General features: G+C 39.5%; 2 pseudogenes across 1 annotated transcript; both read right to left on the bottom strand.

Moving 5' to 3' along the window:
- Gm8569 (predicted gene 8569) lies at window positions 12448–13103 on the bottom strand (annotated as a pseudogene).
- On the bottom strand, window positions 46991–50906 carry Gm5646 (predicted pseudogene 5646; annotated as a pseudogene). The gene is made up of 3 exons (NR_165457.1): window positions 50876–50906; window positions 49547–49657; window positions 46991–47781 (listed from the first exon to the last, which is right to left on the bottom strand). The product of NR_165457.1 is annotated as a predicted pseudogene 5646 (transcript).
- Between the last annotated feature and the right edge of the window lie 21183 nt (window positions 50907–72089).

The following is a 72089-nucleotide window of genomic DNA, read 5'->3' as shown; positions in this document are numbered from 1 at the left end:
AGGAGACCCCACTCCCAGGACATCTAGCACACCCAGGATCACAGGATCTCAGGATCATAGGGGTTTGGTCACACCAGGATATCAGGATTTCAGAGGTAGTTTGTATCCCAGGAACTCTTACACACCCAGAATCTCAGGATCACAGGATCATGTAAACACAGGATCACAGAGAATCCTGGAATCTGAGAATTTCTAACTCAAACAGAATAACAGGAAGGACAGGCTCCAGTCAGATAAAGCAAGGTCAGGGAGGACTAGAGATACTCAATTGGCAGGAGGAAAGTCTAAGGACATATGTAACAGAAAAAAGTTACTTGGCACCATTAGAACCCAATTCATCCAACATAGCAAGTCCTGGATAAACCATCACACTGGAAAAGCAAAACTCAGAAGTAAAGACACTTCTCATGACAATGATAGAGGACTTGATAAATAACTCCATTAAAGAGTTAGAGTTATTTATACAGAAGAACACAGGTGAACAAGAAGCACTTAAAAAGGAAACACAAAAATCCCTTAAAGAATTACCAGAAAATACATTCACACAGGTGAAGGAAATGAACCAAACCATCCAGGATATAAAAAGGGAAATAAGAAACAATAAAGAAATAACAAAGGAAGACAACCCTGGAGATAGAAAACCCAGCAAAGAGATCAGGATACATAGATGCAAGAATCACCTCATAATGGAAGAGATAGAAGAGAGAACCACAGGTGTAGAAGATATCAAAGAAAACACTCCCACAACAGTCAAAAAAATGCAAAACGCAAAAAGATCCTAACCCATAACATCCATGAAATCCAGGAAACAAAAACAAGACCAAAACTAAGGATAATAGGTATAGAAGAGAGCAAAGATTCTCAACTTAAAGGGTCAGTAAATATCTTCAACAAAATTATAGAAAAAAAAATAAAACTTCCCTAACATAAAGAAAGAGTTGCCCATGAACATCCAAGAAGCCTACAGAATTCTAAATAGACTGGACCAAAAAGTAAATTACTCCTACCACATAGTAACCTAATCAACAAACGTATTAAATAAAGAAAGAATATTAAAAGCAGTAAGGGAAACAGGTCAAGTACCATACAAAGGCAAACCTATCAGAATTACACCAGATTTCTCACCAAAATCTATGCAAGCTTGAAGATCCTGGGTCGATGTCATACAGACCCTAAGAGAATATATAAATGCCAGCCAATTATAGCCAGCAAAACTCTCAATTACCATAGACCTAGAAAACAAGATATTCCAAAAAAAGAACAAATTTACACAATATCTTTCCACAAATCCAGCCCTAGAAAGGTTAATAAATGGAAAATACCAACACAAGGAAGGAAACAACACCCTAGAAAAATCAAGAAACTAATCTTTCATCAAATCTAAAAGAAGATTGCCACACAAACATAATTCCACCTCTAACAACAGAAATAAAAGGAAAAAAACAATTACTTTTCCTTAATATCTATTAACATCAATGGACTTAATTCCCCAATAAAAAGACACAGACTAACAGACTGGATATGAAAACAGGACTCAGCATTTTGCTGTATACAGGAAATGCACCTCAGTGACAAAGGCAGATATTACCTCAGAATAAAAGGTTAGAATACAATGTTTTAAACTAATGGTCCTATGAAACAAGCTGGAGTAGCCATTCTAATATCAAATAAAATCAACATTCAACCAAAAGTTATAAAAAAGTATGAGGAAAGACACTTCATACTGGTCAAAGTAAAAAATCTACCAAGAGGAACTCTCAATTCTGAACATCTATGCTCCAAATGCAAGGGCACCCACATTCATAAAAGAAACTTTATTAAAAATCAAATCCCATATCATACTCCACACACTGGTAGGGGGAGACTTTAACACCTCACCCTCAGCAACTGACAGATCATGGATACAGAAATTTAACAAAGAAACAGAGTAACTAACAGATGTTATGAACCTAATGGATCTAACAGATTTTTAGAACATTTCTTCCTAATGCAAAAGAATATACTTCCTTCTCTGCACTTCATGGTACCTTCTCCAAAATTGACCCTATAATTGGTCTCAAAACGGGCCTCAACAGATATAAGAAGACTGAAAGAATTGCATGTACTCAGTGAGATCACAACAAAATAAGGCTGGTCTTAAATTTGAAAAAAAAAATGGAAAACACACATATGCATGGACATTGCTCTTCTCCATGATAATTTTGTCAAGGAAGAAATAAACAAATTAAAGACTTTTTTAAACTTAATGAAAATGAAGACAGAGCATACCAAACCTTATGGGACACAAAATAGTGGTTAGAGGAAAATTCATAGTTCTAAGTACCCCCCCAAAAGAAACTGGAGAGAGCTTACAGTAACATCTTGATAGCACACTGGAAAGCTCTAGGAAAAAAAAAGGAGCAAATACATCCAAGAGGAGTAGATAGCAGGAAATAATTAATCTAGGGGCTGAAATCAACCAAATAGAAACAAAAAGAGCTATACAAAGAATACACAAAACCAGGAGCTTGTTCTTTGAGAAAATAAACAAGATAGATAAATCCTTAGCCAGACTAACAAGAGGGCATAGAGACAGTATCCAAATTAACAAAATGAGAAATGAAAAGGAAGATATAACACCAGAAACAGTGAAAATTCAAAAAAATAATCAGATATTAGTACAAATGTTTATACTCAACCAATTTGGAAGATCTGGATGAAATGGACAATTTTATAGATGCATACAAGATGACAAAGTTAAAACAGGATCAGATAAACCATCTAAACAGTCTCATAATCCCTAAAGAAATAGAAGTAGTCATCAATAGTCTCCCAACCAAAAAAAAAGCCCAGGAGCAGGTAGGATTAGTGGAGAATCTATCTGACCTTTAAACAATATCTAATAATATTTCTCTTCAAACGATTCCACAGAATTAAAACAGAAGTTACAATACCCAATGCATTCCATGAAGCCACAATTATGCTTCTACCTAAACCACACTAAAATCAAAGAAAGAGAACTTCAGAACAATTTCCCTTATGAATACTGACACAAAAGTGGTCAATAAAATTCTTGAAAACCGAATCCAAGAACACATCAAAATTGATCATTCACCATAATCAAGTAGGCTTCATCCCGTATATTTAGGGATGGTTCAAAATATGGAAATCCATCAAGGTAATCCACTACATAAACAAACTCAAAAAGAAAGTGCATGATCATTTCATTAAATGCTGAAAAATGATTGTCAAAATTCATTATCCTTTCATGTTAAAAGTCTTGGAAGGATCAGGATTTCAAGGCATATACCTAAACATAGTAAAAGCAATACACAGAAACCCCATAGCCAACATCAAAGTAAATGGAGGAAAACTTGAAACAATCACACAAAAATCAGGCAATTGACAAGGCTGCCCACTCTGTCCCTATCTATTCAACACAGTATTTGAAGTTCTAGCTAAGGCAATTAGAGAACAAAAGGATGTCAAATGGATACAAATTGGAAAGGAAGAAGTCAAAATATCACTATTTGTAGATGATATGATGGTATATTGTAGTGACCCCAAAAATTCTATTAGAGAACTCCTAAAGGATAGGAATAACTTCAGCAAAGAGCCTGGATATAAAATTAACTCCAATTAATCAGCAGCTTTCCTCTGCTCAAATGACAAACAGACTGAGAAAAAAATTAGGGAACTGACATCCTTCACAATAGTCACAAATAATATTGCATACCTTGGTGTGACTCTAAGCAAGCAAGTGAAATATCTGTATGACAAGAAAGTCAAGTCTCTGAAGGAAGAAATCAAAGATCTCAGAAGATGGAAAGGTTTCCCATGCTCATAAATTGGCAGGATTAATATAGTAAAAATGCCCATCTTGCCAAAAGAAATCAACAGATTCATTGAAATTCCCTTCAAAACTCTAAATCAATTCTTCACAGAGTTAGAAAAAAAGCAATTTGCAAATTCATTTATAATAAGGAAAAACCCAGGACAGCAAAAACTCTTCTCAACAATACAAGAACTTCTGGGGTAATCACCATCCCTGACCTCAAGCTGTATTACAGAGAAATAGTGGTTAAAAAAAAAACTGCATGGTATTGGTACACGGACAGGTAGGAAGATATAAGGAACAGAGTGAAGACGCAGAAATGAATCTACATACAGATGGTCACTTGGCACTTGGTCTTTGACAAAGAAACTAAAACCTTCCAGTGAAAAGAGACAGCATTTTTAACAAATGGTTCTTGTTCAACTGTTTGTCAACATGTAAAAAAAAAAAAAATGCAATTCCTATCTCCTTGTCCAAAGTTCAAGTCTGAGTGAATCAAGCACCTCCACATAAAACCAGAGACACTGAAACTTATAGAGAAGAAAGCCTGGAAAACATGAGTGTTGGGGCTGGTCTGTGGCTCTCGCATCCGGGTTTGAGCCTGGGAGGCATCTTGGTGCTGAAAGAGAAGACGGAATCTAGGCAGGTAGAGAAGTAATGGAACCAAGACAAGCTAGTCTGCTCAAGGTTCAAATGTTTAATAATAACATCTGTGCTTATAAAGAGGGGAGCCCATCTCCAGTCACACCAAGTTTCTTTTGAAGTTGTCAGAACAGCCTTTTAGCAGAAACTTGCCAAATTCACAGTTTGCAGTCATCTCCAGAAAATCTTGGAATCAGGCAGGTGGTAGGCAGCACATCAAAGGAGAAGGATGAGAAGCAGCACTGCAAGTGGCCCTGGCTCAGTGGGAATGGTCTGAACCAGCCTGCCTACGCTGAAGAAGGCTACATCCCCCCCCCTTTAAATAATATTAAACAAAACTGGACTCTGGCATAAAATTTAATTTTGCTCTATACTCCTGCCTGGGAGTTATGGTGGCTGACGGTTGTGCCTGCCTTAGTATCCCAGATCTTCTCGAATCATCCTTATCCATCATAGGAGCGTATGTACAGCTTGTTTGTGTTTATTTTACACAAAACATGGCTCTGTGCTGTATTATTAACAGCCATGGCCTCTTGGCATGCACCCCTGTCTTAGATTGGTATGATTCCGAGATCTGGTTGCCCATCATTGACTAACTGGCCCTCATAGAACACTTTACTCTCATATCAGACAAGGCCACAATATGTACTTAAAATGCTTTTTGATGAAGATTAATAACTGCCACCTGCACTGTTGGAGGCAAGGTTTTACTCCTGCTGCTGTCAGGCTGAAAGGCAAGGCTGACCTGCTTGAGAAACAAAGGTGGGGCAGCACAAAGCAACAGTATAAAAGCTTCTTTGGAGAAGTCCAGGTACTCCATTCAATTGCAAATTAGCAACAATCAAGCTCAGGCTCTGGCCTTCCTGTGTGGGGAAGCTGGCTTTGAGAATTGGCAGAAAGGCCAGACATTCACTGGAAGTGGAGGCTGTGTTCCAAATTAACTTTGCTAGGTAATTAAGATTTTTAGCTATAATAGGAATCTCTAATATTGGAATTATTACTAGACCAGTCCAAGATTGAGTTAGAATACCTGGTCACATTGAAGGAAAGAGATGAATCATTGTGACTCTATTATATGACTAATCTTTCTAAGTCATATTACACAGTCTCTGATGTTCTTTTTACCATAAGGTTAAAAAGCTTGAAGCAAGGCAGTTTGCTTGTCCAAAATGGAAAAATGTCAAGCAAGGATGGGTCGAAAACATGTACCCAATTCAGCTTCCATGTCACTAAAGTGAGGGCACTGAGCAAACTTACCTGTCAACTTGTCACACGAATTAGCCATCATGTTTCTGCAGCATTCTGTGAAGAAAACCTATGCTTTTCCCTTTCCTAATAAGGTAGCTGTTCAGGATCAAGCCATATGCCAATAAGTAGATCCTTTTAAGATACTATAAGACCAATAAGTAGATCCTTTTAAGATACTGTAAGGCATTTATTAAGTTCTTTGACATCTAAATTTCAAAATTCTAAAATAAAAGTGTGATTTAAATAATATGCATGGGGATATAATTTCCCCCCTTCTTTGTCTTTTAAGAATCTAGAGTGTTAAAGTTCCACAATACCTTGTCCTTGAGACTTAATAATTTGTTGACAAAACATCTTAAATACTTGACTGTTATAGTCAGTGTTAATGTAACATGGGCAGTGACTAATTGTACTTTCAATTGTTTCTCTTAAAGAGCGGTTGTAACTAGAAAGCTAGAAAAGTTATTAATAGTCACATGTGTATAATTTATTTATTAACTCAGAAATATGAGCATTTATTTTTAGCAATTTATTAAGGATAAGTCCTCAAGAATTAACACTATTATGTGGAAAAAAGTAGTAACTGAGGACACTAAGAGCAATGAATTTTTTACAATTTGACCTGCACAATTTCCAAGAATACTAAGATATTATCTTAAACGATAACTGTTTTGAATATATAAAGAATAAGATTATATATCTAATCTATCTTATATGTAGGACTTATAGACTGCCTCAGATATAAATCTAGCATTTTTACTTATGAGTTGTATATGCATAAGCAATTGCAAATTTGAGAATTAATAGCATCCAAGGGACGAACAATCTTAAGCAATTGTGAGCTCTGAGATATAATATTGACTATTAATATACAAATTAAGGTTAGATTGTTCAGCATTTTAAAACAACATCCACAGCACACAACTTAATTATCTGGAGGAAACTCAAAAGAATAAACGTGTGCTCTAATTCACATCTACTTATCTCTCATAGGGGGGTTGTTTTTAACCACAATAATTGGGATGCATGCATGCATGAATTTATAGAAGATACAAAAGCATGCATAAAAACAATTTTTAACTTCTCTTTGGGATAATTGTCAATTTTATTCAAAATGATGGTATGCAATAGATCAATTATTAATATCCTGTAATAGCCAATTTAACTGCTGTTTTGAACAAGGAACAGACACTTTGTCAGGTTTCTAAGACACAATTTTGTTATAGGTTTTCCAAAATACACGAATATACCTTATAATTCTTTATTAGCACCACAGTAGTTTTAATAGGATGCTGAAACTGTGCTTTGAGGTGAGCGCCACCCTGGCCTCACCCACCTGCCTTGTCTCGGCTCCACCATCCAGGGCCCCACACCCACCGGGCATCTCAGAGGGCCCGTTTGCCCCCATCCTTCCCAGCCCCACCCCGAGCTGAGCCTAGGCCAACCCCCCACCACGGCGTGTGGAGCCACTCTGATAAGGACTCTGGATTTTGACCTGCTGCTGAGCCCCGAATATCCTTAGCAGAGGTGGTGCACGCATTTGTTGGCACAGGCCTCAGCTACTACCTCCCCTGCCACCACCACCTTGGCCTTCCTCTCAGTTGGAAGAGACTGAAGGCCGCACAATATGTTGTAGACTAGGAAACCCAAGCAAGGGCAGCAGAGCACCCCTAGTCTTAGCGGGGAAAAATACTACTACCCCGGCAGGGATAGGTGGAGGCTCATGGGGGCAATGACGAGCAAGGCCCTCCCCGGAGTTCACTACAAAGCCGTCTACTTTCTGGTGGCCTCCGATGTCACCACGCTCAGGGAAAGCTGCATGCCCCAAAGCCCCACCGTGCAGCAGTCAGCATCTGGCTGGCCAGGAGGATAAGGACAATGGTTTCTCTTGGCAAAGAATACAGAAAATAAAGGGGGTAGGAAGTCACAGCAGGCAAAGTACCTCAAAGTTACCTGACAGGAAACAAAGGAATGACTTTAAAAAGATTTACAGGAACCAGATAAATCTTTACAGTTAGGATAAAGCAGCTCTGCTTAGGGTCAGCTTAATGACAGCTAAGGTTTTCATACCCTTAGTCACAATGCAGCCTGCTAAAGAATTGCTGTGGGCACATTTAATGACCATTAGCTAAAATAGGCAGTTAATATTTAATTACCATTGATTATAATTGATAACAATTATAAAAGCTTTCTTTATTTTCTGCAAAGCCTTCTGTAGTAAAGTAAAACCCTAATTATTAAAAAGATATTGCCTCTGAGTCTTTTCTGGAGCAACAGTTACTTTAAACCTATTAAAAACTTTACATGAAGTAGGCAAGCCAGATTATAATGCCTTTATAAATTCTACAGTCTGATTGACCCTTTATAAACTTTGAATTTGAACTTTATTAAAACAGCATCTGGCTAGATCTGTAAAGGTGCTCTTTTAGCTAAAAAAAAATTCCCCTGGAGGCAAGGAGAGGCAAATTTCAAGAACTTCTTCAGGCACACCATTTGCAAAACAAAAGAAAGTCACACAAACCTCACTGAGGCTGTGCTGAGCTTTGTATGGCTCTATAGCCAAAGAGAGCTGTGCTAGTGCTCTCATAAGATGATTACTCTTGTAATTATCTTAATTAACAATATATGGGTGATTATAAAATCTTAAATTGGCGATCAAACTGCCAGCTGCAGTAAAAGGAACACTGGCAATTTTTAACCATGATTTTTAAGTTTCTTATGCAAAGTTATAATAATATCTACAGCCTTGGGAAAGCAATACCCAATTTCAAAGCAATATATCAATTTAGAATCAACATTAAATCTTCACTACCACATTGTGAGATTTGGTGGCCAATTTATACCTATGAATGCATGACAGTGCAAGCTTTAATGCTTCATTAAAGAGAAATTGTTTTAAATCTTTCTAATTCTACTTTCTGGAATAAGAATCACATTAAATATTATCTCAGCTAGAAGTATCTTAGGAGGCCCAGTTTTTTTGGCCTGCTTATGCCACGTGTTTGAAAAAACTCTTGAATTGCCAATTTAAGGCTAACCTTCTGTTACCAATGTAACAATTTTTTAATCCTAACCAATAACTTACGAGCTGATTGTGAAGACATGCAGAGCACATTACCAGTAAAAAACCAAATGAAGCGGCTACACTTAGACCAATCAGAGAATATTAATTTTTCTGGCTATAATTATAAAATAAAAAGCAGTTTGTCATTAGCTAAACGCAATAATCACGATTGCAGAGAATTTTCTTAGGACAAAACCATCTATCAGCATTTTCACCCCAAAACCATGAGGCTGCAGACTCCCTTTCTTAAAAAAAAAATAAACAAACAGTTATTCCAGCAGAGGTCCTCCTGCTGTGCCTGATCCTGCCTAAAGCATGTGGCCACTCTCTTGCTAAACCAGCAGATAAAGTTTTAGCCATCACTTATTTTTCTCATATGAAACACAGAACATTCAGTCATTCAGACGACTAGACATGAACATACATTTATTGAACACATGAACAGACCAGTGCACCAGACATTAGATAAGACCTTAGACAAAAACAGAAAGAGGGCAGAGAACTTCTGCTGTAGGTCCCAGATTGAATAAAGCATGGCATCCCCGATTTGCTCTGTCTCTGGGAGAGTTTCAAAAAATCAATTTTCCTCCCTCCTGATGCAGTTTCCAACTGCAGCCAATCCGCCTGATTATTAAATCCAAACCTTTTTATTTCTCTCGCCTAAAAAGCAGATTCTGGAAGCTGCGGCTGACTGCCTGTTAGTTCCTAGATCCTGTATCACAGCTGAACCTGAGTGGATCCAGCACCGGGCACCAATGTTCCAGCTCAGACCTTACAACACCTAGCAACCTTTTTGCCCGTTGCTTCTTATGTTTCAGTACAAATTTTCTATCTGTGGAGCTTCCTACCAGCAGTGTTTCTTCCAACGTCTTATGCCATTCCCAGGTCCCACGTTGGTTCGCCAATTTGTTGGGGCTGGCCTGTGGCTCTCATGTCCGGTTCAAGCCTGGAAGGCATCTTGAAGCTGAAAGAGAAGAGGGAATCTAGGCGGGTATAGAAATAATGGAACCAAGACAAGCTAGTGTGCTCAAGGTTCAAATGTTTAATAATAACATCTGTGCTAATAAAGAGGGGAGCCCATCTCCAGTCACACCAGGTTTCTTGTGAAGTTGTCAGTACAGCCTTTTAGCAGAAACTTGCCAAATTCACAGTTTGTAGTTATCTTAGGAAAATCTTGGAATCAGGCAGGTGGCAGGCAGTGTCACATCAAAGGAGAGGGATGAGAAGCAGCACAGCAGGTGGCCCCTCCTCAGTGGGAATGGTCTGAACCAGCCTGCCTAGGCTGAAGAAGGTTACACATAGGCACAGGGGGAAAATTCCTGAACAGAACACCAATGGTTTGTACTGTAAGACTAAGAATCACCAATTCGGACTTCAAAAAATTGAAAATGCTTCTGTAAGACAAAGTACACTCTAAATAGGACAAAATGCAACCAACAGATTGCAGAAAGGTCCTTCCCAATCCTACACTGAATAGAGGGCTAATATTCAATATATACTATGAACTCAAGAAGTTAGACTCCAGAAAATAAAACAACCATATTAAAAATGGGATAAAGAGCTAAACAAAGAATTTTCAACTGAGAAATATTGAATGGCAGAGAAGCACCTAAAGAAATGTTCATCAACATTAGTCATCAGTGAAATGCAAATCAAAACAACTCTGAGATTCCTTCTCAAACCAGTCAGAATGGATAAAATGAAAAACTCAGGTGACTGCAGATGCTGGTGAGGATGTGGAGAAAGAGGAACACTGTGACATTGGTGGTGGGATTGCAAGCTAGTACAACAAATCTGGAAATCAGTTTTGCAGTCCCGTAGAAAACTGTACATAGTAGTACCTGAAGATCCAGCTGTACCACTCCTGGGTATATACCCAGAAGATACTCCTAAAAGTAATAAGGAAACATGCTCCACTATGTTCATAGTAACCTTATTTGTAATATTCAGAAGCTGGAAAGAACCCAGATGTTCTCCAACAGAGGAATGGATACAGAAAATGCGGTACATTTACACAATGGAGTACTAATCAGCTATTAAAAACTATGACTTCATGAAATTCTTAGGCAAATGTGTAGAACTAGAAAATATCATCCTGAGTGAGGTAACAAAGTCACAAAAGTACACAGATGGCATGCACTCAATGATAAGTCGATATTAGCCCAAATGCTCAGAATACCCAGGTTAATATTCACAGACCACATGAAGCTCAAGAAGAAGGAAGACCAAAGTGTGGGTGCTTCAGTCCTTCTTAGAATAGTTAAAATACTCACAGTCGCAAATATAAAGTGTTGAGTAGAGACAGAAGGAAAGACCACCCAGAGACTGTCCCAACTGGGGATTCATCCCATATACAGTTACCAAAACCGGACACTATTGTGGATTTCAAAAGGTGCATGCTGAAAGGAGCAAGATATGGTTGTCTCATGAGAGAGGACCTGCCAGAGTCTTCCAAATACAAATGTGGATGTTTGTAGCCAGCCTTTGGACTGAGCATGGGGTCCCCAATAGTTGAGTTAGAGAAAGTACTGAAGAAGTTGAAATGGTTTGCACTTCCATAGGAAGAACAATATCCATCAGCCAGAACCCCCAAGAACTCCCAGGGACTAAGCCATTAATAAATGAGTATACATGGCTCAGCTTCATATGTAGCAGAGGAGGCCTTATCATGTATCAATGGGAGCATTGATCCTTGGTCCTATGAAGGCTCAATAGATGCCCAAGTGTAGCAGAATTGAGGGTAGTGAGGTGGGAGTGGGTGGGTGGGTGGAAGAACACCATCACAGAAGCTTCGGGGGAGAGAGGATGTGATAGGTTGTTTCCAGGAGGGAGGTAAACTGGAAAAGTGAATAATAATTGTAATGTAAATAAAGAAAATATCCAATTACAAAATCAAAGAAGTAGCAGATTCAGGGCAGGCAGATGCATTAATACCATTCTGTAGGCATCACCATAATAGACAGTCCCATGTGAGCCATGAAGGTCAATTCCCAGCAAGCAGCAAAAACAGGCAAGATAATGTCACTAAAGGGAGGGTGGGAAAGTCAAGCTCTCCCCACAAGAGAACTCACTCCAGAATCTGCAAAGAGCTGGAGAGGTCCTGGGAACTGCTATCCTCCCTCAACATCACAGTCAGTAACTAGGGATAAGCCCAGGATTGGAACCCAAGTACTCTGCCCCTAGTACAGGGTGCTTTGCTACCCTTTCACTTTATAGGGCCTGGCAGAAGAAAGAGAGTCACATCCAGGGTCCAGTAGATGGGCAAGAGTGAATAGTTCCCAAGGCATGAGCTAGGGACCAGGTACGGATACCACTTCTCCAGCAAATCTGACCCCTAAGGGACAGAGGAATCCTATGATGTATTCAGGACACACACAGGGTTACAAAAACCTTCATGAAAGTAACCGGGGTTTCAGGGTTAGAGTGGGTTCTTGATCTCCTGCTCATGTGCTGTGCAGTAGGGTGCATCTTTGATCCGGTGGAAGGTCCCACCTCTAGGACTTGGCCTTTGCTATTTTATCTGCTAGGCCTTTGCATCTTGTTTCTCAGTCTCAGCTGTAGCTCTCCCTCCTGCAGGAAGCCTTCAGAACCTGCCAGGATAGGGCAGAGTGTCTAATTCTAGATAGCCCATCAGAAGACCAGTTTGCTTTCCTTAGCCAGACAACATAGTGGTTCTAATACCCACAGACAAGATGGTAATCTTGCTCTGACATCCTGGCTTGACACTAGCCTTGGGAGCCATGGATGCAGTAGGATAAGGGTGGAAACAGGCATGGTGACAGCGACTGCCTCAGGAGACAGCAGCACATTTGGCCAATTCTGGCTACAACAGGAGCAGCAGGGGTCAGAGAATGAGGCCAGGACCTTCACAATGTGGAAGTTGTGGTGATGTATGAAGATGTGAGGTATGTTCTCGGAGGCCTCCAACAGCCTGAGTACAGGCCTGTGGCTTGCCTGTATCAGCTGTTTGCTGTGATATTCTTTCAACAGCCCCTCCAGGGCTGCTGCATTTTCTTTCTTCTCTGTGACCAGGCACACCAGGACTCCAATTGTGTCCTCATTGTCATCCTCTGTTCTATAGGCTGGATTGATCTCACTGCCTCCTCCACATGTGTTGGACCTGACTTCCTTTTGGGCTGTGCAATGGTAGCCCTTCCAATTGAGCAGGTTGCACACCAGGATTGCCAGAATCCCCATGAGATAAAAGGCAGGAAAATTGGCAAACACTGCATACTGGGCAGCTGACTCCTCAGGACTGCCTGTCCGAATGACATAGCCAGACTTCAGAGGTTTACCAATGCTACTGGCACCTGCTGCCACTTCGATACCATGCCAGATCTACCATCCTGACTCTGGCTGACAGCACCAGCTTTGCTCCATGTCCAATGCAGCACCCAAGTCCCTGCTAATTGATCACTCAATGCCTGCAACAAACCATGTGTGCATTTTGAATGCATGCAATTCTTCCATTCTTATCTACTTGTGCAAAGATCAAGGCAGAGTGGATCAAGGACCTCAACATAAAACCAGATATGCTGAATCTAACAGAAGATAATGTGGGAAAAAGCCTTGAGAAAAAAAAGCATATGAGAAAACTTCCTGACAAGAACACCAATGGTTCAGGCTCTAAGATCAACCACGGATGAATGGTATCTCAAAAAATCAAAATGCCTGTAAATGCTTCTAAAAGGGAAAGGACACAGTCAATAGGACAAAATTGCAACCATATATCCAATAGAGGGCTATTGTCCAATAAATAAGAGACCTTAAATAATTTAAAAATGTGGTACAAACCTAAACAAAGGATTCTCAACTAAGGATTCTCAAATGTCTGAGAAGCTTTTCATAAAAATGATCAACATCCCTAGTCATCATGGAAATGCAAATCAAAATGACCCTGAAACCACTTCACATAAGACAGAATGGCTAAGATTAAAACCCCAGGTGACAGTAGATTCTGTCTAGGATAAGGAGACAGAGGAAAACTCCTTCATTTCTGGTGGAATAGCAAGCTGGTACAATCACTCTGGAAAACAGTCTGGTGGATCCTCAGAAAATTGGAAATAGTTCTACCTGAGAACCCAGCTATATCATTCCTGTGTATATTCCATGCTCCAACATGTAACATGAACACATTCTCCACTATGTTCATAGCAGCCATATTTATAATATCCAAAATGTGGAAACATCCAAGAGGTCCCTCAATGAAAAGAGTACAGAAAATGTGGTACATTTATACAATGGATTACTACTCAGCCATTAAAACAAGGACTTCATGCAATTCACAGGCAAATGAATTGAACTAGAAAATATCATCCTGAGTAAAGTAACCCACTCTCAAAAGGACAAACATGGTGTTGTTGGAATCCACCACAAAGACTACAGAGACTGAGATCTCTATAAGTTGCAAGAGCTTTTTTATTGGTCCAATACATTGCTCCCCAACCCCCCTCAGCACACAGGCAAGAGGAGACCCTGAACAAATAAAGAATACCCTTTTTATACCTTGTCAGGGGCAGATTTAGCTAACAGGTATAGCTGGCTTATTCTAATTGGTATAGCAAGTAATCCTTTCTGGCATTGGTTGATTTGCATAGGGTGACTACCTTTGGCCCAGTCCCTCACTCTGCCAGCCCTTATGTTTTTTTCTCAGCATTGTTTAGTCAGCCAGCTTCCTTATCTGGCTCTGCACTTGACCTGCTAGTATAGTTTGGAAAGTCCCTTCAGAGGGGAAAAGGCTGGGTGTTCTTGAATTTATTTTGGATTCTACAGTATGTACTCACAGATAAGTGGATTTTAGGCCAAAAGCTTGGAATACACACAATAAAACTCACAGACCATATGAAGTTTAAGAAGAAGGAAAACCAAAGTGTGGATGCTTCATTCCTATCTACAAGGGGATACAAAATAATCATGGGAAGTAGAGGAAAGGAGGGACCTGGGAAGAAGAGAAGAGGGGAAACAAAATGGGGGCTTGAATCAGGTGTGGGAGGAGAGGGCAGGGAGAAGTACAGAGGATCAAGAAATTGGACTGAGTTGTAAAGCACTGGAGAATGGGGAACTATTGGTGGGCCCTAGAAAGTCCCAAATGCCCGGGAAGCCAGAGTTCTCCAGTATTCAAAAAGAATTTCATTACCGAAAATACACAACAAAGGGAACAGAGAGAGACAATATACAGTGGTCTCTGGTTGAAGGATGGGGCCACACACCCATCTCAAAAATTTAAACCAGAATTGTTGCGGTCTAAAGGCAATACAGTGAAAGATTTGAACAGAGATTGAAAAAAAGGTCATCCAGAGACTATCCCGATGTCTTAGTCAGGGTTTCTATTCCTGCACAAACATCATGACCAAGAAGCAAGTTGGGGAGGAAAGGGTTTATTCAGCTTACACTTCCACATTGCTTTTCATCACCAAAGGAAGTCAGGACTGGAACTCAAGCAGGTCAGAAAGCAGGAGCTGATGCAGAAGCCATGGAGGGATGTTCTTTACTGGCTTGCCTCCCCTGGCTTGCTCAGCCTGCTCTCTTATAGAACCCAAGACTACCAGCCCAGAGATGGTCCCACCCACAAGGGGCCTTTCCCCCTTGATTACTAATTGAGAAAATGCCTTAGAGTTGGATCTCATGGAGGCATTTCCTCAACTGAAGCTCCTTTCTCTGTGATAACCCCAGCTGTGTCAAGTTGACACAAAACTAGCCAGTACAATTGACCCCTTGTCAACTTGACACACAAACACATCACTAGTAAGCCTCAACCCTTACATTCTTATTCATCCCCAAGATCTAAATAACTTTAAAAGTCCCACAGTCTTTACATATTCTTAAAATTTCAATCTCTTTAAAATATCCGTCTCTTTTAAAATCCAAAGTCTTTTTACAATTAAAAGTCTCTTAACTGTGGGCTCCACTAAAATAGTTTCTTCCTTCAAGAGGGAAAATATCAGGGCACAGCCACAATCAAAAGCAAAAGTCAATCTCCAACCGCCCAATGTCTGGGATCCAACTTACGATCTTCTGGGCTCCTCCAAGGGCTTGGGTCACTTCTCCAGCCATGCCCTTTGTAGCACACACGTCATCCTCTAGGCTCCATATGCCTGTACTCCACTGCTGCTGCTGCTCTTGGTGGTCATCTCATGGTACTGGCATCTCCAAGACACTGCATGACCCCTTCAGTCCTGGGCCATCAATTGCAACTGAGGCTGGACTTTCACCAATGGCCTTCCATGGCCTCTCACAGTGCCAAGCCTCAGCTGCTCTGCTCAACTCCTTCATGCCTTCAAAACCAGTACCACCTGGGTGACCCTTACACATTACCAAGTCCAGCCACAGTACAAGGTACAACTTTGGCTATATCTGGAACACAGCCACCGTGCTCTCAGAAAACACTTCCCAGAAGATGTCACCTCAATGATGCTGGTCTCTTCTTAATCACCGCTAATTTCTTAGCTCCAGCTAACCAGCATCAATAGTCCCAGTAATGCAAAGTTTTTGCTTTAGTAGTTCTGGTATCTTGTTAATCACAGCTGATTCTTCAGCCCCAGCTAACCAGAACTACAGAATCTTCACAATCAAAACAGCAATGGCCCTGAAAAGAGTCTTTAATTTTCCCTCTGAAATTTCACAAGCCAGGCCTCCATCTTCTGCACTGTTCTCAACATTATCTTCCAAGCTCCTACACAACATCTGACAGAGATCTTAACAACAAATGGATCTTCAAGACCAAAGTTCCAAAGTCCTTCCACAGACCTCCCCAAAACATGGTCAGGTTGTCACAGGAATACCCCACTCCTGGTACCAATTTGTCTTAGTCAGGGTTTCTATTCCTGCACAAACATCATGACCAAGAAGCAAGTTGGGGAGGAAAGGGTTTATTCAGCTTACACTTCCACATTGCTTTTCATCACCAAAGGAAGTCAGGACTGGAACTCAAGCAGGTCAGAAAGCAGGAGCTGATGCAGAAGCCATGGAGGGATGTTCTTTACTGGCTTGCCTCCCCTGGCTTGCTCAGCCTGCTCTCTTATAGAACCCAAGACTACCAGCCCAGAGATGGTCCCACCCACAAGGGGCCTTTCCCCCTTGATTACTAATTGAGAAAATGCCTTAGAGTTGGATCTCATGGAGGCATTTCCTCAACTGAAGCTCCTTTCTCTGTGATAACCCCAGCTGTGTCAAGTTGACACAAAACTAGCCAGTACACCCGCCTTGGAATCTACACCACCTACAGGCATCCAACCCAGACCCTACATTTGATGCCAAGAAGTGCTTGCTGACAGGAGCCTGGTATAGTTGTCCCCTGAGAGGCTCTGCTAATGCACGACCAATACAGATACAGATGCTTGCAGGTAACCACTGGACTGAGAACAGGGACCACAATGGAAGAATTAGGAGGAGGATTGAAGAATCTAAAGGCCTTTTCAACCCCATAGGAAGTACAGCCATATCAAGCAACGAGATACTCCAGATCTCCCACGGTCTAAGCCACCAACTAAAGAGTACACATGGAGGGACCCATGACTCCAGCTGCATATATAGCAAAGGATTACCTTAGCTGGCACCAATGAGATGGAAGGCCTTGGTCCGTTAGAGGCTTAATGCCCCAGCATAGGATGATGTTTGGGCAGTATGGTGGATGTGAGTATGTGGGTGGCAGAGCAACCTTATATAGGCAGGGGAAGAAGGGAAGTGATAGTGATATTTTAGAAGGGAAACTGGAACTGGGGACAACATTTAACATGTAAATAAATAAGTAGCCAATAAAAAAGGAAAAAAGAGAAAATCTGATAACACCATAAGTATTGCATATAATTCATATTTTTGAACCGATTTATAGGGTCGCTCAACCACCTTACAAACATCTTCAGATTTATCTTCTGCCTTTCCTGATTTATTAGCATCAGTGTAAAATGTAGGGGATAGAAACTGGAGCTCTTATTATATGAGGGATAATCCAATTTGTTCTTTTTATGTTCTTAAGCCACATGCCTTTAGGGTATTTGTTGTTAATCTCTCACAAGAATTTACTGCCAATGATCATCTTGTCTCCATAATGACACAATCCCTGCATTAGCAAAGGGTACTAGTATTTCAGTTGGATCCAATCAAGCTAGCTGCCAAAGTCTCATTTCTTTTAGTATCTTTTCAGAAACTTTTCTATGTAGGCTTTTCATTTCTTACTATGTTTATGTGCTAAAAATTTCCAGTCTAAGATATAACCTTCCCTCTCTATAAGAATTCCTATATGTGATTGAGTAGAAGACAACATATCTAAGAGGCAGTCAGTCATCTTTAAATCTTTATGATCTAGATATGCACTCTGTCATTTCCTTCCTACCAGAGCTTCTTTCTCACCTCTGCTGATAATTTCCTTGGGCTATTTAAATTTTGATCACCTTATAAGTTTCATATAACCTGCTTACCTATTGAATAGCCAACTCAGTTGCAGGCTTTAGCCAATTACAATCTCCTATTAGCTTTTTGAAAATAAGTAAGAGTCCTTGATTTTTCATTTTAATATGCACCTTTTTGCTCTAACCTTGTTTAGACATAATCTATATCCAAGAAAATTAGTAGAACCCCTTCTTTGGAAATTTTCAGGCACAATTTTTCCATCTCTAGCAACATGAGTATTTTTTTCTGCATTAAACATTATTTCCTATATCAGCCAATAGGACATAATCCATTTAATGTTAAATAATGGGTTAATGAAAATTTTTATCAATCTCCACTGGGGGTTGTACAAAATATTGAAACAAGGTAGGGCTTCTTAACATTCCTTGTCATAGGCCTTTCCAATGATAACTTTTTATTGGACAAGTTTTTTTCAAGGTAGGTACTGAGAAAGCAACGTTTCCTTATCATGTTCATGTAGAACAATTGTGAAAAATCAATCTTTTAGATCAATCACTATGATAGGCCATTCCTTAGACAGCAATTTAGGCAATGGGATTCTAGGCTGCAGAGACTCTATTGGCTGAATAATCTTATTAATTGCTCTGAGAACTTTCAACATCCTCCATTTGCCAACTTCTTTTTAATGAAAAATACAGGAGAATTGCACGGAGTGGTGGACTCATCTATAAGCTGAGCCTCCAGCTGCACCTGGAGTAGCTGTTTCAGTGCCTGTATTTTTTTTTCCATAGTTCATTGTTAAATACAAATTGGTTGGTCAGCTAACCACCTAAATCCTAAGGGTGTTAGTGTTTTATCAGCAGTGGCTCCTTGATGCTAATCAACCTGAGCTGTCAGCCCTTTCTGTGTATTTTTGATGGAAAGCCTGAATAGGCTGTAACTATTTTTAATACTATTCCTTAAGTAATATGCTTTTTTTCTTATTTAGGAACCTGACTAATTTTGTGGCCAATCTCTGAAACTAAAGTGATATTAATTTGTATTTTCCACTGTTGTGCCAGAACTCTTTCCCTTAAGTTTATGCCTATATCAACATGTATGGCCTTAATTTTCCTGTCTGATCTTCAGGTCCTGTATGTTTAAGCCCTCTGATGGTTTGCTTTATTTGGGACAAAGTCCCAACTCTTTGAGTTTGGATGCCTACTTCTTGAAATTAACATCCTGTAGGCAAATATTTTTGAGAGTTAATGGTGATATCTGCTTCAGTGTCGAACATTCCTTCAATTTCAGTATTGGTTACTAATATTCTTTGCTTGAACCTTTGATCCTCTACAGAACTTGCCAAAATATTTTATTTTAGCCTCATTTTATGTTTTTTGAATTGTATATAGAATTTGCCTCATACTTGTTATCTGGTCTCCCAATGTTTGCTTTCAGAGAAGTGATGTTTAATTGTCCTGTGGAAGAGAACTTTCCATTTTTGCTATTAAAGCCTTCAAGAGCCCCCCCCCCCCGCAAGGTTTTGTTTTGTTGCTAAAGTGTTTACCCATTTTCTGTTGCTGATCTACATTCCAAAGTAGAATGTCTGCCTTTACCACATTTTTTTTACATATCTCAAGGGGCATAGGCTGCCTTTTGAGATTAATTTGATTTTCTCTTCAGTTTTTTTTTTTTTTTAAATGATCCTGCTCACCACAATTAAAACATTTGAAATTTTGGTTTGTCTTCGTGTGCCCAGATTACACACACACACACACACACACACACAAAACAAAACAAAACAAAACAAAACAAAACAAAAAAACAAAACAAACAAAAAAAAACAAAAAAAAAAAAAACAAAAACCAAAAAACAAAAAAACAAAACAAAAACAAAAACAAAAAAAAATCAAAAGAGACCACCAGGTACCACAACTCTGATGCAAAAACATGAGAGGCTTTATTCAAGCCCAAGCTACAGCCACAAACAAATAGGATAGGAGTGTGACCCCATGTATAAGTGAAGGAGGTTTAAAAAAGGAAGAAAAAAAAAAAACACAAGCAGAAAAATCCAAGCCTTGGGCATTACATAAGAGATTAAAGGAATGTTGGTTTTTAAGCTAGTTGGTTTATAGTATCTGGTTAAACTACAAGGAAGGAGCCTACATCAAAGAGAATCTTGACCTAGGAAAGACATGTTTTCATAGCCCACTAAGCTAGCTGTAGCTGCTGTGTGTATTTTGCTACTTGTAAGGACAGTTCATGATTTTTCTCAGACCTCAATAGTGGGGGCCATGCCTCTCTAAAGGCAAGTTAACTTAGAATGGAGTCTTAAGAACAAAATGGATTTTGTTCTGCTACTTCACTCCCTTCTGTCTCAATTCCTCTAGTGGCAGCTTCTCCTATTTAAAAAAAACAAAGTCATGTCAGATGAACAAGCTCTAATATCAACTGTATATCTAATCTATGCATCTATTGATGCTAGCCTTACTTCAACGTCCTGATTCCATCTTTGCATTCATCATTCATATTTTCAAAAGCTGATGTAACTTTCTTGCAGGTGGATCACATGTATTTCTTTCTACACCAGAATTCAACCTTTGCAAAAACTCTAGGGAAAGTTTCCTTTGCATCTTGCATAACTTGAGAAAATGATTCAAGTCTTTTTCCTGTGATCTTTTCCCAGGCATTTCAGGCTGCCAAGTGACATAATGTCAAGGTTTCTTCATCTTATTCAGCATCTACCTCTGTCTCACCAAAACAACCCACAGTAAGCAGCCTATCTTTAGAAATATTGCTAGCTCTGGCTTTCTTTTGTCATGCAATCTCTTCACCTCTTCTCTCCACCATGAGAACCATTTTAAATGTTATCCCAGTCCTAATGTTGCTTTATTCCATATCCTTCCGGTCTTGGGGGATTATTATATTTTTAATAGCCCAAGAAGTCTGAACTTTCTTTGTAAACAGTGAATGATTAGTTATGCTTTCCTTAAAATTTCTCAGTTTTAACACATCCATAGGTTGCCTTTTGAATTCATGATCCTCACCTGCTAGTCTCTGTTGTATACTAACTGGATAAACCAAAGTTTGTTTTTTAAACAACCTTTGGTTGGGTTTTTCTAATTTTATCTTCTGTCTCCACCTGAGTATTTCCCTAATTGATATTTTAAGTTCCTCCCTTATGGTCTGTGCCCATTCTTCATATCCCTCTTTTTGTTTTTCTTCCTGTTCCATATGTTCCTGTATCCCTGCACATTTTAATTATTTCTTTATAATGTAATTCTGATGTCTACATTATTTTGATTGATTACTTTCAAAATATTCTCCTGCAATCCTCATTATTTTCTCTCTGCCACTCAGTCTGCCTTGTGAGCTGTTGCATCCTATGTTCTAGTGCCATCTCTAGCTCCTGTCTTCATACTTAATATTCCTCTGTCATTATTATGACCTATAAATTTTTGTAACTTTTGTTCTAGTGTTTTTTTCTAGGACACGTTGACAAGTCTTAAATTTCTCTCTCTTTCACTCAGTCTCATCTATGAAGTTATCCATCTTTTGTTCTACTATCTTTCTAGCTCCTGACTCCAATCTTCACTTTCCTTTCTCTGTTGCTTATCATGACCAGTAAATTCCTGTACCTTTAGTTTTAATGTTTCCTTTAGCCCATGTTAAATTTATCTCTCTGTTGCTCAGTCTCATCTATGAATTTATTCACCTTTTGTTCTAGCATCTTTTCCAGCTTCTGTTTCCAACCTATAAAATTCTCTTATCCCTAAATGTAAATAAAGAAAATATTTACATTTAGGTTCCTATTTTTTTTTTTAATCTAAGGTCCTGTCTTTTAAAAATACATAGAAAACCAAGATAATTAACATTGTTATAATAACTGTCAAGGTGTCAATTTCCTTTAAATCTACCCCTGTCGAACCACTCAAAATATTATCTGATAAAACCCAAAAGGTAATTATTGTGTTTCTTATCTTTAAGTATCTAATGTATATTATTTATTTATTTATTTATTTATTTATTTATTTAATGCTTTAAAAGTTTATTTGTGTAAAACTCATTAAATGGCAGGTGAACAATCAGCTAAGAAGGTATAGCTAAGAAACCTGTCTAGGAAAGCATCTTATCTTGGCACACAAGGATCTGTAAATGTAGAACAGGATGCACTAGTCTGAACAGCTCTTAAGTTCATGGCAGACCTTCACATGGTGACCTCTTCATCACATTAATTTAATAATGCAGGTCATGATCTTGATTTGTGTTTACTAGGCATTTACAATTCCTTATAATAGGTTACACTGTAATGAATTAACTCACAAACATTTTTGCATGTGTAGACCTTTCATGTGGGAAATTGTTCCTTTTAACATAAATTAAATTACATTATGAAAAGTAGATTTTTAGTTTTATTCACACTCAGGAATAATTATGATTTTTTTTTTTTTTACTATAAACATTAAATTCTAGTTCCTAGTAATTTCCCGAGAGATTTAAGGTGAGAGAAGCTTATATTCTCAAAATTTTAAAGTCTATAAATTAATGTTCCAGTTTAAAGGAATGATTTTAATGACATGTGATACCCTCATTTATGTGTGAAATCTTTTATTTATTTATTCATTTATTTATTTATTATTAGATATTTTCTTTATTTACATTTTAAATGTTATCTCCTTTCCTAATTTCCCTTCTTAAAATCCCCTCTCTACTCCCCCTGCTCCCCAACCCACCCACTCCCTTTCTTGGCCCTGGCATTCCACTATACTGGGGCATAGAACCTTCATAGGACCTAGGGCCTGCCCTTCCATTGATGACCAACTAGGCCATCCTCTGCTACATATGCAGCTAGAGCCATAAGTCCCACCAAGTGTTTTCTTTGATTGGTGGTTTAGTTCCAAGGAGATCTAAGGATACTGATTAGTTCATATTGATGTTCCTCCTATGGGGCTGCAAACCCCTTCAGCTCCTTGGGTATTTTCTCTAGCTGCTTCATTGGGGACCCTGTGTTCAGTCTAATGGATGACTGTGAGCATCCATTTATGTATTTGTCAGGCACTAACAGAGCCTCTCAGGAGACAGCTATATTAGGCTCTCATCAGCAAGCTCTTCTTGGCATCTGCCATAGGGTCTGGGTTTGGTGGTTGTTTATGGAATAGATACCCAAGTGGAGCAGTCTCGGGATGGTCGTTCCTTCAGTCTCTTCTCCAAAATTTGTCTTTGTAACTCCTTCCATGAGTATTTTTGTTCCCCCTTCTAAGAAGGATTCTATAATTCTTATTACCTGATCTGGAAATACTTGGATCTTTGTCTACCTCTTGTGTTTGACTCAGGACTGCAGTCCTATCCAGTACTTTTATTTGAAGGGAGAGGCTAACTATAGAACAACTGGTGGCTTCTATGCCTTGAAACCCCAGTCTTTCTTTGGGTTGTGACAGGAAGCATCAACCAATCTCAGGGACTCTGTATTGCAAGGTGTTAGTAGAGTAATCACAGGCTCTAGCCTTTATTCACCAGTTAAAATGGGAAGAAGGTTTAGATGAGATCAGCTGACTTCATGATTGACAGATTCTCAGAGGCAATCCCTTTTGAGGAAGCCGAATTAACATCAGAATACAAGTAGCATCAGGACAACCCACAAGACATGTTTAGTCCTGCCTGGACTATCTCAACCTCATCAGTTCGATCAGTTTGATTTCTGGATATGTAGCTCTTACAACCTCTATACCTGCCATAATCCCCTGAACATTCCAGTCAGTGTCATCCCCAAATGCCCAAGCCTAGGTTCTTGACCTCTATACATTTTATGTCATCCTGCTCTTTTCCTTTTCTTTCAAGAAATTATTCACATCATTACTAGGGAAACATTAATATATCTCAATTCCCACAGACCTATGCCGAGATCATATTTGAACTCCCTAGCTTGATTTCCCTTGTGTAATATCCCATGAAACTGGGACTTAAATTACCATCCATGTACATATGCCCTTTAATCACTATGGAGGAAGAGATCATGCATCAGATCTGATCATGAATTACATCAAATATAACATTCACTCACACACCATAGCCGTCCCTACCTTCCCAATCAAGCTTCCTTGAAAATGCATCTCTTGCACCATGACTCATTTTCATTCCTGAAACCAAGCATACACATACCATCACCACAAAACTATATCTTAGGTATGGGGAAGGGGGGAAATCAGGCACTAATTTTCCTGATATTGCTCACCAGATTTTCTCCTGGTAGAGCCATTCAAATTGTCACTTGCCTTGCTCAAGTGACATAGCTCCTGCATTGAGTTCCTCCACTGAATAGTCCCCATACTGATTTTGATACAAGGCTCCAACTTTCTTAGACATATCTTTGTAAGCTCACATTGCTATCAGATTCATGTGATGATCTGCAAGGATAAAAACCAGAATTATCCGCATACTCCCATGCCTTGCTGTGTTCTCTATTTTCTTTACAATAACACTTGATCCACAGTTCAGGTCCTAAATATGGATGCACTATTGAAACATCAGTTTCTTTGAAATTCTTTAAACATTCTCACAATTCCAGACAAGACCTCTTGTCAATGAGTATTGCAGCATAATTCTCAGGTTTATTTCCTAATAATCAAAAAATGGAGTGTCATCTCCACAACAGGAGTCATAGTTCTGTGCATGTACTTCCTGATCCACATATCCCTGGTGTATTCCTTCAAACCTAGCCAACCTTCAGCTGGTATACCCTTTTCCAGTCTTGAATTGTTTGCAGGAAAATCAAGTTGACTTTGCTGAACTCTGTGCCTTACTCAATAGAGCCCACTGCTCACTTCTAAGCCTAGCTCTAGATAGGCAGGTGATACACTGGATTGTTTTGGTGATGTTCTTTCTACCATTAATTAACACTCTTTCATGATGCAAGCTGTGTTAGGCACTAATCTATGTTTATATCAGTATTGATTACTGAGATTGTTATTTTTTTCAATCTTCCTTGAGAAAGGGTTTTCTGTGCTTATCTATTATCAGATTCTTTTTCATTTCATCTTATATTCTATGGGTTCAATCTAATGGTGTGGCAGCAGTCCCAAGATGGCGCCTGGGACTGCAGCTAAGTCTTATGACTTGCACCTGACTTCCTCATACACCTGAACGTAAGCCACGACTATCGTGAGAGCTACGCAGGTGCACCATGATGCTGGCAGTGTAAACAAGTCCATATTTGGTGGAGACATGCCCCTGCCACCTGATTGGCTAAAGCTGTGTGCCTGGTGAGGTGGCATGGCCTGCAGTGAGTGGATGGGGGCTGAGAGTATTTAAGCAGACCTCCCTGGGTTCCCGGGGTCCCTGTAGCACATCGAGGCATTCCTGCAGTAAAGGCTGTTGAGAAGAATCCGACCGTGTTGTGTCTTCCTTGCTGGCCGAAGTGGGCACGACATCTGGTGGCCCGTATGGGGACCCGAGGACAAAGACCTCACGGATTCAGAACTTTTCAGCTAGGGAATGGTGGTACCAGTAAGTCTTCCTAATTGATTCCCGGTTAAAGCAGGATATGTTTTTTCCGCTTATAGACCCAGCATGGGTAGCTCTCATCCTTGTTTCGTTTTTTGTAGTTTATGGCCTTTGCATTTGTTTGAACTGTCACAGACCTGGACATGAGTGTCCATCTGGCCATCTCTTGTCTGCTTTGCAAGCCGCATTGTGCCCTGGTTTTTGCCTAAAACCAGGATGTTAGGAGCAGGTGTGGCGGCAGTCCTAAAGGCGCCAGGGACTGTAGCTAAGTCATATGACTTGCACCTGACTTCCTCATATAAGCCACAAACATCTTGAGAGCTGCGCAGGTGTACCAGGATACTGGTGAATCCATTTTGATGGAGATATGCCCCTGCTGCCCTGATTAGCTGAAGCTGCGTGCCTGGTGAGGCGGCGTCGCCTGCTGTGCGTGGATGGGAACTGAGAGTATATAAGAGTGAGAGGCCCGGGTTAGAGGGAGGATTATTATTCGAGAGAGGATTACTATTAGTGGGGGAGATATAAAAACAAGGGAGATATAAACAAGGGAGATATAAAAACAAGGGAGATATAAAAACAAGGGAGATATAAAAACAAGGGAGATATAAAAACAAGGGAGATATAAACAAGGGAGATATAAACAAGAAGAAACAGGACTGAATAAACGTGTGCAGAAGGATCCTGTAGCAACGTCGTTCTTCCTGGCCAGTTGAGCGCGCGCAACAAGTGGTGCTGAAACCCGGGACGAGAAAATACAAGAAAACCCGGGACAAGAAACATCTTCACGCATGAGTGAAGACCCCCTGCTACAGGGAGGATTCAGAACTGCATCACTGGGAAGGAGCGGTTAATAAAAGTTCCCGTAAAACAGACTGTTGAGAAGGATCCGGCGTGGATTCAGAACTCTTCAGCTGGGGAACGGTACTGATGAAGAGAAAGAAGAAAGATGAAGACTGAATAAACTGCTGTTAGAAGGACTGGTGGTCGCATCGTTCTTGCTGGTTGAGAGCGGACGCGACAATTGGTGGCCCGTACGGGGAACCGACTCCCCCACCGAGTTCAGAACTTTCAGCAGTCAGTGGTTGCCGGCAGGGTAAGTTCACGGTGAGTGAAACTTGCGACCCCAGGAGTTTGGGAAGGACTTCGGATAAAATAGAGGCAAGCATAAAGTTGCCAGGAAGCAGGCACAAGGTAACGAAAGGTTCCCGGCTTTGGGACAAGTTAAGGTTCCTGGTTTGGGGACAAGTTAAGGAACTATGATAACCTCAGTGTAGTGATCAATAGATCCTCGCTGTGTAGTTATGCTTTTTTCTCCCATTGACCCTTTGTGGGTAGGTCTGATAGTTTTGGTCTTGTTTGTTCTGATATATGGACTCTGTTACTGTTTGAAATTGTGTGTAAAGGTAGTCAAGACAGGTCAGAAAATCCTTATAGAGCAACAAGAAAGTATGTCAGAAGAGGAAAAGGGCTTAAAAAGAAAAAGGAAAAAGAAAGGAGACACAATGTTATCAGGTGGACAGAAAGGACAGGACAACAGAGTCGAGGCAGAGGAGGAGGTGAATTAGCTTCTGCTCCCCCTCCCTATGCCTCCTCGGCAGCCATCTATGGGCAGACCTTCTGTCCGGAGGTCTGGAAAGAGGATAGATTCTCCTTGCTGGGATGTCCTATTTTCACTGATCAAGCTAAATTTGCATGGGATAGAGATATGCTGCTTGATCAAGGTAGATTTGCACAACAACAGACAGGATGTCCAGTGCAGGTGTTTAAACAGGTGAATCAGATTGCCATAAGGGCACGGAAATTATTGCCCAACAGAGGGGAAGCTAGTGAAAACTTGACTCTCATATTGACTCCCCAGATGAACACACAGGTGATTGAGGTTATGGTCTCATTACCATGAGGTATTGTGTCCATCTCCCCTGGGGATCGACAGGATCAGGTGTTGACGTGGGCGAGAGGGTCTGTTTGTGTGTTTCCACAGGACCAGATGGAACCTCTTTGGGTGCCAGAGAGATTGGTGAGACGCTACAAGAATGAGGCTCCTGATCCAGTTGCCCCTGTGGATGTGGTGGATGATCCCACAAGCACAAAGGATGGAGCCGAGATGAGAGATCCTTTCGGTGTTCCAGAAGCCAATACCAGCTCGACATGACGTTCAAATTTTTCCATGCCTTTTTGATCCCTGAATTCCCCTTAAAGAGATAGCCCCTCTGGCTATCTATCCCTTGCTTCAGGGAAGATGAGCGGGGATGAGAGCCCTGGGATGTATGCTTGTTATAGTGTGTGTGTGTTTTGTGTTTGGCACATGTGTTAGGTGCAGAGTGTGCGGCCCGCACTTTCGCCATGGTAGCGTAGGCTTTTGCTGCAGTGGAGGCGGGGCAATCTCCTCAGATTCGGTTTGCCGCTCTAAAAGAAATTATGCTGCGTTATGCCGTGGGGTGCGAGGCTAAGCACTGCACAGAGGATAGCTTGCTGTTGGCATCCTGTGGAAGGCATGTCTGATTGCATGAAGGTTCAGTGTCCTAGTTCCCTTCCCCCAGGAAAAACGACACGGGAGCTGGCCAAGACCTCTCTGGGTGATGAGCCTAAGGGATGGTTTTGTGTAGGGCCCCTATGCTTGCACACTGGGGATCAGACCTCTACCTTCACCCATGAGGCTTGCTTGCAGCAATTAAGATCTGGCCATAGGTTCATTAACATCCTGGCCTTTTGATGCACCTGCCACAAGCAAAACACAATCTCCCCAGGTGTGGCTTGGCATGATAGAGAGGTAGTCAGTGATAAGACTCCCTGGGCATGTCACCAACCTAAGACAGGGATCAAACCAATGCTGTTTGTCTCCCAAAGACAGGTAAGGGGCATGGTTGCGAGGGGCTTTCTACAGACATTCTCTCTGCCAAAAAAGAAAAAAGGGGGAGATGATAGGAGCAGGTGTGGCGGCAGTCCTAAAGGCGCCAGGGACTGTAGCTAAGTCATATGACTTGCACCTGACTTCCTCATATAAGCCACAAACATCTTGAGAGCTGCGCAGGTGTACCAGGATACTGGTGAATCCATTTTGATGGAGATATGCCCCTGCTGCCCTGATTAGCTGAAGCTGCGTGCCTGGTGAGGCGGCGTGGCCTGCTGTGCGTGGATGGGAACTGAGAGTATATAAGAGTGAGAGGCCCGGGTTAGAGGGAGGATTATTATTCGAGAGAGGATTACTATTAGTGGGGGAGATATAAAAACAAGGGAGATATAAACAAGGGAGATATAAAAACAAGGGAGATATAAAAACAAGGGAGATATAAAAACAAGGGAGATATAAAAACAAGGGAGATATAAAAACAAGGGAGATATAAACAAGGGAGATATAAACAAGAAGAAACAGGACTGAATAAACGTGTGCAGAAGGATCCTGTAGCAACGTCGTTCTTCCTGGCCAGTTGAGCGCGCGCAACACCAGGAGTGAAAACGCTTTGGTGCATGGTGTGTGCTTGTTTAGAGGACAAGCAATGTGTAGAGGCAGTTAAAGCAGGTCAGAAAATCCTTATGGAACAACAAGAAAGCATGTCAGAAGAGGACAAAGAGCGTATGAGCAAGAGAAAGAAAAAGGGCGAGAAAGAAAAAGGAAAAGAAAAGGGAGGAAAAATAAAAGGAATCAGTGATAAAGAAAAGGAAATAGTGAAGACAAGTTAAGGTTCCCAGCTTTGGGACAAGTTAAGGTTCCCAGCTTTGGAACAAGTTTCTTCCTTTCTTCCTTTCTTCCTTTCTAACAAGTTAAGGTTCCCGGTCTTGGGACAAGTTAAGGTTCCCGGCTTTGGGACAAATTAAGGTTCACAGCTTTGGCACAAGTTAAGGTTCATGGTTTTGGGACAAGTTGCACCAAGCACCATGAGGACTTGAGGTTTGCAGAGGAACAGGGGGGTTTACCAAAAGGGATTTTGTCGGTCTGGATGTTAGAAATTGCATAGAAGATAGAGAAAGATGTGGTGCAGAACTCCAGAGAGGTAATGAGGTGCTGAATCAGGTGAGAGAGGAGCACTCTCAATTGGTTTGGGAGAGAGGGTCTGTTTGTTTGTTTCCCCAGGATCACCTACAACAGCTGTGGGTCCCAGAACGGCTGACCAGAGCAATTCAAAACAAGCAGAGCTATGAGGCCATGGATGTTCCTGTGGCTGGGAAGGCCTCCCGCTAGTGAGAACTGAAGAGCTACGTTGGGGAATTATGTCTGTGTTCCTGAAACCATGCAGTTGACGCATTCAAGTGTTTCCTAAATTCTTTACATCAAATGCTTCACTACAATTGCCTTTTTTCTATGCTGCTTCAGCTAAAGGGATTGTTGTGTTTTCAGATGATTCAAAATATTTTACACATGAATGATTATGTTCAGCTGTATCTACTAAAGCTAATGTTACCTGGATTCGAGGGGTGTGGCCTGCCACTATATCCAAGGGCAATGGCACTATACCCTCCCAACCTAGATGGGTCCCCCTTCCTTTTTGTAGGAGTGTTCTTGATTCCCTTCTACCTTGGGCAGTGCCCTTATATGTATGGTTATGTGGGGTGAATGGTAGTTGCACTGATCCCTTGCCTCAGGGATGATGGGAGCCCTGGGATGTATGCTTGTAATAGTGTGTGTGTTGTGTGTTTTGGTGAATGTGTTGGGTGCAGCGTGTGCAGGCTCACACTTCTGCCATGGTGGCACAGGCCTTTGCTGCAATGGAGGCAGGACAATCTCCTCAGATTTGGCTTGCCTCTTGAAAGAAATAATGCTGTGTTATGCCATGGGTTGCGAGGCTAAGCACTGCACAGAGGATAGCTTGCTGTTGGCATCCTGTGGAAGGCACGTCTGATTGCATGAAGGTTCAGTGTCCTAGTTTCCTTCCCCCAGGAAAAATGACACGGGAGCTGGCCAAGACCTCTCTGGGTGATGAACCCAAGGGATGGATTTGTGTAGGGCCCTTATGCTTGCACACTGGGGATCAGACCTCTACCTTCACCCATGAGGCTTGCTTGCAGCAATCAAAATCGGGCCATAGATTAATCAGCATCCTGGCCTTCTGGTACACCTGCCACATGCAGACAGGACAATCTCCTCAAGTGTGGCTTGGCATGATAGAGAAGTAGTCAGTGACGGATGTCATAAACAAAATGCTAAATCTTATGACATTGGTCCTTTTGTCCTTCTCCTTCCCATGAAATGGAAAGTTATTGCTCATAACTGCATGAAATATCAAATACTCAGCTTTACCTCTTCTTTGAATTACAAATGTGACTAACCAGTTGTACTGGCTAGTTTTGTGTCAACTTGACACAGCTGGAGTTATCACAGAGAAAGGAGCTTCAGTTGAGGAAATGCCTCCATGAGATGCAATTGTAAGGCATTTTCTCAATTAGTGATCAAGGGGGAAAGGCCCCTTGTGGGTGGGACCATCTCAGGGCTGGTAGTCTTGGTTCTATAAGAAAGCAGGCTGAGCAAGCCAGGTGAGGCAAGCCAGTAAAGAACATCCCTCCATGGCCTCTGCATCAGCTCCTGCTCCCTGACATGCTTGAGTTCCAGTCCTGACTTCCTTTGGTGATGAACAGCAGCATGGAAGTGTAAGCCGAATAAACCCTTTCCTCCCCAACTTGCTTCTTGGTCATGATGTTTGTGCAGGAATAGAAACCCTGACTAAGACAAATTGGTACCAGGAGTGGGGTATTCCTGTGACAACCTGACCATGTTTTGGGGAGGACTGTGGAAGGACTTTGGAACTTTGGGCTTGAAGATCCATTCGTTGTTAAGAGCTCTGTCGGATGTTGTGTAGGAGCTTGGAAGATAATGTTGAGAACAGTGCAGAAGATGGAGGCCTGGCTTGTGAAGTTTCAGAGGGAAAATTAAAGACTCTTTTCAGGGACATTGCTATTTTGGAGTTTGATTATTCTGTGGTTCTGGTTAGCTGGGACTGAAGAATCAGTTCTGATTAACAAGATACCAGAACTACTAAAGCAAAAACTTTGCATTACTGGGACTATTGATGCTGGTTAGCTGGAGCTAAGAAATTAGTGGTGATTAAGAAGAGACCAGCATCATTGAGGTGACAACTTCTGGGAAGTGTTTTCTGAAAGCACAAAGAGGCTGTGTTCCAGAGATGGCCAAGGTTGTACTCCTGCTGCAGCAGGACTTGGTAATATGTAAGGGTCACCCAGGTGGTACTGGTTTTGAAGGCATGAAGGGGTCACGCAAAGCAGCTGAGGCTCGGCACTGTGAGAGGCCATGGGAGGCCATTGGTGAGGGTGCAGCCTCAGTTGCAAATGAAGGCCCAGGACTGAAGGGGTCATGCAGTGTTTTGGAGATGCCAGTACCATGAGATGACCACCAAGAGCAGCAGCAGCAGTGGAGTACAGGCATCTGGAGCCTAGAGGATGATGTGTGTGCTACAAAGGGCCTGGCTGGAGAAGTGACCCAAGCCCTTGGAGGAGCCCAGAAGATCGTGAGTTGGATCCCAGACATTGGACGGTTGGAGATTGACTTTTGCTTTTGATTGTGACTGTGCCCTGATATTTTCCCTCTTGAAGGAAGAAACTGTTTTAGTGGAGCCCACAGTTAAGAGACTTTTAATTGTAAAAAGACTTTGAATTTTAAAAGAGATGGATATTTTAAAGAGATTGAAAATTTAAGAATATGTAAAGACTGTGGGACTTTTAAAGTTATTTAGAATGGGGATGAATAAGATTGTAAGGGTTGAGGCTTACCTGTGATGTGTTTGTGTGTCAAGTTGACAAGGGGGCAATTGTACTGGCTAGTTTTGTGTCAACTTGACACAGCTGGAGTTATCACAGAGAAAGGAGCTTCAGTTGAGGAAATGCCTCCATGAGATGCAATTGTAAGGCATTTTCTCAATTAGTGATCAAGGGGGAAAGGCCCCTTGTGGGTGGGACCATCTCAGGGCTGGTAGTCTTGGTTCTATAAGAAAGCAGGCTGAGCAAGCCAGGTGAGGCAAGCCAGTAAAGAACATCCCTCCATGGCCTCTGCATCAGCTCCTGCTCCCTGACCTGCTTGAGTTCCAGTCCTGACTTCCTTTGGTGATGAACAGCAGCATGGAAGTGTAAGCCGAATAAACCCTTTCCTCCCCAACTTGCTTCTTGGTCATGATGTTTGTGCAGGAATAGAAACCCTGACTAAGACACCAGTGTATGAGAGTGAATTTAAATTTTCATTTATTTCCGTGACAACCAGAAGTGAACAGCTCATTATGAGCATTGACTTAGGGTGAAGGCATATAGTTTTAAAGGGCCAGAGAGGCCCAGGTCCTTCTCATATGTGGGATGGTTTCTGGAATTTTTTTAAGTTTTTAATTTAGAAAGATTTTTATACAATATAACTTGATTATGGATTTCTTCTTTGGTATTTTCAACATTCTTCCTCACCTGCATACATATTCAACTGCATGTATATATGCTCATGCTCCCCAAACTATGACAAAAAAACAAAACAAAACAAACAAACAAACAAACAGTTAATGATAGTAGGACAAAATATGAAATCCATGACTATGTAAAACAAAGTCTCAGCCGGGTGTGGTGGCACACATCTTTAATCTCAGCACTCAGATGGCAGAGGCAGGCAGATTTCTGAGTTTGAGGCCAGGCTGGTCTGCAATGTGAGTTACAGGACAGCCAATGCTACACAGAGAAACCCTGTCTTGAAAAACCAATACCATTTCTAAGAGGAAAACTCATAGCATTTCTAATAGGAAAACTCATAGCTCTCAGTGCCTCCAAAAAGAAACTAGAGAGAGCACACATTAGCAGCTTGACAACACACCTAAAAGATCTAGAACAAAAGGAAGCAAATTCACCCAAGAGGAGTAGATGGCAGGAAATAATTAAGCTCAGGGGCAAAATCAACCAAGTGGAAACAAGAAGAATTATTCAAAGAATCAACCAAACAAAGAGCTGGTTCTTTGAGAAAATCAATAAGATAGATAAAGCCTTAGCCAGACTTACTAGATGACAAAGGGATAGCATCCTAATTAACAAAATCAGAAATGAAAAGGGAGACATAACAACAGATCCTGAAGAAATCCAAAACACTATCAGATCCTTCTACAAAAGGCTATACTAAACAAAACTGGAGAACCTGGATGAAATGGACAAGTTTCTAGACAGATACCAGTTACAAAGTTAAATCTAGATCAGGTTAATGATATAAAAATCCTATATCCCCTAAAGAAATAGAAGCAGTCATTAATAGTCTCCCAGCCAAAAAAAGTCCAGGACCAGATGGGTTTAGTGGAGAGTTCTATTAGACCTTCAAAGAAGATCTAATCCCAATTCTTCACAAACTATTCCACGAAATAGAAACAGAAGGCACTCTACCCAACTCATTCTATGAAGCCACAATTACTCTGATACCTAAACCACAAAAAGACCCACAAAGATAGAGAACTTCAGACCAATTTCCCTTATGAATAACAATGCAAAAATCCTCAATAAAGTTCTTGCTAACCAAATCCAAAGACACATTAAAGCAATAATCCATCCTGACCAAGTAGGTTATATTCCAGGGATGCAGGGATGGTTTAATATACGGAAATCCATCAACGTAATTCAGTATATAAACAAACTCAAAGAATAAAACCGCATGATCATCTCATTAGATGCGGAGAAAGCATTTGAAAAAATCCAACACCCATTCATGATAAAAATCTTGGAAAGATCAGGAATTCAAGACCCATACCTAACCATGACAAAAGCAATCTACAGCAAACCAGTAGCCAACATCAAAGTAAATGGTGAGAAGCTGGAAGCAATCCCACTACAATCAGGGACTAGACAAGGCTGCCCGCTCTCTTCCTACCTATTCAACATTGTACTTGAAGTCGTAGCCAGAGCAATTCAACAACAAAAGTAGATCAAGGGGAAACAAATTGGAAAATAATTCCACCAGAGAACCCCTAAGCCTGATAAACAGCTTCAATAAAGTAGCTGGATATAAAATTAACTCAAACAAGTCAATGGCCTTTGTGTACACAAAGGATAAACAGGCTGAGAAAGAAATTAGGGAGACAACACGCTTCTCAATAGTCACAAATAATATAAAATACCTTGGCATGACTCAAACTAAGGAAGAGAAAGATCTGTGTGATAAGAACTTCAAGTCTCTGAAGAAAGAAATTAAAGAAGATCTCAGAAGATGGATAGATCTCCCATGCTCATGGATTGGCAGGATCAATATAGTAAAAATGGTTATCTTGCCAAAAGCAATCTACTGATTCAATGCAATCCCAATCAAAATTCCAACTCAATTCTTCAACGAATTAGAAAGGACAATGGGCAGATTCATCTGGAATAAAAAAAAAACCTAGGATAGTAAAAAAATCTTCTCAAGGGTAAAAGAACCTATGGTCGAATCACCATGCCTGACCTAAAGCTGTACTACAGAGCAATTGTGATAAAAATTGCATGGTACTGGTATAGCAACAGACAAGTAGACCAATGGAACAGAATTGAAATCCCAGAGATGAACCCACACACCTATGGTCACTTGATCTTCGACAAGGTAGCTAAAACCATCCAGTGGAAAAAAGACAGCTTTTTCTACAAATGGTGCTGGCACAACTGGAGGTTATCATGTAGAAGAATTCGAATAGATCCATTCCTATCTCCTTATACTAAGTTCAAATCTAAGTGGATTAAGGAACTCCACATAAAACCAGAGACACTGAAACTTATAGAGGAGAAAATAGGGAAAAGCCTCAAAGATATGGGTACAGGGGGAAAATTCCTGAATAGAACAGCAATGGCTTGTGCTATAAGATCGAGAATCGATAAATGTGACCTCATAAAGTTGCAAAGCTTCTGCAAGGCAAAAGACACCATCAATAAGACAAAAAGACCACCAACAGATTGGGAAAGAATCTTTACCTATCCTAAATCAGATAGGGGACTAATATCCAATATATATAAAGAACTCAAAAAGGTGGACTCCAGAAAATCAAATAACCCCATTAAAAAATGGGGCTCAAAGCTGAACAAAGAATTCTCACCTGAGGAATACTGAATGGCAGAGAAGCACCTGAAAAAATGTTCAGCATCCTTAATCATCAGGGAAATGCACATCAAAACAACCCTGAGATTCCACCTCACACCAGTCAGAATGGCTAAGATCAAAAATTCAGGTGACAGCAGATGCTGGCGAGGATGTGGAGAAAGAGGAACACTCCTCCATTGTTGGTGGGATTGCAAGCTTTTACAACTACTCTGGAAATCAGTCTGGTGATTCCTCAGAAAATTGGACATAGTACTACTTGAGGATCCCGCAATACCTCTCCTGGGCATATATCCAGAAGATGTCACAACCACTAAGAAGGACACATGCTCCACTATGTTCATAGCAGCCTTATTTATATTAGCCAGAAGCTGGAAAGAACCCAGATGCCCCTCAACAGAGGAATGGATACAGAAAATGTGGTACATTTACACAATGGACTACTACTCAGCTATTAAAAAGAATGAATTTATGAAATTCCTAGCCAAATGGATGGACCTGGAGGGCATCATCCTGAGTGAGGTAACCCAATCACAACGGAGCTCACACACTATGTACTCACTGGTAAGTGGATATTAGCTGAGAAACTTAGGATACTCAAGATATAAGATACTATTTGCTAAATGCATGAAACTCAAGAAGAATGAAGACCAAAGTGTGGACACTTTGCCTCTTCTCAGAATTGGGAGCAAAACACCCATGGAAGGAGTTACAGAGACAAAGTTTGGAGCTGTGACAAAAGGATGGAATATGTAGAGACTGCCATATCCGGGGATCCATCCCTTAATCAGCTTCCAAACGCTGACACCATTGCATACACTAACAAGATTTTGCTGAAAGGACCCAGATATAGTTGTCTCTTGTGAGACTATGCCAGGGCCTAGCAAACACATAAGTGGATGCTCACAGTCAGCTATTGGATGGATCACAGGGCCCCCAATGGAGGAGCTAAAGAAAGTACCCAAGGAGCTAAAGGGATCTGCATCCCTATAGGTGGAACAACATTATGAACTAACCAGTACCCCGGAGCTCTTGACTCTAGCTGCATATGTATCAAAAGATGGCCTAGTTGGCCATCAATGGAAAGAGAGGCCCATTGGACCTGAAAACTTTATATGGCCCAGTACAGGAAAAATCCAGGGCCAAAAAGTGGGAGTGGGTGGGTAAGGGAGTGGGGGGGAGGGTATGGGGGACGTTTGGTTTAGCATTGGAAATGTAAATGAGGAAAATACCTAATAAAAATATTTAAAAAAAAGAAAAGAAAAACCAAAACCAAAAAGCCAAAAAACCACAAAACCAAAAACCAAAAACAAAACAAACAACAACAACAACAAAGTCTCAAGAGATTTAAAATAAGTGATGTCACTATTTGCAAATAGATATATCCAGTAGTAGATATATCCAGTGATGTTCCAATTTTTTTAATAGATTTTTTCACAGAAGGCATCAAAGGAAAACAGCTTCTAGGTTAGTGGTAATTTATTGTGTTCATTATTTTCTGAGTGTACTGATACTGTCTGGTGTGAACTTATGTGCATGCTATCACAAGCTTCTGCATCACAAGAAAGGACATGATGAATGCAAATTATTTCAGAATGAATACTTCAAACTCATATTCTGCACATTGTTCTCATGTGGGGCTTTGATAATTATCATCTACTGCAAGAAATAGCTTATATGATATTAGATGACTAAGGAAGTAAACTATGAATAATTAAGATTTAAATTGAGAGTCATCTTAGTTCAATTATCAGAATATTAAAAATATGTTTACCCTCCATCAATACCATATCAAATATAATGTACCTGTCCACTTAAGTAGTCATTTATATGTTTTTCATCTTGAATTGAACCCTGAGTTTGGTATAAGTGTCGTTTGTTACTCCCACAAGCTTGTTGACACTTACACCAGTATGTCTTCCAGGAAGTTCATGATCTTTCAGCTATGTGGTTTTGTTGGTTATAGTTCTTCTGTTGTAACTATCCCAGTATCAAATGTAGTATGATCAGTAGTTAGTAGAGGTACAAATGAGTCAAACTGAAAAAAAAAACTGCTTCAGAGACATCTCCAGAAAACCACAACCAAGCAAAATTCAGAGTTGTTGTGCACAGTCTCAATGGACATATCTACACTCTAGCATTTATGGTTCACAGAATGTTGGTGAAAATGGAGTGGAAAGATTGTAGTAGCAAGAATATCATGGAGTTAGTAGTGAAACTGTGTCTCTAAGATATATCAGAAGACATACCAATAAGATCTCACCACCATTACTGCCCAAATATGAGATTAAGGATAATGATACCAAGGAGAGCATGTCAAATTAGGAAGAAACAAAATCATGAGGCCTCAACTCTATAAAACATCTCACAGGAAAGTCATGAATGCTAAAATTGAGAGAGGTTATGTTATCCAAAAAGAAACCAGTTCCAAATGATCAGCCTCAAAATAATTCACATAAAAGACATTCATTACAAGTAATGAAAAGCAATGTGTGTGCGAGTGTGTATATATTCATGTGCATATGTGTGTGTGCTTGTGTATCCATGTGTCTGTGGCAGTATGTCTGTGTGTCTGTATGCATGTTTAAGCATACAGTAACAGGTAGTATGAAAAGAGAGTAGGGATTTGTCTAAGAGAGTTAAGGTCTATCAGAAGGATTTGTTAGGTGGAAAGGAATTAAAAGTATACTTTTAAAACTAAATGTAAAAGTCTGTATTCTTAAATATTCAAAAACATTGCATAGAATGAATGTATTCATTTATGTCACCTCTCAAGTTTAAATCCTGTCAAATTAATAATTTAAACTGACCTGTAATCTCTAGAGATATAAAGCAATCACTAATACTCTCATGACCAAATCAAGAAAACAAAAACAGTCACATTAAAGGCAGATTTCTATGAGAAGTTCACAGAAAAGTTATTGCTAATAATCTCCAAATTTATCATAACATGAATACTGAATAAATGTATTTTAATAATTTTTGCTATGCCACTGTTGTTCCAAACCCATACCACACAAATTCCAACAAAAATTCCAAAGTTTCCTATGTATATTGATGCAAATATTTTATCCAAATGTTTTGTAAATGAATAATAACTTGTCAAACATATTATCCACTGTGTTCATGTTGGCTTCATCACAGAGATGTAGAGAGGGTTCAAAATATGATGTGTCCTGACTGAATAGAGGTGCAAGAGAAATACCTCAACATAATAAATGCAATGTACAGAAAGACCACAAATAACATAAACTCAAATGGGGAAACACTGTGGATGGAGAAAATAAGATATTCCATGATGGCATGTGATTGAAATAATTATTCACAAATCCAGACCAGTAGAAGGTAACACAAGGACAACTCCATACAAAGAATGCTAAGTGTAGCTATAATACAGGAAAAGTTCACACCAGCACATCTAAGATGGAAGAACACACACACACATACAAACAATAAAAACATCGAACAAACAAAGCAAATAACAGAAAAACAAAAAAGAGGGAAGGAGAGAAACTTATATACTGTTGTGTCCGGACAGCAGATCACAGGTCTGGGTTCTAGCTTGGAAAGGCATTTTGGAAACCTGGAAGAGAAGAGGGGTTAGGCGGGGGAGAAAAAGATGCATCTAAGACAGTCATTCTGATATAAGCTCAATTTTACTATTCCACAAGCAGTCATGAAGCAGGGAAGGGGGCCCGATTCCCCCCAAATAATCTTGGAGTCCAGTAGAAGGGTGACCACGTGTACGGCTCTGGAACAGCAAAGCGGCTGGCTCCAGTAGTGGGCATGGCAGAAAGACTGAGTGGCAAGCTCCACCCCTAAGCAAGCAGGTTTCAGGCTTGGGGAGGGGAGACTACAATATACACATGAAAACACATTTTAATCATCAACAAAATAAAAAGAATGACCAAAAACCAACGACAATAAAATAATTAGCAATCCTTGGCCTTTAGTATCTCTATTCACCAATAAATAGACTCAGCTATTAGGATGGAAATGATATGAGGATCCATTCTTCAGTTCCATACAAGAAACACACATGGGCATGTGAAAGAAATTCAAATCTTTGACTCAATTTCATTGATCAATGTGATTGTTATTACTGTAATAGCCAGCTGTTTCTTTTTTTTTTTTCTTAAATAATGATCTGTAACATTTTGAAGTAAGAGATGCTGTTAACTCCAGAATTCTATTTATTGTACAGGATTGTTGTAGCTATGTTGGGCTTTTTATTTGCTTTTCTATATGTAGTGGAAAGTTATTCCTTCAGGTTCTATGAATAATTCTGTTGAAATTTTAATGAGAATTTGTTGATCAGTGGGCATGGGGGAATGAAGGGAGTGAGAGAAAACCCATGTCCCCCCAGGGTTCCAGAGCTCTGGGCAGGCTGACACAGAAGGCTGCCACACAATTTCCATGTGGCCCCAGTTGATATCTGGATGTGAGAAGCTATATGTGGACCCCAGCTCGTCTTGTGATGGACAAAGGGCAGTCTTACATAACAAGTTCTTGGTCTCGAACAGCCCAGACACTGTTGGAAACCTTGAAAGAGCTGAGAACAAATGAGGGCACCATGGGCAGCTCGGTTATTCCTGGGTCTGAAGGTAGGTGAGTGCAGGGAAAGAAGGGAGTCCTGTGTGGTTCCCAGTAAGTAGAGACTCCTTGGTCTAGTCTGTTGCTGGAACACAGGAAGGCCTTCTGGCAGGAAGTTAGATGCAACTTGTTAGGGAAAAGCCTGTACTATATTTCAAGCATGGCGGGACTTGATGAGCATAGATAGTGTATGGTTTTAGAGCTTAATTGTAGAAAGACAGGAAAGAGAGAAGGTAGAAAGATGGAAAGAGGTTGGCCATGGCCATGTGAAGAGAGGGGGGAGGGAGTGAGGGAGAGAGAGGAAGGAGGGCTAGAGAGCAAGAAAGGTGAGAGCTTAAAAGAGAACAAGGCCTGACAGTGGTGGTGCACTCTTTTAATCCCAGAACTTGGGAGGCAGAGGCAGGAGGATTTCTGAGTTCGAGGCCAGCTTGGTCTACAAAGTGAGTTCCAGAACAGCCAAGGCTATACAGAGAAACCCTGTTTTGAAGAGAAAAAAAAAAGAGCGAGGAGTGGGCTGGACTATCTTGCTGTTGTCAGGTAACTATCGGGAGGAACATACCTGGCTGTAGTCAGGTTACTGTGAAGGTAGAGTCTAGCCAGCATGCCAGGAGCTTGGGACATTGTCTGTGTGACTGATAGTGACACATCTCTCCTGCAGGGGCTGTGGAGGGAGTAACTTCTACAGGAGCCAGGGATCCAGGAAAAATGATTGAACAAATTCTGTCCCATGTAGGTCGAAATCACCACCCATCGGGTTCCTCAGGGTCCTAGATTTCTGCTCTACTGGAGACCAGGCTGTTTGTGTGCAGCCCACTGCTCCACAGGAATTGTGTTTTGTCTGAAAATTAACTTTTGAAAAAATGGACATTTTTAAATAAGAAAATCCTTCTGATGCATGAGGATGGAAAAATATTCCATCTTCTGATATCTTCTTCAAATTCCTCCTTCAAAGACATGAAATTCTTGTCATCCAGATATTTTACTTTCATGGTTATACTTTAAATAAGATGTTTTATATTATTTGAGGCCACTATAAAGGACCCTAATTTCTTTCTCAGCCTTTTACTAGATATCTAGGACTGATTATGATTTCTATGATTTTGAATTTTTATCCAGCCACTGTACGAAAGGTGTTTGATAGATTGAGGAGCTGTGTGATAAATTTTCAGTGTTCTCATATATACACTATCTTATCATTTCCAAATAGCTGAACTTTGACTTCTTTCTTTTCAAGTTTTATTCTAATTATCTCTTTTAGTTGTCTTTTTGTTTTGTCTTAAGGTTCATGTGTATTGGATAGGTAGGAAAAGAGGATAGCCTTTTCTTGTACCTCATTATAGTGGAATTGCTTTATCTTTCCTTCCACTTAATTTTATTGGTTATTGACCTGCTTTTTGTTGTCTTTATTATAAATAGGTATTTGCCTTGTATTCTTTATCTCTCACTTTCTTCATGACAGGGTTTTGGATATTGATAAAGCCATTTCAGCATTTAGAAAATCATGAGTCTTCTTCCTTCCTTCCTTCCTTCCTTCCTTCCTTCCTTCCTTCCTTCCTTCCTTCCTTCCTTCCTTCCTTCTTTCCTCCCTCCCGGCCTCTCTCTCTCTCTCACTCCCCCTCTCTCCATATCTCTCTGTGTCTCCCTCCCTCTCTCCCTCCCTCCCTCCCTGCCTCCCTTCCTACCTCCCACCCTTCTTCTCTATCACTCTCTTTCTTTCTTTCTTTCTTTCTTTCTTTCTTTCTTTCAGGTTCTCTATATGATGGATCACACTGATTGATTTTCCTACATAGAATCATACTGGTATATCTGTATTGAAGCCTCACATGGTGGGTGATCATTTTGATGTGCTCTTGTATTTGCTTTGCTAGGATTATAGTGAGTATTTTTATATCAATGAGGTTTTTTGTTCGTGATAAATTGGTCTGACGTTCCCTTTCTTTGCTGAATCATTTGTGGTTTAAAGCTTATGCTAATTTTGACCTCATAAAATGTATTTTGCAATGTTTCTTCTGATTCTGCAAATCTCATCTTGACAGTGAGTGTTCTGTTAACATAACACAATCTAGAGTCATCTGAGCAAAGTGCCCCTCAGTTAATAATATTTCTTTATGATAATTGACTATAGAAAATTTGGTTGAGTCCTCTCTTGAAGAATGATTAATATGGAAATTTCAAGCTCTCTGTGGGCACTGCCAATATTGACCAGGTGGTGCTGGTTAGTACAAAAAGGCAAACTAAATACTTATGGATTTCAACACATTAATCATCATTCCTTACTGGTTGTTGTTTCAGGTCATGCCTCCAGTTTTCTTCCTTGATTCTCCACAAAATTTCCTGGTGTCTGCATCCAGTACAAAACCCCAATTGTAAGCTCCATTGGAGGAAACCTAGCTAAGTATATAGAGATTATATAGAGAAATTGTTTGCAGGCAAGTCAATAACTTGGTGTCCAGTGCCTCCTATTCTGAGGCCTCCCCCAGGTCACACAACCTGCCCTACACTCCCATGTTTAGTACTCCCAAGTATAAACCCAATTCTTTTGAGTGCACACTCACAGTCTTTTTGGCTCCATCAACTGATGGTCTCACCATAACATTCCCCCCCCCCCCATGTCAACCTTTCTGGCCATGTTTTCCTCCAGTAAAACATGTGCTCACTAAGCTTTTCTTGGTAATTTCTGACATGAGCAAGCCTGACTGTGAAAACTTCAAACCCTAGATCCATAGGTTATATGTCCAATGGCCTTCCTGATAATCTCCAATAATCCAGGAACATCAGTGAATTGCATGTTATTATCATGTAGCCCCCTTGGCACATTTTTATGGTGTGCTCTTTCCCCAGTCTTGATCAGTCTAAACAGGCCTTAAGCGTTTGCCACAGCTGGACCTTAATGACCTATGTAGAATCTTCTGCCTTGCTATACCTGCAATTTCCTCCAGGAGTAGCCTTCCCACTGTGCTTCCTTTGCAAAATAATCCTGCTGAAACAAAAGATGGATTCTGTTGGCTCTCCCTATATAAATACAGTGCTAAATATTAAACTTTAAGACTTGATCAGAAACTTTCATGTTGGCTTCCCCCTTATCTCTCATTCCATTTCTTTTTCATTTTCAGCACCCCTTTCAGGTAGACCCAGTTCATCCATGACTGCTGGATAGCTTTATTGTGGTATGTTCTACAAGAACCAAGAACAGCTGTTTCAGATACATTCTTCTAAACAAAGGTCTATAGATACTCAACTTTTACTCTTGACATTTCCAAATGCTTACCCAGCATACACAGCTCTTTACTCTCATGGCCACATCCTATCCTGTATCATTGTTAAACTTTTTCTCTCATAGATATGTCAGAACAAATTCCCATGCATAATTACCATAATCTGAGTCATGGATCTGGGTGCTTAGGTGAATGAATGTTTTTTTCCTGGTGCTATTCTCCTGAAGATTGTGTACCATGACCACCAAGTCACTGCCAGCTCTAACTTTGGCCAGATAGCTCCTACAACATCTTTCCAAAGTCAGATATATCAAGGAACAAGCACACTCATACCATGTCACTTTGGAAGCTCTACATCTAGATTCACAAATTGCACAACAATTTGGTGTGCTGGTGCTCAAAACTCATCCTCCATCTTTATGGCCATACTCCCTCATTGTCTACCTTCAGATGTTCAGGGTAGAACTTTAACATTTTAACATTGTGGGATCCAAAGGGCATTTCCCCTAGACCTCCACATTGTCCACAGTTACCCATGTTTGTAGATTTAATTCCCTGATGTTCCCTTTTAAATACATACTGAACTGTTTAATACTTATAGAACTCTGCCATTTCCCTTTTCCCAAGACTTCTTTTGAATAAACACATTGTTATTCAAAATTTCCCTGGGATCCCCACCAATCCCTTATCTACTCTCCAAGAGATAACTCAGCTAAGTCAAGCCTTTAATGAAACTTTATCCATTTGCAGCCAGATATACTCTTGGTTTTGCCTAGTTGCTAAAAGTTTATGTCACCCTATAGCCTCATGACTGCACACCAAGTCATACTTATGGTCAATATACTACTGCAACAGTTTTCATGTTGTTTTTACAAAGAAAACCTTTCACATCTTTCCTATTGTTTACTTTCTAGCAGTGCTTGCATATCTCTAACACTGCTTTGATGGGGGAGCTTTACAAATGCTTATATGGCAGCACCATCCCCATCATTCCACTCCTACTCTATGACCATGAAATTTCTGAAATAAATTTTTACTGTGAGTACCCTGAAGAAATCACACCTGTTTAGTTTTCCAATTTGCAAATTAATATCTAGATGCACAGAGAATATCAACTATCACTGATGAATCACCACTGAACTGAATGGTCACTGGAAACACATACTCACATATAAGCACAAAACCAACAATTAAACACACAAATACACACACACACACACACACACACACACACACACACACACACACAAAACACAAACACTTCCATAAAATGTTTCACTTTGTTTGCACAATTCATATATCAATTTTTCTTTGCTATTTTAAAAGAACATTAAATTTTTGATGCTACTACACTCATGCTCAGTGTTAGCTCTGGTCAGTCAATTCACATATTGTTTTTTTCCTGGAGAATGCCTTCACAATCAATCCTGCCTGTGCTATCTCAATCTTCTCAGTTTGATTTCTGGATATGTAGCTCTCACAACCTCTATACCTTGTATAATGCCCTGAACATTTCCACGAGTGTCATTCTAGAACTCTAAAGCCTAGGATTTTGACCTCTCTACCATCGGGCTATTCTAGACCTTATTAATTTTTTTGCCATAATTTTCCAGATATTTTACAGGAAAACATTAATGTTAGAGTCATTTCCAATGCCAATTGTCTAGGTCCTATATAGCTGGAATCCTCATCATTAATTCCCCATGAAAATAAGCATTCCTCATATCATGCACACATGGCCTAGCATCACGATGAAGGAAAGGGTGATACATAGATTTGATCATGAACTGCAAATAACTTAACATAAATTCACACACTAGAGCCATTTCTACTTTTCCCAGTCAAGGCTCCTTGACAAGAGAGCTCTTGCACCATCATTCTCTATCATTCCTGTAACCAACCCTACAAGTACCATCTTCACAAATTCATTTCAGAGTTTTGAAGAAAACATAAGGCTCTAAATTTCTTGATAATGTTCTCCAAATTTTCTCCAGGTATGGCCATGGAAATTGCCACTTGCCTTCCTCTAGTGACACAGCTATTTTATGGGGTTTCTCCACTGAGTTTTCACATGCTGATGCTGATAAAAGGACATTACAATTAAAAACATTGCTCTGCAAGCACACACTGTTAGAAGAGATTCATATAATGAGCTGGAAGGATATATGCTAGAATTATCCAAATACCACCCTCACATTTTATTGTGTTCTTTACTTTCTTGACATTAACCCCAGGTGTACATATAGCTGGTCTATCTCCAAAATTCAGGAACAAAATATGGATTCACTCATGAAACATCATTTTCTCTCTGAGGTTTTTTTTAACCATTTTCACTTTCCCAAAGTGTCTTGCAGCACAATGCATGGAAAAAAAGAGCATGTGTCATCTCTACAACAGGAGGCCTAGTTATATGCCTGTGGTTTCTGGTCCACATATCCCTGGTAAGTTTCTTCAATAAAGCCCAGGTGCACCAGGAACACCTGGTACACTCTTGATTTTTGAGCACAGATAAATGCTGGCTTTGTCTGCTGAATTCTGGACCTTAAACACTAGAGCCATTCCCTTATGTCCAAGCCTACTTAAAGATAAGAAGATGATGCACTGAATTGGTCTCTCCTTGGTATTTTTTTTACCATTAATTAATCTTCTATGATGTGTGGGAGGCACTAATCAATGAGTTTATCAGAATGTCTTTATAATGCATTTCATTTAAATCAGCCTTCAGCAGAATAATGTAAGGGGTTTTCTATGCCTATCCAATTTCAACCTCCTTTCCAATTCAGCATATGTTTTGGGTTCTGTGTCATGGAATGGGTCTTTAATACATTTAAATTATGTTGTTTACACACATAACATTTGTTACACTATCATATGAATATATCTGCAAGAAAGTCCCTGTTCTAGTTCACAGGATTTGCAGCTCTTTGATATTGACAATAGGAAGTAGTCTAAATTTCATTAATATGCATGTAGATCAAGAGGAATGAAGCTTGTATTTGGCAGGAGCTCCATTTCTTCATGTTCAATTATGTAAGAAATAGTTTCCTTCCCAATAGGGTCATACTTACATAAAATTGTAGAGAATCATGAATGGAATTGGAACAGCTATTTTTCAGGAAGCATATTGTTTATGGAACCCTATTCACCCCTGGCTTAAAGTAATATATCCCATTCTGTTCCACTGCAGTTTATTAGAGGCATAAGATGTGTAGTCTGGGAGTTATTTCACCCATTTAAGTTCCTTGCATATATTTTCATAATTAATAATGTGCTTCTTTAATGGATCCCCATAAGAGTTTATAAAAGCTTCCCAGTGTTTTCTGTACCTTAGGTTCTCCACAAAGGAATGAGATTATATTGCATTCCTTAAGCATCAACTACCTTATGAAAATATTTCACCAGGGATTTGCTTTGTTTATTTTTGCAATATGCATTACAGATATACATTCTCTTACTACTGCTTGTTGGCAAAATTTGAGCAAATTATCATAGCCTTTAGACCTTGAAAATTAAAAAGCTAAGGGATATAGAGGAAAAAGTAAGCATAAACACAGCTTGAGAATCAATTGATGCTTGGTATAGAACAAATTTATTTAGAATGAGTTGAGAACTACATGAGTTTCCTGTAGGAAGAGGAAACTTCTTAAAGAACATTCTCACAAATGTTGGAAATCCAAAACTTATCACTTCACGCATCTAGAAGGCCCATTTTGGAAGCATCATTGGCCTTCACAGGACGCTTTAGTTTCAAATCGCTTATCTCAGAGAGAAACATGATCACACCAAAGAGTGACATGGTGGCTATAAGGAGGCCTACTGGTAACACCACAGTTAAATGTTTGCTTGTTAAAGCTTCTTTCTTAACAGGAAAATCAGATGGAAAGTCAAGAGTGGTGTGGCCATAAAAATCTACCATGTGGTTCCAGATCACAGAAACAAATGTGAACATGCTGCTAACAGACAAAATTAAGGCAGAGATCTTGTAGCAATATATCTGCATCTCCACTAGTGGGTCCTTCATGAAGCTGATCTTAATGGCTATTACACTGAAAACCAGAACCACAGGCTTCATCAAAATGGCCCATGTTATCAGGTTCTGTGCATACATAAATTCAGTTGAAATGTTCCAAGTTGAATCAATAGGGGTGTATACCAGCATCTTGGTTAGTGTTCCAGAGATGTTAAACTGCTGAGGGTAATATGCTTCCCACAGTCCAAAGGACACAAACTGCACAACATTGTTGTCAAATTCCCATAGGCGCCAGCTTAAGCTGCTTGCAATGAGTATTTCAAAGGCAAAAGCTGCTAAGCTGTTAAGGAGGACACTCAGCTTGTAGATGCAGTCCTTCTCATTGATAAATCTGTAGATGACATTATTAAACAAGTATAAAGTCAAATAATAACACAAAAGAATCTGGGAAAACTATAGTCACATTACATCAAGCACTAAGATCTCATAACCAGTCTATGATTTCACATAGTTACATTTCCATGAATTAGTGTTTACCATACCACAAGTAACAATATAAGAAGCCTGGAAATCCATGACAATCTAAGGAATACTGTCTTTAAGTTGTTTTGGTCAAAATGTTGTGTCTATCAACTACTGAAATGTAACTTTATATTAACTAAGAATTTTAACCCTTGGAATTAATAGTATAAAAATAATTTGTATTATCATATGTAAGGTGAATTTAATGCACAAATGCAATAAATACATGGAAGCAACAAATACAAGAATGCTCAAATATCATTTCTAAATTATATTATAGGACTATCAGGTGACTATTATAAACTAAAGTGTGCTGAAAGAACATGAAAAATGAAAACTAATTGATATGGCATAATGATGTATGCACAGATTCCATATATGAAACATGTATAGTCTTACATATGTATATAGGCTTTGATAGATACATGGTCATGAACCCATACACTTGCATACAGGAACAGATCAAAATTGAATGCCAAAAGGAACTCTATGCAGAAAAAATTAATAGTGTTGAATGTCTTTGTGGCATATATTTTTTGAAATGTGAAGATATTTTAAAAGCTATACATTTTTTTAAAGATTTATTTTTTTATTATATGTAAGTACATTGTAGCTTTCTTCAGACACCCCAGAAGAGGGAATTAGATCTCATTACGGATGGCTGTGAGCCACCATGTGGTTGCTGGAATTTGAACTTCAGACCTTGTGAAGAGCAGTCAGGTTCTCTTACCCAATGAGCCTTCTCACTAGCCCCACAAATTTTTAATTAAGAGAACAGTGACAATGAATTTCAAAATATGTATATATCTATGTCATAGCTACTTCTCAGTGAAAGAGTGATTGCTGCTCCTGAGAAAGGGCCTGAAATCATTCTTCAGTGCCAAAGTCTGAAATCTACACATAAATCAGGAAGACTTGTTGAAATATACATAATTTAAACATAATGTATTCAAATGTCCATTTTCAGATAATGAACTTTATTTGATTGTTGCATGTATACTATACTGACTATCTTTTGTCTAACTTTTTGCAAAAAATAGACTCCATTTTTAATGTATGCACAAATTCATTTAGATCTGTACCAAATTAAAACTTTGGATATAGTTAGTGTTAATGCTCCTAGAAAACTGTGAACCAAGGGATTCCATGGGGTACTTGAAAAGAAAACCACGGGGGGAACTGTTTGTATCTACCAGATATGTGGTATATTTCATTGTCACTGTACATGTAGATGTTTTGAGGGTACTAAAATCAGGATCTAGTTGCTAGGAAATCTTCCCTCCCAGGCACCCACTCTTTAAAACTTACTAGGGAATGTGCTTCCCTATTTGGAGAAGATAGTATCTGTACCACTTGAAAAGTTATAGCAGAGAGATAGGATTTCAACTGATGGTATCTTCAGTAATAGCCTGTTCAAATTTTCTTACTTGCCAAGGTAAATCTGAGCTAGTGGACTGCAGGAACATTGAATATTGATTTACAACCAGACAAAGGTGGAAAACGTTGCTATGCCACACAGATGAGCTAGTCCAGAAGGATCAGGTTCTGCCTAGGTCTGAATCCCATGGAGTAGATGTATATCTTTCATACAGACCCATTTTGAAACCTTCTATTCAAGTTATGCAATGTTTTACCTCCGTGTATCAACGGTGAGTTGATCCATTAGAAAGATGCTGTGATCATTAATATCTTTGAATTAACAGGAAATGTTGAACAGAAGTGAAGTCACACGGGAGGTGAATCACCTTTAGGAAGAGAAATTCTGTTAGGCAGAAATTTCAACTCAGAACAGTGTCTCACCAACCAACTGCTGACTCACACAAACCTTTACAATTCTGTCCTACTTTTGATTAGTTGGAGCCTCATTTATAAACTTCACAGAGTTTAAACGATCTGATATGCTTAAACCTCCAGTCAGATCTGCACAATCATTATGCCCCTGTTATATATAGGAAAAGAGTGAGTCTAATTCACCTATTCATTTTCAGGAAATCATACAGGTTTAATAGCACTAGCAGAAGAGCTCTCTTACGCAAGCATGGCTTCCACACACTTGATATTCTCAGATGTACATTTTTGGAAATTTTTATTAGCAAATTGCTAAAACTTAGGTCAAGTGCCTTTTTTGCCTTCTTGGTCTTGTGAAATGAAAAGGTATTACTAATAACTAAATAAAATATCAAATCATTGTGTGGGGCATTGAACTATGGACAGTCTGGTTTCCAGTAGAGCTGAGGTCTGAACCCTGGGACCCGATGGTGATAATTCACCTATATGGGATGGAAGGAATTCTCTCATGTCTCCTGGAACTCTGGCTCCTGTCGAAGTTACTGTCCCCCAAACCCCCACAAGAAAAGCATGGTTAATAGTCACATAGGCCATATCCCAAGCTTATGACCTTCAGGATAAACTCCTTCACAGTTACCTAACAAAAGCACACCATAAGAGGGGTTTTTGGCCCCTCCTCACTCTCTTGCTCTCTTGCTCTTATTCCTCTTACTGTCCTCTCTCCTTTCCTCTCACTCTCTTACTCTATCTTTCTCTCTAGCCTTTCTTCTCTCTTTCTCCCTTTTCCCCTTCTCTTCTCTTGGCCATGACCACCCCCCCCATCTCTCTTGCTACCTTTTCTTTCTCCCTGCATTTCTACAGTAAAGTTCTAGAAACATAGACTGTCATTGTTCATGTGCTTACTCTTCCCTGCTTGGGAACCTTTCTCCCTCAGGCCCATAGCCCCAGGGCACAGGGTGTCACCATGGGGCTCCCTGCTTTTGAGGGCTGCCCCTTGCTCCCCTTCTCCCCAGTGGGGTCAGTGGCTTAGATGCCTATCTTGGCAGAGTAGAAAGCATCTGGCAGCTCTCTAGTGTCTGCCTGCTCAGAGCACATGAGGGATTCTGGCCAGACATGGGCTATCCTCCCTTCCTCCTCCTCCTTCCCCATCCCCTTTTTAGTTCTCACATACTTGCCTTTACTTTTCATTGAAGTGCAAATGTTAGTGACTGCCTAATGTTAGAGACTCACTTTAAATAGTTTTATGTTTCCAAGACTACCAAAGTGAATGGCTCATTATGACTCAGAGTTAAGATACAGTCTTAAAGGGCCAGTGATGCTAATGCTCTTCTCATATGTGAGAATGTTTAGGGAAATATGTTTTTCACTTTTAATTTAGAAAGATTCCTCATAGAGTATAACTTGATGGATTTTCCCTTTGATATTTCAAGATCCTTCCACATCTGCATACTCATCCAACTGTAGATCAATTTACTCATGACACCAAAACATAAAAAAATCTCATAATCCAGTTAATTAAAATGGGAAAAACAGGAAATCCATAACTATACAAACAAAATCTGTGGAGATTTAAAATAAGTGATGCAACTAATCCCTATCATGATCCCTTTTCTGGAGTGCAGTAGATGTAAAGAGTGATGTTCTTTTGGTGAAAATAACTTTCTTTTTTCTATAAGGCATAAACTGCAAATAGCTTCTAGGTTAGTGGTGATTCACTGTGTTCAGTAGTTTGTGTTAGTACTATTATTGTCTTGTGTCAACTTGTGTGAATACTGTCAACGTTTTCTGAATGACAGGAAAGGGCATGATGAATACATGTCATTTAGGATTGATTACTTCAAAGTCTCTCATGCTCTCCACATTGTTCAGTTGTGGGTCTCTTTGTTAGTTATCATCTACTGAACAAAAAAAGCTTATGCAATGTGTACTGAGTAAGGCAGTTATATATGACAAAATAGTATTAAGAGTGAACTAATATCAACATTCCCTGATCTAAATATTAGGAGTAGATTTCCCCTATAGCAATGAAATATCTAATATCAGGTGCCTGTCCACATAAGCAAGGTTATTTACAAGATCTACTAATACTACTACTTGAATTGGACCCTGAGTTTAGCATAAATGTTGCATGTTACTCCTATAACATTTGTGAAACTTACATGGGTGTATCATCCAAACAGGTCACTGTAGTTCTAAGAACTTGCATCTCTGTGTTCTTGCTGGTTATTATTATCCTGACTTGACTACTCCAATATCTTAAAGTTCCATTCTCACTAACTACACGCATGAAAAACACAGGAAATGTTCACATCTGCATATCTAAATGGGAAGAAGAGAGAGAGTAAGAGCGAGAGCAAGAGCTAGAGAGCTAGAGAGTGAGAGAGAGAGAGAGCGAGCGAGAGAGAGAGAGAGGAAGAGAGAGAGAGAGAGAGAGAGAGAGAGAGAGAGAGAGAGAGAGCAGACAATGTGAAGGAAAGAATGAAAGTGACATTCATACGAGGACACAATACTATCATTACCAAAATAAACAACAGCAACAAAAAAGACCAGAAATTAACAATCAATGGCAATTAATACCTCACTATTCCTCAATAAATAGACACAATATAAAAATGAAATGCACCCATCTCTCAAATGCATACAAGAAATACACATTGACATTGGATTGATTTCAAAGAGTTTGATTCAATTTGATTGATCAAGGTGTCTGGGTATTATGCCAATACCATGTTTTTAAAGATTAATATTGCTCTGAAACATTTTTTAAATGTGTGATTGCAATACGTCCAGGTGTCTTTTTACTGTGCGGTATTGTTTTATCTATACTAGGCCTTTTAATTTGATTTTGTTTTTCTATATGAAGGTGAGTATTATTCTTTAAAGTTCTGTAAAGAAATATGTTGGAAATTAATCTCATTTGTGTTGTTTCTCCATATTTCTGTTAAGATTGTGATTTTTACTGGGTCATTCTTTATGATCCACAACATGGGAGATTATTGCATCATCTGGTATCTTCTTCAATTTCTTTCTTCAAAGACTTGAAGTTCTTATCATGCAAGTCTTTGACTTTCTTGGTTATAATTACACCAAGGTATGTTATATTATTATGCTATGTGTGGCCACTATTAATTACATTCCTTCCATAATTTCTTTCTCAACTCGTAGATAGTTCCTATCTATGAGGGATTCTGATTTTTGTTATTTAAATTTGAATCCACCCACTTAGTTGAAGGTATGTACATAATTGAGGGGTTTCCTGGAGGTATTTCTGATGTTATTTATATATACTATCTTATCATCTGCAAATAGCATAACTTTGATTTTTTCTTATAAAATTGTTGCCCTTTTATCACATTTAGTTTTCTCATGGCTTTGGCTAGAGCTTCAATGCTATTGAATAGATTTGGAGAAAGGGGACAGCCTTTTCTTGTCCCTGATTGTAGTGGAATTGACTACAGTTTCTCTCCATTTATTTTGATGTTGGCTATTGGCTTGCTCTATATTTCCTTTATTATATGCAGGCATGTGCCTTGGATCCACAATCTCTTCAAGAAATTTTTAGGGAAGAGTATTGGATTTTGTTAAAAGCCTTTACATCACATAGATGAAAATACTGGTTTTTTTTTCTTTTTTTCTTTTTCCTTTGAGTTTGTTCAGGTGGTGGTTCACATTGATTAAAAAACTTCTCTATATTTCTCCTCTTTCCAGAAGATGCACATGATCCCTGGACTAGGTCATTTCTTGAAGCTTCTGCATCTAATTTCTCCAATTGGTTCTCTAGGCCCCAGCTTGACTTTGTCTTCTCCATACTCCAAGTCCTGATTCTGATCTACATGTTGTTTACCAGTTTGCATGCTGGGATCTACTGATATTTGCATTTCAGTGCTCTGATCACCCTTTAATTCCTGGCTTGTGGAGCTCTGTTCTCCACCAAATTTCCTTGAGTTTTATACCATTAGAGAGCTGACATTTGTGGTTACTATAGCAGAGGTCCTAGCTAAGTATGTGAAGAATACATAGACATGTTATTTGTGGTGCCATCTTCAAATCTGAGACTTCCTCAAGGACACACAGCATATACACTGGGATTCAGCGTTTAATATTCCTCAAAGCATTCCTAATACAGACTGTATATGCTCATAGTCTTTTAGGCTGCTTCATCTGGTGGTTTGATTATAACCTGACCCACCAGAGTTATCCATTTTTGCAATGTATTCCTCTGATCACACAAGTGATGCATCAAGTTTTCTTGAGGACTTTTAATATGACCAAGCCTGAGTGTGACAACTTTATACCCTAGATGTATGGGTGATATTTATAATGGCATTGCCTTGTAACATTGCATCATATAGGGTCATCAGAGAATGGCTGGCTATTGTCAACTAGCCCCTGCATGAACTTTTCATGGTAAATTCTATAAGAACAAAGAACACCTGTTTCAGGTCTATTCTTCCAAACCAAGATTTATATGGACTCAGCTTTTACTATTGAATTTTTGTATCCTTATTCAGGATAGACTTCTCTTCACTGTCATGCCCACATCCTGTAGTACTAGTAACTGTTTTATTTCATAAATACAGCAGATCAAAATTAGTTCTTGTAATTACCAGTGTCTAGATCTGAATGCTTAGATGAGAGAATGGCTTGTCCTGGTGCTCGTCTCCTAGAAATTGTGTACCACAGCCATCAACACAGCACCATAAATATCTGAAGTCACACAGCTCCTGAAAAGACTTTCAAATTCAGGTCACAGAAAAATAAGCACACTGGCACCATGCCATTTCTGGATGCTTGCCATGGACAACCTCAGTCAGGTATGGGGGGGGGGTCCCTGTGATGAGGGTCCTCAGAGTTAGATGGGTAAGGATTTGTCAGTGACAAACAGAAACAAATGCAGAAGCAGTTTGAATCTGAGTGTATTTTGCAGCTCTCAAACAAGGGTTTTTATTCATAGAGAAATAGATATTACAACTCTGAAAATCTGTGTTTAGTGAAGCTGTGAAATAAAATGGATATTGTAATAATCATTTGGGACAGTAAAACACAAAATCATCCAAATATTACAACTTCAAAATGTATATTCAATAGAGTGCCAGATAGAACAGATATTATGATCATTTAGCACAGTAAGATACAAAAATCACCTATGGATACTGGCTAATTTCCAGAACAAGTTAATGAATTTTTATGATCAGTTACCATTTAAGATCTAGTTGCAGATTTTCTGTAATTCTTCAAAGCATAAATTTAAACTGTTCTACTTCTTTTCATTTAAGGTTTTCTTGAACAATATACCAAACCCTACTTCCACTGACACATGTGTAGCCATATAAAATTTTATTGTTGGGAAAGTTTATATTTATTAATACTGTCTTATACATGATTTATAAAGTGAAGCCCTGGTTTTCCCAGAGATGAGTTCATGGTTAGTGACTGCATCTCAAGGGATCATATCATACCTATTATTCTCTTTTAAGATCTTATTCTAGGCTATCAGGGACATCTCATAAATAGAAAAAGGAATAGAAAAGATGAAACAGATGAGTTGTTAAAAGAACTACAGGTCAATAATTTCTTTCCATTCAAGAGTTCCACAACTTGTTCTAGGAGATCTCCTTCTTTTAAAGTCCATAAACTCATTCTGTGGAACTTGTCACAGAGATGATCCTATTGAGGTTGGTGTGACAGATACTCTTTTCAGGATTCATAGATTGCGTCTGTGAATTGGCCTGTTGGTGATGGGAATTGATTTGGCCTGTTGGTGATAGGAATTGATTCTCCAGCTCCAAACCCATACTCCCTTAATTTCTAACTTCACATGGTCAGAGCTCATAGCATTTTAACCTTGTGAGGTCCAGTGAACTTTTCCAGGGCACATACACATATTCCACTGTTTACCCAGACTTGTAAATCTACGTTCCTGTTATTCTGTTTAATAATTATTGTACTTTGCTATTTCTCTGTTCCTACATGTACTTCTGAATAAAAACATTGTTTGTCATATTTGTCCTAATATCCCCAAATTACCTACCAGGACCTTACCCACATTTCAATAGCTAGCTCTGGTATGTCAAGCAGTTAAGGTAACTCCATGCATATGTAGCCAGATGGTATACTAGTTTTACCTAATTTCCTTCCCATAATTAGTGTCACCCTATAGCCTCATAACTGTACTCTCAATATTACTTCTGGTAATTATGATACTGTAACTCTTTTCATGATCTTCTTCCTAAAAACAAAACTTTCCCACATTTATAATGTTTACTTTCTATCTGTATTTGCAGTTCTCTAACAATGATTTGACTGGGGAGCTTTCCAAATACTTGTATGTCAGAACCATCCCCATATGCAAGGTCTCTCCTGTGTTCAAGAACCTCCTTCGACACATTGTTCCTGTGAGTTCCCTGAGGAAAGCAGACATGTCTCATTTACAATGTTCAATTAATATCTGGATTCACTGATAATGTCAAATATGCCTGATGAGGCACCAATGAACTCAACTGCCACCTGTAAACACACACTCACACAAATAAACACCACACAAACACCAAACATACACACACACACACACACACACACACACACACACACACACACACACACAAACACACACACTTCTGTGGAATATCTCACTTTCAGTGCACAACTTTTTTTTATCAACTTTACTTCATTATTTCCAAAGAACTTTGACACTTTTGCTGCTACCACACTCATGCTCAGTCTTAGCTCTGTCAACCAATTCTGACACTTGTTTTTCCTAAAGAATGTCTCCAGAATCAATCCTGCCTGGGATATCTCAACCTTCTCAGTTTCATTTCTGGGTAAATAGCTCTTACAATCTCTTTGCCCCTGAAGAGTACTATGAGTGTCATCTCAGAATTCCCAAGTCTAGGTTCTTGAGCCCTGTATCTTGGGCCCATTCTGGCTCCTTTTTTTTCATTTTTTGCAATAAAAAAATATTCCAGATATTTTTCCAGGGCAATATTGATATCAGCTCCATTCCCACAGCCAATTGCCTATGAAGTTCCCTACGTGAATCCCCCTGGTATAATTCCCCATGAAAATAAGCCTCCCCCTATCATGTGCACATGCCCTGACCTCATTATGAACAAAGAGTTCATGCATCAGGTCTGACCATGAGCTACAACTAACCTACCATAAATTCACAAACCAAACTCAGGCCTACCTACTGTGTCCAGTATTTCCTTGATGTTTTGGGTTAGTATCTTTTTGTATTTTGCATTTTCTTTGATTGTTGTGCCGATGTGCTCTATGGAATCTTATGCTCCTTAGATTCTCTCTTCCATTTCTTGAATTCTGTTGCTTATGCTGGCATCTATGGTTCCAGATTTCTTTCCTAGAGTTTCTATTTCCAGTGTTGTCTCACTTTGGGTTTGCTTTATTGTGTCTACTTCCATTTTTAGATCTTGGATGGTATTGTTCAATTCCATCACCTATATGTTTCTGTTTTTCTGTTTTTCTTTAAGGACTTCTAACTCTTTTGAAGTGTTCTCCTGTATTTCTTTAAGTGAGTTATTAAAATCTTTCTTGATGTCTACTACCAGAATCAAGAGATATGATTTTAAATCGAGACTTGCATTTCAAGTGTGTTGGGGTATCCAGGACCAGCTGAGTTGGGAGTTCTGGGTTCTTATGACAGTGAGTGATCTTGGTTTTTGTTAGCAAGATTCTTATGTTTGCCTTTCACCATCTGGTATTCGCTGGATTTAGTTGTTAGAGTTGTCTCTGGTTGGAGCTTGTTCCTCCTTTGATTCTGTTAGCCTCTGTCAGCAGACCTGGGAGTGTAGCTCTCTCCTGAGTTTCAGTGATCAGAGTACTCTCTGCAGGCAAGTTCTCCTCTTGCAGGGAAGGTGCAAAGAGGTCTGGTGTTTGGACTTGTCTCCTGTCTGAAGATGAAGGCATGAAAGAGGACCTGTCCCAGAAGCTGTGACACTTCTGTCTGTTCCAGAAGCTGTGTAACTCCTATAGTCCACACATTCACCTGTGCATACTAGTCACTGAAGGATCTGGAACCCAAGATGGTTCCCCCAGGTACTCCATGGCAGAGCCCTCCCAGGCAGGGCAGACACTTTTCCTCTGGCAGGGAAGGTGCCCGGATGTCTGGAGATGGAGAAGTGGTCTGTGCCAGAAGCTGTGTCGCTTCTGCCTGTCCCAGAAGCTGGACAGCTTCTGTGTCTATGTTCTTCTAGGTTCCTTCTTTTTGTGTAGTTTAACACCACTTCCCAGGGAATGATGTCACAAATATTTAGCATAGATTTTTGTATTTCAATTAACCTAATCTAAATATTATTTCAAAACATGCCCAGAAGTCTGATTATTTTTAGGAACATAAATCCTGTCATCAACCTCACTTTATTATCAAAACAGTTCCTGAACTACCCTCTGTGCTCAGAGGAGTCTGAATATAATCAGTTTACAATGCATCATGCTTCTCCTGTTTCACCTAATCCATAAAACAAGCAAACAATCAAGAGGCATGTAGTGGTGACTGACAACTGCTATCCAAACATTCTGTTCCCAAGGCAGAAATATTACCACAAGTTCAAACACAGCCTCTTGCCAAAGACATGTCTAGCCCATACCTGAAGAAATAGTAGAAATTGTGACAGACAATCATGGAACATCAATTTCTAATCATTAAATAGAGCAGTTAAGTATCAATGATGTTTGAGGGAAAGGTATATTTCATGTTTCAAATTATTTTGGTTGAATGAAAATACCTTGTAGTGATTTTGGATGCACTGAATGTAACAAGATCTGAGGCCTATATCTGTTTGGGTTGTTTGGGGAGTTTAATAATTCCCTTTTCTTTACAAATTACAGGATCATGTGTAACAGTGTGAAAGCAGAGTCAATGCAAATTTTGAGAGTAATTTGATAACTAGGCCTACATTAAAGACTGCACCCTAGAAGACTGATCTCATTGATTCTAGGAATAGAATGATAGAGGACAAACTCACTTAAGGACTTACAAAAAGAAAATTTTGATTCTAGTAAACTTCATGTGAAATGTACTGATGGGTGGACCATCCTAATGATAAACTACAAGCCTCTTCTGCAAATGCTGGTGCCAATTCCGAGACCCAGTTCTATCCTCAAATAACAGGCTCCAATTATTTGCTCTTTTGAACATTTCTGTATATACAGACCTTCTTCTCAAGCTGTTTGTCTGAGTTTCTTTTAAAAAAAAATTGTCTGTAACCCCTTCTCAACCTAACTGCTAGTCTTGGCTTCTATTAAACTTTTCTGCATGCACATCTCTCCTTTTCCAGCCAAGTGCTTGTTTTAGCCTCTGTTAAAGTCTGTGCTTACACAAAACCTCTACCTTAACTAATTGCTCATCTTAGCTTTTGTTAAACTTGTCAGCTTGTGAAAGCCTTCTTCTCCATCAACTGCTTCTATTGCCCTCTTTTAAATTCCCCGAATATGCAAACATCCACTTCCTGCTAACTGCTTGACTTAGCTTCTGTTAGACACTGTGCTTGTGTCAACTTCTTCTGCAAGTTTATTTTAGCATCTGGTAAATTGCCTACTTTTACAGACTGCTCTCCTACTAACTCTTTAACTTCCCTCTTATTTTATTTCATTGGATATTTTATTTATTTACATTTTAAATGTAATTCCCTTTCCCAGTTCCCTCTCCCCAAATCTCCTAACCTATCCCACCTTTCCCTGCTTCTATCAGAGTGCTTCCCCACCCACCCAACTCATTGCCCTGGCATTCCCCTACACTGAAGCATCAAGCCTTCACTGCACCAATGGCCTGTCCTCCCACTGATGCAAGATGAGGAAACCTTCTGCCACATATGAAGCTGGAGCCCTGAGTCCCTCCATGAGTATACTTTTTGGCTGTTGGTTTAGTTCTTGGGGGAGGATGTCTGATTGGTTGATGTTTTTGTTCTTCCTATGGGGTTGAAAACTGCTTCAGCTCCTTCAATCCTTTTCCTAACTCCTCCATTGGGGTCCCCATGCTCAGCCCAATGGTTGGCTGTGAGCATCTGTACCTATATTTGTCAAGATCTGATAGAGCCTCTCAGAAGACAGCTATATCAGGCTCCTGTCAGCAAGCACTTCTTGGCATCAGCAACAGTTTCTCTGTTTAGGGTCTCTTCATGGGATGGATCCTCCCATAGGGTAGAATCCGGATGGTCTTTCCTTCAGTCTCTGCTCCACACTTTGTCCTTGTATTTCCTTTAGACAAGAGCTATTTTGGGTTAAAAATTTGGAGATGAGTTGGTGGCCCCATACTCTAACCTGGTCTTTTTCCTAACCTCTGGATATGGTCTCTAGAGGCTCTCACTCCCTTTTAAGGGCATTTCAGCTAATCTCATCACCATTTCGTTCTGGAAGCCACTTGATTTGCTGGCATCTGGAGCTTGGCTTCCTGGTGACTGCATACATTTCACAACCCCCATTGGCACACACCTCTGTTCAATTTCCTGACATTTTGTATATCATCCACATCTCCTGACACATCTGATCCTGCTCACTTCCTCCCTCCCCTTTTCTTCCCAAGTCCCTCCCAGGTTCTACCTGAGGAATTTTGTTCCCCCTTCTAACAGGTATTGAAGCATCCACAGTTTATTCTTCCAAATTCTTGAGATTCCTATTATCTGTGAACTCTATCATGGGTATTTCGGACTTTTGGACCAGTATTCATTTATCACTGACTACATACCATTTGTGTTCTTTTGTGACTGAGTTACCTCACGAGGGATATTTTCTACTTCCAAATATTTGCCTGCGAACTTCATGAAGCCATTGTTTTCAATAGCTAGGTAGTACCTCGTTGGGTAAATATACAACTTCCGTATCCTTTTCTCTGTTAAGGGGCATCTGGGTCCTTTCCATCCTCTAGCTATTATATGTAAGTCTGCTATATACATAGTGAAGCATGTATCCTTGTTATATGTTGGAGCAATTTGGGGGTATATGTCCGGAAGTGGTATAGCTAGGTCCAAGGTTAGTACTATGTCCACTTTTCTGAGTAATCTCCAGACCGATTTCCAGAGTGGTTATACCAGTTTGCAATCCCACCAGCAATGGAGGAGAGTGACTCTTTCTCCACATCCTGGCCAATATGTGCAGTCACCTGGGCTTTTTATCTTAGCATTTCTGACTGACCTAGGTAAAATCTCAGGTTTGTTTTGAATTGCATTTCACTGATGAGTAAGTATGCTGTACATTACTTTAGGTTCTTCTCAGCCATTTTAGATTACTCAGTTAAAAATTATTTCTTTAACTCTGTACCTCATTTTAATAAGGTTATTTGACTGTTTGGGGTCTAACTTCTTGAGTTCTTTGTATATATTGGATATTAACACTCAACCAGAAGGAGGATTGGTAAAGATCCTTTCCCTATATGTAGGTTGCTATTCTGTCTTAATGACAGTGTCCTTGGCCATATAGAATATTTTCCATTTTAAGAGGTCACATTCATCAATTCTTGATCTTGGAAGAGCATAAACCATTGCTGTTCTGCTCAGGAAATTTTCCCCTGTGCCAATGTGTTCGAGGCTCTTTGCAGCTACAGTTCTTTTTTTTTTTAATTTTTAATTAGGTATTTTCCTCATTTACATTTCCAATGCTATCCAAAAGTTCCCCATTCCCAACCCCCACTCCGCTACCCACCCACTCCCCCTTTTTGTTCCTGGCGTTCCCCTGTACTGGGGCATATAAAGTTTGCAAGTCCAATGGGCCTCTCTTTCCAGTGATGGCCAACTAGGCCATCTTTTGATACATATGCAGCTAGACACAAGAGCTCCAGGGTACTGGTTAGTTCATATTGTTTTTCCACCTATAGGGTTGCAGTTCCCTTTAGCTCCTTGGGTACTTTCTCTAGCTCCTCCATTGGGGGCCCTGTGATCCATCCAATAGCTGACTCTGAGCATCCACTTCTGTGTTTGCTAGGCCCCAGCATAGTCTCACAAGAGAAAGCTATATCTGGGTCCTTTCAGCAAAATCTTGCTAGTGTATGCAATGGTGTCAGCGTTTGGAAGCTGATTATGGGATGGATCCCTGGATATGGCAATCACTAGATGGTCCATACTTTTGTCACAGCTCCAAATTTTGTCTCTGTAACTTCTTCCATGGGTGTTTTGTTCCCAATTCTAAGAAGGGGCAAAGTGTCCACACTTTGGTATTTGTTCTTCTTGAGTTTCATGTGTTTAACAAATTGTATCTTATATCTTTGGTATCCTAAGTTTCTGAGATAATATCCACTCTCAGTGAGTACATCTTGTGTGAGTTCCTTTGTGATTGGGTTACCTCACTCAGGATGATGCTCTCCAGGTCCATCCATTTGCCTAGGAATTTTATAAGTTCATTCTTTTTAATAGCTGAGTAGTACACCATTGTGTAAATGTACCATATTTTCTGTATCCATTCCTCTGTTGAGGGGCATCTGGGTTCTTTCCAGCTTCTGGCTATTATAAATAAGGCTGATATGAACATAGTGGAGCATGTTTCCTTCTTACCAGTTGGAACATCTTCTGGATATGTGCCCAGGAGAGGTATTGCTGGATCCTCAGGTAGTTCTATGTCCAATTTTCTGAGGAACCATCAGACTGATTTACAGAGTAGTTGTACAAGTTTGTAATCCACTAGCAATTGAGGAGTGTTCCTCTTTCTCTACATCCTCTCCAGCATCTGCTCTCACCTGAATTTATGATCTTAGCCATTCTGACAGGTGTGAGGTAGAATCTCAGGGTTGTTTTGATTTGCATTTCTCAGATGATTAAGGATGTTGAACATTTTTTCAGGTGCTTCTTAGCCATTTGCTATTCCTCAGTTGAGAATTCTTTGTTTAGCTCTGAACCCCATTTTTAATGGGGTTATTTGAATTTCTAGAGTCCAGATTCTTGAGCTCTTTGTATATATTGGATATTATTCCCCTATCAGATTTAGGATTCGTTATAATCTTTTCCCCATTTGTTTGTAACTTTTTTGTCTTATTGACAGTGACTTTTGCCTTACAGAAGCTTTGTAATTTTATATGGTCCCATTTTTTGATTATCAATCTTACAGCACAAGCCATTGATTTTTTTGTTCAGGAAATTTTCCCCTGTACCCATATCTTCGAGGCTTTTCCCTACTTTCTTCTCTATAAGTTTACAAGTCTCTTGTTTTATGTTGAGTTCCTTGATGCACTTAGACTTGAGCTTTGGACAAGGAGATAAGAATGTATCAATTCCCATCCTTCTACATGATAACTGCTAGTTAAGCCACCACTATTTGTTGAAAATACTGTCTTTTTTCCACTGGATTGTTTTAGCTGTTTTGTCAAAGATCAAGTGACCATAGGTGTGTAGATTCATTTCTGGGTCTTTAGTTCTATTACATTAATCTACATGTCTGTTGCTGTACAAGTACCATGCAGTTTTTACCACAATTGCTCTATAGTACAGCTTGAGGTCAGTCATGGTGATTCCCCCAGAGGTTCTTTTACTGTTGAGAATAGTTTTTGATATCTTAGATTTTTTTTTTGTTATTCCAGATGAATGTACAAATTGACCTTTCTAACTCTATGAAGAGTTGAGTAGGAATTTTGATGGGGATTTCATTGAATATGTAGATTGCTTTTGACAAGATAGCAATTTGTGGGGCCACCCCCGCCATCTTCCTTCTGAGCCCAGCAGAGGCTTCTAAGTGTTCCAGAGTGCACTCCACACTGCAGAACCTCAGGATCACTTTGGGATCACAGGTGAGTGCAATGCAACAGCAGCTCCAAAGAATCATGGAAGGTCTTGTGCCAGCAAGAACAGGGATGGAGGAGCCCTGCCCAACCAGAGGTTGGGATACTTTCTTGTTGGGGCCAAACACACCATCTTTCTTCTGAGCCCAGTGGCAGCTACTAAGGGCACCAGAGGACTCTCCACACCACAGGATCCCTAGCACACCCAGGACTTCATGATCACCTGAGAGCACATGGGTGATAGAAGCAACAGAGCTTCTTGGTCAGGGTCCCCTCAGGCCTTCATCCTCAGACAGGAGGCGGGACTGAGACCCAGACCCTTGGCCACATTCCTTGCCTGAGAAGAGTTGGCCTACAGGGAGTGTTCGGAACCCAGAACATAGGAGGTTGATCAGAGCCCCAAACTGCTGGACACCTGCCCTGAAAGAGGAGAGTTTGCCTGCAGAGAGTTCTCTGACCACTGGAACTCAGGTGAGACATCGACTCCCAGAAGTGCAGACAGCAGCTAACAGAATCAGAGGAGGATCAAGCTCCAACCTGAGACAACTTGATCATTAACACCAGAGATTTCTAGATGGTGAAAGGCAAATGTAAGAACCTTACTAACAGAAACCAAGAACACTGGGCATCATCAGAACCCAGTATGCCCACCACAATGAGTCCTGGATACCCCAGCACAACCAAAAAGCAAGACATAGTTTTAAAATCATATCTCATGATAGTGGTAGAAGATTTAAAGAAGGGCATTAATAACTCTCTTAAAGAAATACAGGAGAACAGTGCTAAAGAGTTAGAAGCCCTTAGAGAAAAACACAAAAGTCCCTCAAGGAATTACAGGAGAATACTGCTAAAAAGTAGAAGCCCTTAAAGAGGAAACACAAAAATCCCTCAGGGAATTACAGGAGAACACTGCTAAATGGGTAGAAGTTCTTAAAGAACTACAGGCAAACACTGATAAACAGGTAGAAGAAACAAAAAATCCCTTCAAGAATTACCGATAAACACAACCAAACAGGCAATGGAATTGAACAAAACCAAGATCTACAAATGGAAGTAGAGACAATGAAGAAAACACAAAGAGAGACAACTCTGGAGATAGAAACCCTAGGGAAAAATAAATCAGGAACAATAGATGTGAGCATCAGGAACAGAATATAAGAGATGGAAGATAGAATCTTATTTGCAGAAGATTCCATAGGGAACATGGACACAACTATCAAAGAAAATGCAAAAAGATCCTAACTCAAAACATCCTGGACATCCAGGACACAATGAGAAGACCAAACCTACAGATAATAGGAGTAGATGAGAATGAAGAATTTCAACTTAAAGGGCCAGCAAATATCTTCAACAAAATCATTGAAGACAACTTCCCATACCTAAAGAAAGAGATGCCCATGAAAATACAAGAAGCCTACAGAACTCCAAATAGACTGGACCAGAAAAGATAATCCTCCCAACACATAATAATCAGAAAACCAAATGCACTAAATAAAGACAGAATATTAAAAGCAGTAAGGGAAAAAGGTCAAGTAACATATAAAGTCAGGTCTACTAGAATTACTCCAGACTTCTCACCAGAAACTATGAAAGCGAGAAGATTCTAGACAGATGTTATACGGACACTAAGAGAAGAAAAATGCCAGCCCAGGATACTATACTGAACAAAACTCTCAATTACCATAGATAGAGAAACCAAAATATTCCAAGACAAAACCAAATTCACACAATATATTTCCATGAATCCAGCCATTCAAAGGGTAATAGAGGGAGAACACCAACACAAAGATGGAAACTACACCCTACAAAAAGCAAGAAAGTAATCCTTTAACAAAACTAAAAGAAGACAGCCACAAGAACAGATTCCCAAGTTTAACAAAAATGACAAGAAGCAACAATTACTTTTCTTTGTTTTCTCTTCACATCAATGGAATCAATGCTTGAATAGACAGACTAACAAAGTGGCTACACCAACAGGACCCAAACTTTGACTGCTTACAGGAAACCCACCTCAGTGATAAAGACAGAAACTACCTCAGAGTAAAAGGCTAGAAAACAATTTCCCAAGCAAATGGTCCAAAGAAAAAAAGCTGGAATAGCCATTCTAATTTTGAATAAAATCGACTTCTAAACTAAAGTTATTAAAAAGACAAGGAGGGGTATACTTCATATCCATCAAACGTAAAATCTACCAAGAAGAACTCTCAATTCTAAATACCTATGCTCCAAATGCAAGGGCAACCACATTCATTAAAGAAACTTTAGTAAAGCTCAAAGCACAAATTGAACCTCACACAATAATAGTGGGAGACTTCAACACCCACTCTCACCAATGGACAGACCCTAGAAAGAGAAACTAAACAGAGATGCATGGACACTAACAGAAGTTATGAAAGTAATTGATTTAACAGATATCTATATTATGGTTTATCCTAAAACAAAAGGATATACCTTCTTCTCAGCACTTCATGGAACCTTCTCCAAAACTGACCATATAATCAGTCACAAAATAGGCCTTAACAGAGAAAAAAACTATTGAAATTATCCCATTCATCCTCTCTGAGCACCAAGGACTAAGGCTGATCACCAATAACAGCATAAATAGTAGAAAGCCAGCATTCATGCAGAAACTGAACAACACACTACTCAATGATACCTGGGTCAAGGAAGAAATAAAGAAAGAAGTTAAAGACTTTTTAGTGTTTAATGAAAATGAAGCCACAACATACCCAAATTTATGTTACACAATGAAAGCAGTCCTAAGAGGAAAACTCCCAGCCCTGAGTGCCTCCAAAAAGAAATGAGAGAGAATATACACTAGCAGCCTGACAGCACATATAGAAGCTCTAGAACAAAATGAAGCAAATTCACCCAAGAGGATTAGAAAGCAGGAAATAATCAAACTTAGGGCAGAAATCAACCAAGTGGAAACAAAAACAACTATACAAAGAATCAACCAAACCAGGAGCTGGTTCTTTGAGAAAATCAAAAAGATAGATAAACCCTTAGCCAGACTTACTAGAGGACACAGGGACAGTATCCTAGTTAACAAAATCAGAAATGAAAAAGGAGACATAACAACAGAACCTGAGGAAGTCCAAAATATCATCAGATTCTACTACAAAAGGCTATACTCAACTAAACTGGAAAACCTGGATGAAATGGACTTCCTAGACAGATACCAGGAATGAAAGTTAAATCAGGATCACATTAACGATCTTAACAGTACCATTTTCCCCTAAAGAAATAGAAGCAGTCATCAATAGGCTCCCAACCAACAAAAGCCCAGGACCAAATGGGTTTATAGCAGAGTTCTCTCAGGCCTTCAAAGAAGACCTATTTCCAACTCTCCTCAAACTATTCCAAAAAATAGAAACAGAAGTTACTCTAACCATTTCATTCTACGAAGCCACAATTACTCTAATATCTAAACTACACAAAGATCCAACAAAGAAAGAGAACTTCAGACCAATTTCCCTTATGAATATCAATGCAAAAATACCCAATAAAATGAATGTAAACCAAATCTAAGAACTCATCAAAATGATCATCCATCATGCAAAAAATAGGCTTCATCCCAGGCATGTAGGGATAGTTTAATATAAGGAATTCCATCAATGTAATCCACTATATGAACACACTCAAAGACAAAAAAAAATCATCATCTCAATAGATCCTTAGAAAACATTTGAAAAGACCCAACACCCCATTATGATACAAGTAATAGAAAGATCAATAATTCAAGGCCCATACCTGAACATAACTAAAGCAATCTACAGCAAATAAGTAGCCAACATCAATGTAAATGGAGAGAAGCTGGAAACAATCCCACTAAAATCGGGGACTAGACAAGGCTGACCACTTTCTCCCTACCTATTCAATATAGTACTTGAAGTCCTAGGCAGAGCAATTTGACAACAAAAGGAGATCAAGGGGATATAAACTGGAAAGGAAGAAGTCAAAATATCACTATTTGCAAATGATATGAGAATATATATAAGTGACCCTAAAACTTCCACCAGAGAACTCCTAAACCTGATAAACAGCTTCAGTGAAGTAGCTGGATATAAAATTAACTCAAACAAAGCAGGGGCCTTTCTCTACACACAGGATAAACAGGATGAAAAACAAATTACGGAAACCACACCCTTCACAATAGTCACAAATAATATAAATTACCTTGGTGTGACTCTAACTAAGAAAGAGAAAGATCTGTATGACAATAACTTCAAGTCTCTGAAGAAAGAAATTGAAGTAGATCTCAGAAGATGGAAAAATCTCCCATGCTCATGCATTGGCAGGATTAATATAGTAAAAAATGGCTATCCTGCCGAAAGCAATACCCATCAAAATTCCAACTCAATTCTTCACTGAGTTAGAAAGGGCAATTTGCAACTTCATCTGGAATAACAAAAAACCTAGGATAACAAAAAGTATTCTCAACAATAAAAGAACCTCTGGGGTAATCACCATGCCTGACCTCAAGCTGTACTACAGAGCAATTGGGATAATAACTGCATGGTACTGGTACAAGGACAGACAGGTAGATCAATAGGATAGAATTGAAAACCCAGAAAAGAACCCACACAACTATGATCACCTGAACTATGACAATGGAGCTAAAACCATCCAGTGGATAAAAGGCAGCATTTTCAACAAATGGTGCTGTCACAACTGGCGATTATCATGTAGAAGAATGCAAATTGATCCATTCTTATCTCCTTGTACAAATCTCAACTAAAATTAAATAAAAAAAAACTCCACATAAAACCAGAGACACTGAAATTTATAGAGGAAAAAAGTGGGGAAAACATTCAAAGATATGGGCACAGGGGGAAATTCCTAAACAAAACAGTAATGGCCTGTGATATAAGATCAAAAATCTACAAAGGGGACCTCATAAAATTGCAAAGCTTCTCTATGGCAAAAGATACTGTCAATAAGACAAAACTACAACCAACAGATTGGGCAAGAATTTGTATCAGTCCTAAATCTCATAGGGGACTAATATTCAATATATACAAAGAGCTCAAGAAGCTGAAACTCCAGAAATTCAAATAACCCCTTTAAAAATGAGGTACAGAGCTAAACAAAGAATTGTCAACCAAGGAATACCGAAAGGCTGAGAAGAAGCTGGAAAAACGTTCAACATCCTTAATCATCAGAGAAATGCAAATCAAAACAATCTTGAGATTCTACCTCACACCAGGCAGAATGGCTAGGATCAAAAATTCAGGTGACAGCAGATCCTGGAGAGGATGTGGAGAAAGAGGAACAAGCCTTCATTGCTTTTGGGATTGCAAGATTATACAACCCCTCAGGAAATAAGTCTAATGGTTCCTCAGAAAACTGGACATAGTACTACCTGTAGATCCAGCAATGCCTCTCCTGGGCATATACCCTGAAGATATTCCAATTGGTAATAAAGACACATGCTCCACTATGTTCATAGCAGCCTCATTTATAATAGCCAGAAGCTGGAAAGAATCCAGATGTCCCTCAACAGATGAATGGAAACAGAAAATGTGGTACATTTAAACAATGGAGTACTACTCATCTATCAAAAACAATAAATTTATGAAATTCTTAGGCAAATGGATGTATCTGGAGGATATCATCCTGAGTGAGGTAACACAATCACAAAAGAAGTCACTTGATATGCACTCATTGTTAAGTGGATATTAGCCCAGAAACTTAGAATACACAAGATACAACTTTCAAGACACAAGAAAATCAATAAGGAAGACTAACTCGTGGTTATTTCATTCCTCCCTAAAACAGGGAATAAAATATCCATGGAAAGAGTTGCAGAGAGAAAGTTTGGAGCTAAGACAAAAGGATGTACCATCCAGAGACTGCTCTACACGGGGGTCCATCCCATAATCAACCAACAAATGCAGACACTATTGCCTATGCCAGCAAGGTTTTGCTGAAAGGACCCTGATATAGCTGTCTCCTGTGAGGCTTTGCCAGTGCCTGGCAAATGCAGAAATGGATGCTCACAGTCATCTATAGGACGTAATACAGGGCCCCCCAATGTAGGAGCTAGAGAAAGTACACAAGATCTGAAGGCATCTGCAACCCTATGTTTGGAACAGCAATATGAACTAATCAGCATTCTCCGAACTCCTGTCTCTAGCTGCATATGTAGCAGAAGATGGCCTAGTTGTCCATCATTGGCAAAAGATGCCCCTTGGTCTAGCAAACTTTATATGTCCCAGTATAGAGGAAAGCCAGGGCCAAGAATAGGGAGTGGGTGGGTAGGGGAGCAGGGCACAGGAGGGTATATGGGACTTTTGGGATAGCATTTGAATTGTAAAGGAAGAAAATATCTAAAAAAAAATTGTAAAAAATAGCAATTTTAACTATATTAGTCCTGCCAATTCATGAGCATGGGAGACCTTTCCATCTTCTGAGATCTTCTTCGATTTCTTTCTTCAGACACTTGAAGTTCCTAATATACAGATCTTTCACTTCCTTTGAGTCACACCAAGTTATTTTTTATATTTTGTGACTATGTTGAAGGGTGTTGTTTCCCTAATTTCTTGCTCATCTTTTTTTTCCCTTTGTGTAGAGAAAGGCCAACATTTTGTTTGAGTTAATTTTACATCCAGCTACATCACTGAAGCTGTTTATCAGGTTTAGGAGTTCTCTGGTAGAATTTTTAGGGTCACTCATATATACTATCATATCATATGTAAATAGTGATAGTTTGATTTCTTCCTCTCCAAATTGTATCCCCTTGGTGTCCTTTTGTTGTCGAATTGCTCTGGCTAGGACTTCAAATACTATGTCTAATGGGTAGGGAGAAAGTGGGCAGCCTTGTCTAGTCCCTAATTTTAGAAGGGTTTGCTTCAAGTTTCTTTCCATTTAGTTTAATGTTGCCTATTGGTTTGCTGTATAATTGCTTTAATTATGTTTAGATATGGGCCTTGAATTCCTGATCTTTCCAAGACTTTTATCATGAAGAGGTGTTGGATTTGGTCAAATGCATTCTCTACATCTAAGGGGATGATCATGTGATTTGTGTCTTTGCCTTTGTTTATAAAGTGAATTGCGTTGATGGATTTCCTTATATTAAACCATTCCTACATCCCTGGAATGAAGCCTGCTTGAGCATGATGGATGATTATTTTGATGTGTTCTTGGATTCGGTTTATGTTGATTTTATTGAGTATTTTGCATCGAATTTAATAAGGGCAATTGGTCTGAGGTTCTTTTTCTTTGTTGGGTCTTTATGTGGTTTAGATATCAGAGTAATTGTGGCTTCATAGAATGAATTGGGTAGAGTACCTTCTGTTTCTATATTTTGGAATAGTTTTAGGAGAATTGGAATTAGGTCTTCTTTGAAGGTCTGGTAGAACTCTGCACTAAACCCAAATTGTCCTGGGATTTTTTTTTTATGAGACTATAATTGACTGCTTCTATCTCTTTAGGGGAAATCAGACTGTTTAGGTTGTTAATCTGATCCTGATTTAACTTTGGTACCTGGTATCTGTCTAGAAATTTGTCCTTTTTTATCCAGGTTTTCCAGTTTTGTTGAGTATAGACTTTTGTAACTGAAACTGATGATGTTTTGATTTTCCTCGTGTTCTATTGTTTTTTTCTCCCTATTCATTTCTGATTTGGTTAATTAGGATACTGTTCCTGTACCCTCTAATGAGTCTGGCTACATGTTTATCTATCTTGTTGATTTTCTCAAAGAACCATCTCCTAGTTTGATTGATTCTTGTATTGTTCTTTTTTTTTCCCCACTTGGTTGATTTCAGCCCTAAGTTTGATTATTTCTTGCTGTCTACTCCTCATGGGTGAATTTGCTTCCTTTTCTTCTAGAACTTTTAGATGTGCTGTCAGGCTGCTAGTGTATGCTCTCTCTAGTTTCTTTTTTGGCAAAATCCAGAGCATGTCATTTCCTCTCAGGATTGCCTTCATTGTGTCCCATAAGTTAGGGTATGTTGTGGCTTTATTTTCATTAAACTCTTAAAAGTTTTTAATTTCTTTCTTTATTTCTTCCTTGACCAAGGTATCATTGAGTATAGTATTGTTCAGATTCAATGTGAACTTTTATTATTTATGTTGTTATTGAAGAGCAGCCTTATTCTGTGGTGTTCTAATAGGATGCATGGGATAATTTCAATATTTTTGTATCTGCTGAGGCCTTTTATGTGACCAATTTTATTTTCAATTTTGGAGAAGGTACCATGAGGTGCTGAGAAGAAGGTATATCCTTTTGCTTTATTAAAAAATGTTCTGTAGACATCTGTTAAATCCATTTCTTTCATATCTTCTGTTAGTTTCAATGTTTCTCTTTTTAGTTTGTGTTTCCAGCATCTGTCCAATTCTGAGAGTGGGCAGTTGAAGTCTCCTAATATTATTTTGCGAGGTGCAATGTGTGCTTTAAGCTTTACTAAAGTTGCATTTGGAGCATACATGTTCAGAATTGAAAGTTCATCTTGGCAGATTTTACCTTTGATGTGTATGAAATGCCCCTCCTTGTCTTTTTGATAACTTTGGGTTGGAAGTCAATTTTATTTGATATTAGAATGGCTACTCCACCTTGCTTCTTCGGACCATTTGCTTGGAATTTTTTTCCAGGCTTTTAATCTGAGGTAGTGTCTGTCTTTGGCCCTGAGTTGGGTATCCTCTATGCCGCAAAATGTTGAGTCCTGTTTATG

This window comes from Mus musculus, chromosome X (genome assembly GCF_000001635.26).
Source record: "Mus musculus strain C57BL/6J chromosome X, GRCm38.p6 C57BL/6J".
Lineage (NCBI taxonomy): Eukaryota > Metazoa > Chordata > Mammalia > Rodentia > Muridae > Mus > Mus musculus.
The sequence above is the reverse complement of the archived record's forward strand: the minus strand, read 5'-3'. Positions and strand labels throughout refer to the sequence as shown.